The 72089-nt window shown below is 46.3% G+C and overlaps 1 protein-coding gene across 2 annotated transcripts; it reads left to right on the top strand.

Annotated features, from left to right (window-relative positions):
* The first annotated feature begins 21277 nt into the window (after window positions 1–21277).
* LOC142559890 (excitatory amino acid transporter 3-like) lies at window positions 21278–71866 on the top strand. 2 transcript variants are annotated; one of them, XM_075671578.1, is made up of 10 exons: window positions 21278–21535; window positions 54184–54484; window positions 58564–58879; window positions 60030–60072; window positions 60298–60340; window positions 61839–62022; window positions 63278–63511; window positions 64249–64443; window positions 66155–66289; window positions 69368–71866. In XM_075671578.1, exons 2-10 carry the CDS (start codon window positions 54229–54231, stop codon window positions 69507–69509), a joined length of 1548 nt encoding a protein of 515 aa, XP_075527693.1. In that variant the 5' UTR covers window positions 21278–21535; window positions 54184–54228; the 3' UTR covers window positions 69510–71866. The 2 variants fall into 2 exon arrangements, with proteins under 2 accessions (XP_075527693.1, XP_075527692.1); XM_075671577.1 differs by lacking the exon at window positions 21278–21535 and adding an exon at window positions 36299–36587.
* Window positions 71867–72089: the final 223 nt, after the last annotated feature.

Here is a 72089-nt window from a genome sequence, read left to right as displayed (position 1 = left end):
AGTTGTGAACGAAACTGGCCTTTGTTTGGAAATGTTCACAACAACCTTCGCGACAGGCTCACTAGCAAACGGTTCAATTAATTAATTTATGGGGTACTCCGTGCAAGAATCACGACATGATTTTGAGACACGCCGCAGTGGCGGACATCGTATTAATTTTGGCCACCCAGGGTTCCTTAACGTGCTCCCAATGCACGGGACATGGGCGTTGTTGCATTTCACCCCCTATCTAAATGCGGCCGCGAATTGATCCCGTGCCCTCATGATTAACAGTACAACGCAATAGCAGCTAAGCCCCCGCGGAAGGGGTAAGTGTGTTTGAAAAAACTTGTCTACGTACAATCAAACTGTAACGCGGAAGCAGGCGCAATCGGTTCTATTACGAATGTATCCAGCAGGAGTGACTGGGACGCTGAGAGGCCGTTTTATCAGTTATCAGATTAGAAATATTTCATAGGAGAGGACAAGGTGTTCATTCCATTGTCTTTGCGTTCACTGCATAATTATGGCACGTATTTAAGCATAATTCATGTTATTGCTATGATAATGAATAAAAGCTATTTTTACTCGAAGATTCAAAATTTCTCTATTTCCAGAAGACAGGGATAACATCAATTTTGCATGCCTACGCACGACCGCATCGGCTGGCCGAGTATGCGCTTCCTCTGCGTTACGCCCATAGTCACTGCAACTCGAAATGAAATACGAAGGAACACTGTTGTTATTTCCGCCGGGTTTATGCACGGTTGAAACGACGCCAAAACGTTTTCAATTTGGTGTCCCAGAAAGCGCTAATGTGACAAGATTCTGTCCGGTTGTGCAAGCCGTGGTGGCGGTGTTCTGGCTGCAATGTAATGTCTACTGATCCCTGTAATGGCACTATTTCAGCAATGGGCACAAAAGAGGTCGTGACGCAACTGTCGGCAGTATAGTTGCCCACTCACTGACAAATCGCAGTGTAAAGTGCGTGCTCGCCATCGACGAGAAAAAAAAAAGGCGCAGAAGCGCACGACCAAGCATACCGTGCTGCCTGGCGTCGCATCTTCGGTCGGCACTGCTCGGGGTGTTTTGCATGCCCATCGCAACTGCGAGACGAAGTACGAACAAACACGACTGCTCTTTCCCTGGCTTGCATGCACAGTTGAAAAGTCACCAAAATATCAGTTCCGTTCCCTATAGGATGCGCTAATATGTTGTGGGGTTCTCACCCGTGCTCTTGGGACAAAGGAACGACAACACAGTAGTGCAAACAATCAAAAGGGCATTTATTGCACTTTTCATAGACTAATGCCTGGTAGCCGAGTTGCTATCCACAAAATATGCCGATGGGCGCGCGACAAATCGCGGAAGTCCGACTCACCGCGACCGGATAACGAGCGAATATGTTCGCCCCACGCTGGACAACAACGCCTGGTCGTTCGCGCGTGCGGTCACGAGAACGGTGGCGAGTTTTAACGATCGTATTTGTCCATTCCGGGGAAGGCCTCGCGAGACGGTCTCGCAGAAGCATGGATCGGCGCACGCGCAGAACGTCCGCGCCGCTTGCAGATTCCCGAGCCAAAGAGGAAGAGCCTTCTCCTTTTTGCGCCCAAGCAACCCCACCGTTAGGTGGCGTTAGCAGAGCAACACTCGCGCCATCTCTCGCAATACCCTGCAAGCATACCGACCACCGCAGTAAAGCCATGCGGCGAAGCCGGATTACAGGAGAAGGGAGCTATGCGAGAAAACAACACACCATGGGACGCGTGAGAGTCGCGCATCCCCACAATGTCAAGACTCCGTGTGTCTAGCTGTGCAGGGCGCCAAGGTATTGCGGCGGTGTATGCAGCCGCTCGGTCCAGAAAATCGCTCCATTTGAGCAATGGGCACAAAAAAGGTAGTGGCACAACTGTCGGCAGTAGTTGCCGCACTCACAGGCAAACTGCAGTGAAAAGGGCGAGTTCGCCGTAACGGGCGCTTTTGACGACCAAGCGCATAATGCTGCAGCCTCCTCGTCGTGTCGCCTGCAGCCTTCGCTCCTATATGTATGGTTTCACCGGTAACCCCCAGATTTGAGCATGATCTGCGTCGCATCGCCTCATATCGACTGCTCGCCGGTGAATTTTCCCATCCGCTTTAAATTATAGCTTTTCTAGAAGGTGGAAATTCCCTACAGGCATGGCTGGGTGAACATCCTGGCATTCTTTTACGATGTGCCGAGTCATTTCCCGCCTTTTTTTTCTTTTCTCTCTCTCTCTCTCTTTCAGCACACACATAACTCATACCGTGGCGCATGTTTTCGATCTCAGGACGCCAGCTCAGGCCTCAAATAGCAAGGCACTGCCTTTGGTGTTATTGTACACCTTGAGTTGTATGTGTTGTAATGAAGTGCTAGAAAGCGATGAACTGCGCATTAGGTGTAATAGGTACAAATATCTGCATCATATCTGTCATAAAAGGTTGCATGAAATATCTGCCAACAGAGATGCATGTCTGCCAAAAGACATGCCGATGTCGGAGGCGCCGTGTAGGTAGATACCATAGTGGATCAAAAGAGTAGCAAAAATAACATTCATAAAAGAACTCATAGAAACCATTCAGTCAGATAAGATCAATACATAGCTCCTAGTAACATAGGTAACTTTGTCAGGGACTAAATTCCAACCTAAGCTATTCCATACCAATACGCAATCTGCCTGAAACAAACACACCTCACTTAAGTCAAATTAATCTGGAATTAAATGCTATCATGATACCTGAAACCTAGTATTCAAAAAAAGACGTACCGTTTAACATTCCTGGATAGAAAACACATCACCTTAATAATTTTTTTTTATATTTGGGGTTTTACGTGCCAAAACCACTTTCTGATTATGAGGCACGCCGTAGTGGAGGACTCCGGAAATTTCGACCACCTGGGGTTCTTTAACGTGTACCTAAATCTAAGCACACGGGTGTTTTCGCATTTCGCCCCCATCGAAATGCGGCCGCCGTGGCCGGGATTCGATCCCGCGACCTCGTGCTCAGCAGCCCAACACCATAGCCACTGAGCAACCACGGCGGGTACATCACCTTAGCCGAAATTAGGGAAGAGGCCGGTGAGTGGTTGCCCTATTCACACGGAGCGATTAATACTATGAGATGCTGACTTCCGTTACATGTTGCACTAAATACATTGAGCTATGGACGATAAGAGCGACAAATAAATACTTGTTACAGTATATCGACGGGAATCTACATTCAAGTTTCAGCTGTTTAGAAACTTCTCTTTCATCTATAAATGAAAATAATTATCTGTGGAGAAGGCCTTAATATTAATACGTTGGGTAGTTCAGAATGCACTAATAAATCTGACCCAATGCTTCGTACACACTACATTTATAACGTTATATAGCAACCGACCAGGGTAACGACTCACTCCTAATTTCTCACTGAACTATTTTTGACAAACCACAAGCCTCAACAAATTAAAGCGCGTGTTCTTACTTATGACATAAGCGATCACCTTCCGATATTTATATACGTTAACATAGTCAAAAAGTATGCACGGGTGAGCACGGCTATCAAGAAAAAGGAAAAACTCTGCCATCGAACCTGGCTTCTTTCCGGCATGATATAACATGCACTGACTGGTCAAACATCAATGCTCACGATGTAAATACTGCCTTTCACATTATTTTTTATTAGATAAGTTCATGTCATCATCATCATCAGCCTGTTCTATGTGCACTGCAGTACGAAGGCCTCTCCCTGCGATATCAACGTATCTGTCTAAAAAGTACTTCTCTTTAAAAACCTTTCGAGCCTGTAGGAAAATAAGAAAAAACATAGATAAACAAGACAGTGTTAGCGAATATTAACCTAAAGAACGAATTATATAATGAATTTATTCAAGTTAAAGTTATCTTAGATCTGTGAAAATTTAAGAAGCACCGCAACGACCTGCTTAAGTAAGTAAAGAAAGTCGACTCAATACTTCAACAAAGGTTTTATGTAAGCCAGCCACGATACACAAGGCACATGGAGGAAATCAAACGAGGTTCTAACCCGCTCAAGTTGTTCAAGTTGCATATGTCATTTGACGATTAACGGCGAAGTCATTAGCGGATATGATTTAACCGACGCTTCAACACATATTTTACAAGTTTACTTGCACCACCAATAAGTGACGAGATACACATTACACCTTATACCAATTTCTTTAGTGGCACGTTTATTTCGCCCATTACAGGTACTGATGTACAGTCCGCCATATTAGCATTGAATAATACCACCTACTGTGACACTCAAGCTATACAAGTTAAACCTGTTAAATTCGTCATCGATATAATAGCACCAGTCTTGCACAGATACTTAATTTATGTTTCAACTCGGGAATATTTCCGGAATAGATGCAGATTGCTAAGGTGACCGCTACATATATATATATATAAAGTAGTCGAAATGATCTTGGAAACTATCCTCGAGTTTCTGTACTGCCAGTCCTTTTAAATGGTTTGGAGCAACTGATTTTGGTGCGACTTTCTAACTTTTTCAATAAATCTAACACTATCCGACATGCAGTATGGTTTCCTACCCCATCGGTCAACACAAATTGCCTTACTGGACCAGAAAGAATATACTGTAAAGAATATAGAAAGGAATGTTGTATTAGAGATACTTGTTAATTTCACAAAAGCAGTTAAACTGAAAACGACTAAAACAAACTGAAATTTTCGGGAATACGAGGAAAACCATTGAAACTAATCGAATCTTACCTTTCACATCGTTATCAGCATGTAGAAATGAACTGCTACTCGTCAAGCTAGCTCCATATTCTCACAGGAGTACCCCAGCGGACCAGTTATCTAATGTATACTTAAATTGTATCGTTAATTTGGATGAACCGGTCGAAATCATAATCTACGCAGACGACACCAGTACATTCCCAGTTTCTGAAAGTACCAAACAACCTTTTAATCGTGCTAATGCAGCATCAATACAAATTAGTATTTGGTCAGCTAAAAAGGGTTCGTGATTAACACTAGCGAAAGGAAAGCAATACTGTTCCATGCAAGGGGAAAACTAATTCCACTTGTTCTAAAGTTGATGCTGTGCGACTCCGATGCAGAAATAGTAAATGAATTTTTAAGACTTTTGGGCAAGATAGTTACACCAAACATGTCTTGGGGCCCCACATATATATTACATATACAAAATAAACTTGCACAAGTTACGACTTTACAAACACAAAGATTACCTCCCCAAAACTGCCTTATTTCTCCTTTATAACCTAATGTTTCTGTCACACATAACTTATTGGATTCTGCTTTGCGGTACAACTATAGGTGATGTGGAGAAGCTAAATAGACTTCGAAGAAAAGTTATTCGAATTATTAGCCACTCTCCACATCATTTTTCGGTACAACCACTACTCGACAAACTATGTTTATTGCGGATTGAGGATATGTACAACAACTTGCGCAACACAATAATAAAAGAACCTAAAAAAAACAGAAATTACCTTGTTTAGCTCAGTGAACTATAGTCCAGAAACCTACACACTACTGCAGACGGAATCCAGAATATTGGAAAACAGACTCTTACCGCACTAGCTACGCGACACACCCTCAGCACCGCATTCCCACCTTGTTGAACAGTTGCGTAAAAGATAATATTGATAATATGAGAATGACGATAACAGAACTGAAGCAATTATTTCGGCAATGGCATGTTATGCCCACTACAGTCTTCTTGCACAGCGCTTCTCACTTATTTGACTACGACTATTTCTTATTTTTTTCTCGATAGTTTACTCTGCTTATAATTCGTACATATACTGTATGTGTATACACACTTGCTGTTCTCTCTTACCTCTTCTTGTATGCTACAATACCCTTTGCAACGTAAATATAAAGTGTGCATTTAGCGTTAATTTGAATATATACTTAGCTTACTGAAAAAGCTTGCGCGGAGACATGAGCACAATGCCGAGACAATACTTAGCATTTTGTCGTTCTTGTAAAACTTTTTGTTGTAATTTTTGTTGCAGAATTTGTTCTTTTTTATAAAATTCTTGCTGTTTGTGCGTCATCTGCTGTATTCAGGGGGGGAAGTGGGCCAGTCAAGCTCATTATACAGAGAGAGACATATGATGGAAATAAAGCTCGGTTCAGTTCAGTTTTTCCTTTCTAATTTCTTCCCATTCCCGTTCTTGTAAATCTCCATGGTATTTCACTTCCTTACAGGCGACTCCTGGTTGACAGTTTCAGTTACCTGTAGCCAACCGGACTCTTGAATAGTTAACATACCCGTCTTCCTTACTTTGTGTCCGTGTGTCCGTGTGTGTGTATATATATACATAGGGGTGTTCTGCAAAGTTCAGCACGCAGGACCCGACGTAACATACGCAGGAAAGAGACGACGAACTTTTTGGAAGACTTCTTTTACTTAACGTTTTCGGCTGGTCCACCAGCCGAAAACGTTAAGTAAAAGAAGTCTTCCAAAAAGTTCGTCGTCTCTTTCCTGCGTATATATATATATATATATATATATATATATATATATATATATATATATATATATATATATATATATATATATATATATATATATATATATATACACACACTTGGTTGCCAACTTTTTGACCTCTTCCTCCAATCTGGGTCCACGTGTTTCAAGCACAGATGCTTGCGCACTTTAACGGCCCATTTATTTTCATCCATGTTCTTGAGTCTTTCTTCAAAAGTAATTTTGCTCTGTGCTTCGCTGACTTCAAAAGAGGCCCAATCCATGTCACGCTGCACTGCCTCATTTGTGGTTTTATCGTGGCCTTGAAGCCAAACAACCTACCGATCTTTCGTTAACTTCCGACCCCGACAAGCTATATGATTTTAAGCAAAAAATGGCATTTGCGAACGCTGTCGCTGGCGCCATTGCTCCTTTCCAGATTCCACACGCCCCCTCATATGTATTATAACCCCAAATTGTTCCGTATTTCATTATTGCAGCGTTCCAATTCTGCTTTATTTTTTAGATTATCTTGGTGGGTGTTTGAGTAAATATTTCTTTCGTTTAAGCATACGACAAGGTATTTATATTGCTCGACTACGGATATGCTTGCTGTTCAATTGACACAACGTAATTACTCGTCTCTTCATTAAAGATTTAATACTGATTCCTCTGTAATAAATGTAAGACCTAGATTTGCCATTGCGCTCGCACACATATTCGCAAGTGTTTGTAAATATCTTCCATTGTCTGCTAGTACCAGTGCGTCATTCGCATACAACAGCTCAGAGGCCTTCTGTTGCACCATTTTCCCATTATGCATGTAGGATAAATCAAACAATGATTCACTGTTTTCAAGTCCTCTTTCTATGCCTTCAACATAATGCTTGAACAACAATGGAGAAAGACTATGTTTGCCTCAGTCCTTGGTGAATTTCCACCCCTTCGTTGCATTTTCGGTCTTCCCATACGACTTGTACTCGATTGCCTCTATATGTCTACCTCAGCACTGTCACGAAATCTCCATCTATGAGTTCGTGCTAGAGAATATCCCACAACAATTCCCTGTCTACGTTGACGTAGGCTCCCTTAATATTTATGAAAGCTATCGACAGAGGTCTGTTATGACCTACTGAAATCTCTATGCGCTGGTTAGTACAAACGTATTATCCTCTAAGCATCTGGCTGGTCTGAATCCATTCTGTAGTTCCCCAAGTACATCACTTGTCTCAACCCACTTCGGCAGTTCTAATTTTATGGACTGCATTGCCATTCTAATTATCATCGACGTTACTCTAACTGGCCTGTACGAGCTCGTCTTATCCTTATCCCCTTTGCCTTGGTAAATGAGGCTAATTTTGCTTTCACACCGTCCTACCGGAAATTTCCTAGTCTTAAGCGCTTACTGTTTGGAATTAGTCAGCAGTGCATTGCTCTTTGGACCAACGTTTTTGATTAGCTGTATTAGAATTTCACTGGGTCCTGTGGTGGTGTTATTAGGGGCATATGGTGGGCGATGTAAGGAAAAACCAATGCCCGGGGCAAATATTGTAAAACGCAGGCTTGGCAATATAAGGCTAAAGGTACTGAGTAGACCCTGTGAACACCAAAGTCATGCAATTTTAAACGCGTACATGCGTAACAGCCTTGAAGCTACAAAACACAAGTGCAGGGCCAATTTTATTAGGTAACATAATATGAATACATCAGTAAGTTAACTGCGAAGTGTCTGTCGAGATGTTTCTATTTTTCTACGGGCCATCTGGCGTTCGCAGTGTAGAGCAGCGTATGGATATGACAATTATTTTATGATCACCAAAATTTTTATGTGCACGCTGAAACAAGTTTTGCAGACATGATTGGCTTGTTAAAACGTCTATGCAATTTATACGAAACATTCTGTTAGTGGGTAAAAAAAAAGAAGAAAGAGAAAGACGAGGGACTAATGGAGTGTTGTCGGAACGAAGACAACGGAGGGGGAATCTTTCGCAATAGTACTATGGGCTATCTGGTACACTGTTTAGTAGTTATACCAAATTCAATGTCGCGAAATTAACGAGGATAAAAAATACACAAGGACATGGAGTTTGTGGGACACATTCAAATTAGGTCTTTATGTTCTCCTTTATTTCGCGCCATTGCCAGTATTGTAAAAGCGGAAAAGACTTTTACGGGCGAACTACACAAATTTAATACTACTGCGACAAGTGGCGCGGGAAATACAGGAATCTGGACGACGGTGTGACGCTATATTTGAATTTTGGTGGCGCTTGGTGGCCACGGAACGACTGCGGACACCCCTGTGACTGCTGAACAATGCACTCGATAGGCACTGTGCGAGACAGTGATATGGTGCAGGTGACTGTTCTGCTCCTTACGTCGAGACTTGGGCTGTCTAGTGCTGCCGTTAGTGCCATAGACGACAATGGATCCCATGTAGAGGAGCAGAAGAGGTCCGCGATGCACGCAGAAGCGTACGTAGTTAGATGTACAGAGACATGCACGCGTGAGAAAATACAGCACAAAAAGTGTGAGTATGTGGGCAGGTTAGGAGCATATGAGGAAAGGTTCAAAGAGAGCTGTAGAAATTCACCGGAACTCGCTCACGATCCAAACATCAAAACCGGTAAAAAGAAAAGGAGAAGAAGAAGCAAGCGAAAAAACAAAGACAAAAGAAAGGAGAGAGATAGAGAGCAAAAGGAGAAGGTACCTTTGGGCCATCCTATCTCGGTGACCTGTCTTTCCCTGACCTATTTTGACCTGCACAAGTAGAAGCCACAGATAAGACTTAGTATGAGGCTATCGCCGTCAGACTACACACTGTGCAACAAGTAGTATATGGTGTATCCACTGCAATTTTTTTCGAAGAGAGTTGTCCAAGGAGCTCTTCTGACAACGCTCCACTCTCGAAATGTAGGAAACCGGCAGGCGCTCTTTCTAACATGAAGCGATAGAAAAAAGAAGAAATTTTACATTGAGAGCAATAAAAATTGATGGCCGCAAGTGGAACTCATTAAAACAAAAATTCTGAAGTACTAGCGAGACAAAAGCTACACTTGACTCAAATTTTGCCGGCATTCCCTCTTACAGTTCAATTTCCCGATGACGTTTTACCGTGTAGCAAATCGCAAGCTCGCGTCGTAGATACGTAGAGGAAGTTGGCGAGCCATGGTGGCCAGATCCTCAACGCGTAAGCTCAAATCGAGCATCGTCGTGCAAGTCTCACCGTGAACAACCAAGAGGCACAAGCATCGAACCGAACGAGGCCACATGACCTAATGACCTATAGGATTCGCTCCTGGGGCTTTTCGAAGTAGAAACCCATTTGCCAGCTCGTAGTAGCAGCAAAAACAGTAGTCAGCGCACTTTGTGTGACTGCTTGTAAAACTCAATCTATTTTATTGATCTAACAAATAAATGCCTTATTTGCGAAAGTATGAGATTTTGGCCTCTAATACGAAGAATGGAAAAGTGAAGAAGGCGGGCTCCGAGTAACCGGTGTAAGAGTCTGGATTCCCCGGCATAATTTAGGGGATACCATGAAGGGCCATGCAGTTTCCTACGGATATTACGGGAGAGAACTCCGGCGCTATTGCGTACGGGAACTCCAAGAACGGCGGTTCCGTCAGAATGTGAATGATGACGCAATACATGCATTTGACTAAACTTCCCCTTTATGTCTTCAAACAGTTTTGTGATTGCAGATTGATCATTGTCAATAAAATGTTGCCTTACAAATGCAACAATTCTCCATGATCGCGCATGTGCGCAGATACTTATTGCCTTCACGCGTTTATGAAGTCATGATGTGTTGAAACATTAAAAAGATAGTGTAATAAATAGCGCCGCAAGAAGGTCTCAAGCCGCAGACGCGAACATTAGACAAATTTGTGTAGTACCAGAACCAGAGTCCTGGTAGTACTCTGGCAGTACTAAACAAGGCCAAATCACACCCGCCTGAGTTCTCTAAAGTAGTAGATATAGGAAACATGTCCTGCGCCGCACAGTGGTCCACTGCTTTTAGCTAAACGGCAAGACGTGTGTATATATATATATATATATGCATTTTGGGGAAGGCTTGCCATTAACCTCCTAAAACACCCTGTACATTATGTTTCACATTCACTTTAATGCTTCTTTAAATAACTAGGGAGAGATTAAGTAGAATATTAATATAGGATAGGAAGCCAGATGCCTGTGGATATATAGAAGTGACTTTATCATGATTTTTCAGTAAAATATTTCGAGAAAATTGACACAGCCTGCCATCGTGTTGTTACAGACGACAAAAATGGTTCGTCTAGTGCGTTTCGTATATCGCGATATGACATGAAAATCCACGACGAGGCATCAACACGGCACTCCACCACACGATGCTATATTTTTATCTCAATGCTTACGCACACATGATAATAGCACACATGAATGACGAGACCACTGCTTTGTCCAAGTGCAAGCAAGTATTGCTTTCGACATCTAAACGTGGTATTTAAACAATGTGTCAGTTTCGCCCGAAGGGCGCGAAGCATTAACAGCGCTAGCAAGCTTTACCATTACGCTTGAACTCCTCCGATAGTGTCCTAAATATACGCGGGTGGGACATGTCGGCCCTACGCAGCGTGCAAGGTAACTTCTGCTAGCAACAAGGAACAACGCCCTGGCCGCTACCAGGCGTCTCACAATGCTGGCGCGATGAGGGTCACCAGTGGCGTAGGCATCGCACTTCGATGGAACGGGGTCAGGCCGACGGGAAACGGTCGGCGTTAGTCATTTCCTAGTGAAATAATGGACGACGCTAGCCTGACGTTCACTGCTCAGACCAGAGCACGCACAGCAGCTCAGCAGGAACGATGGCGTGCATAGTGTGCGTGAGCAAAGCACTCGTGCCAGCAGCGTAAGGCAGAACGCGCGGTCCTGGCTCAGCCACCGAAGCGATTGAGCCTACCGTTCAGTGGTACGTCCACTTCTCTTCATTCCTGCAGCCATACGCACTCCGCCTCTCTGAAGACGCTCTAAGATTTCGCGCGCGAGATGCGCGTGCCACTTCATTGGGACAGCCCAACAACGGCAGCGGCGCCAACGGCGTTAATGCGCGACGACCACGTAATTGCCATCGCAGCTTCATTTCACATAGATTGTGCGTTGGTTCTGCATAACTTTTGGAGATTGCAGCAAAACTGAGAGCGCGATGACCTTCAGCCCAAGAATGAATTTTAAATGCGTAAGCATTTCTATGTCGACTCACTGAGGAAAACCGCGGCTGACGCGAGACGCTTTCACTGGATAACGAAAATTTTGTGATACTAAAACTAAATCAAGGAAATAGAAAGAAATTAGATGGTTATAAATGTAAATTAGCGACAAAGAGTTTCGAACCTGCGGTTTCTTGATTCAAGGTCACGTGTCTTAGTAACTACGCTTCCCATCTTTTTTTTTATATGATATTTATTGCATCAATTACATGCGAGGAATGTACTATACTAGAGAAACAGGAAAGCACTACCCAACACACATCGTATTCATGACCTAGAAAGAAGATCATGTTGAGTACACCATGCACCACACAAAAACCAGAAGTATATATAGTTTTGAACATTAAAAAAGTGGCAACGACAGATAACTTATGAAGAGGTGGTACCAGTCCAGTTGGAACTCTGCTAAATCATATATGTCCTTCAAGCGACCAATCATATGATCATACTGAAATTTCGACGAAACAGTGGGTTCAGCGTTTCAGTCCAACATGCGAGTCTTCTTTAAGCTATGTATACTTCAGAAATTGTAAAGATGCAATATTATTTTGGGTGGTGCTTCAAAGAACTCTTAAGAGAAACTTATTTTGAATCAGCACAACATCCAATACCCGACTGCACCCCGCGGAGAGGAGATGCCTTTTGATTTGCTTTTCCTAATTGCGCTACCCACGCGTTCGCGCAAAGCGGCGCAATACTATCGTGTTTCGCAAGCGGAGCAACGCGGCGGCGTAGGTGGCGTGATTTTGCAGCCGCATCAAACATGCACAGTGTCAGCGGCAGCATAGGTTACGGCAGGAACAACTCAAGGAGGCACCTGGGACGTGCGTGGAACAACAGCAACAAGAGGTAATGGATGATGATGGCGACCAAGAGCTACAGCAACAACAGAAGAAGCTCATGATGCCCAACACTGCGGGCCGCGTGACGCCGTCGTCCTATATGCTGGTCTTACCGCGTTTCTCGCCATTGTACCAAACACATTAGCATACGACGACGAAAAGCAGGCGATTAGTAGCAAATGTTTACGCATGTTTTAGATAACTCCCAAGGGATTGTCTGCGTAAATTTTCTCATACGGCCGCCGCACCTCCAATGGAATCAAATGTAAGCTGACTTTCCGAACATACGCAATCTTGAAAAGCCTCCGTAGTTGTCCTGATTAATCTTTAGAATTATTGGCAAACATAACATTAATATGTAAAAAAATTATTTAACCCTCCTTCATATCCTTTAAGCTGACATCTCAATGCAAGGATGCCTGAACCTGCTGTTGAAATGTTTGCGACTAATGAATACAGGAACTCTAATAAAGTTCTGCGAATTAATTAATTAATTAATTAATGCACGAAGGAAACAATGTGATGAGGCTGGGACTCATTTTATTGCTATGGCTATTACACGGACATTCGATACCTGTTCAAGCCTCGTCCGTGCTGTCCGAGTGACGCATTGCGTGGCCCGTGCGCCGTGTGTCGAGGACACGTTATCTACCGTGATTGCGAGGGTTGGCCATACGAAGGTGAACAATCAAATAGGGTGTGCTAGTGCCTTGTTCTTTTTAATACGTAATCCTAGAAAGGCAAGGGAATCATTACGTTAGGTATCGCTATATATAGGCGGGCCATAAAGGTTTTGTTTCGGCAAGAGTATACCTATAATAGTAGCAGCGATAGTAAGCGCGTTATTATGTGCCTTCAGTATTCAGCGTTACGTGCTGTATGAATTGCAGAAAACATTCGCAGCACCGCGAAGCCGCAAAGATTAGAAGTACAACTTTTGTTTCGTTCACATTGCTGGCCGACATTGTGGAGACCACCAAAGCACCTTCCACCTACTCTAGAGCTGCTATACTACAAACTCCCCTCCCATCCCTCACTACTAAACTCGCCCTGAACCCGACCACCGAGGTGCTGACTCAAGCAGCTAGCTTACAAGTGCAACAGCGCCTGGCGGATTTTGTCGGCGCAGCGCAGAAGTGCGCCGTCAGCGAGACCCTCGAATGCGAGTTCTGACTGACTTACCGCAATGAATAAAATGTCGCAGTTTCGTCTTAAAGGCGATAGCAAAGAATTATCCAACTAGATTAAGTAAGGTTTGTAGTTTTATTGGTCGTAGAAATTGCAGTAAACATTCAAGGAGCAATTAAATTAACAAGCATATAGTGTCACGCACGCAACGACAAACAGAAGCGAACGCTTCTGCTTCTTGCTCCTACGCGTGTCCTAAAATTGAAAGATAGTGTAAGAAGAGAGTGTAAGAGGGAGATATAGAGAAAGAGAGTGTAAAAGGGAGATAGAGAGAAAGAGAGACGAGCACGAACAAAGCGCGTACACTATAGAGCGGTAGGGGGCGACATTCTGAAAGTCTATCGTGACGCCCCGTAGACCGCAGGAACCTTAATAACGCGAGTAAGGCCTTCAACGCGCATGTTCTTTCGAAGCACTGACCTAAGGCTTTGAGTTCTGGTAGTGGAAAATTGCCCAACTGGTGCAGTACTCAGCACATCACTTGTCTCTGGGCACTATATAGCGGGCACACACAGATAATATGTGCGAGCGTCTCATCGATGTTGCAAGTGTCGCACATGGGGCTGTTGGCCATTCCAATAAGGAAAGCATATGAGTTCGTAAAGGCAACGCCTAGCCACAGACGGTACAGCATGGGCTGTTCACGTCGCAGTAACCCAGGCGGGAAGTGCATCCGTATGTCCAGAGACAACGAACGCAAACTACTCATGATGAAAACGTTCCAGTCCCACATGTGCAAAGTACAATCACGGGACATCAATCGCAGCCCAGCCGCATGCAGCTTCTGTTCCCGAAAGCGGAATGAATACTCGTTGACCACTTTCATGCGCAGATCGGGCGGCTTCGTCGGCGTGGTCGTTCCCGCTGATGTTACAATGTCCTGGAAGCCACTGAAAGATTGTGTCCCTTGTCATGGCAGTGGTCATATGTGTGTCGAATTTCTGAGGCCAGTTGTTCATTGGATCCGTGGCGCATTGGGCTTTGTATGCATTGAAGGGCTGCCTTGGAGTCGCTAAACACTGTCTATTGATGCGGTGGTTCCTGCTTAATGAAATAAAGTGCAACACGGAGTTCCGCGAGTTCTACACCCGTCGATGTGGTCACACATGAAGTTTTTCATTTGATTTCTTCAGATTTTGCCGGGTTGATGACTGCAGCAGCAGAGCTGTTGAGTTTTATCGAACCCTCTGTGTAGAAATGTTGCCGGAATCTGTGCACGTTGTGAATGTGTTCCAAAGTTGCTTTCAAAGATTGCAACGGCGTTCCAGCTTTGTTTCTGATGCGTGGTATTGTCAACTGCACTTGCGGCCGGTGCAGACACCACAATGGGTCTGATAATCGTGTAGCGGGCGTAAATTCTGATGACAAGTAGGACTGATCTCTTACAATAGTTCTGGCAAAAGTTGAAAGTGGCCTTTTTGCTGGCAAGCAAGCAAGATGTTGGGAGGGAATCCGAGTCGGGTGTCAGATGCGTGCTCTCAGGACATCTGTATCAATGTAGACTGTCAAAGGAGCGTCTCTTGCTATGGCCACTGTTCACGTAGTTTGATGACGTAGTTTTCGAGAGACTGAGGCAAGTACAGAGTGCTTAGGCTTGCACACTCTGGAACTTGTGGAAATTCGTAGTGGAAGTATTTCCTTGTACAAGTAAGCTGTACCGCAGGAAGCCCAAAAGCAGTGCTTTATATAATTGCAACATTGACGTTACTGTTCCGCCCCAGGACTTCCCGCCAAGAAACGCGAGAAGGTACACAATGGCGACCAAACGCTTTGTCATGTACGAGATTTGAGGGCTCCAAGACAAGTCTCTATCAATGACGACACCAAGAAATCGGTGCTTTTGTCTATATCGCATAGTATGGTCATTAATCCGCAAAGCATACGGGGCCATAGTTTTGCGACTAAAATCAAAGAGTGCACATTTCTCAGCTGAAAGCTCCAGGCCTTGCCTTCTCAGGTATGTTGACGCAGCCGTTGAAGCTTTCTGAAGTCGTGCGCGGACTTGTACACGTGTCACGCATTAGGCCCATATGCAAATGTCGTCTGCATATACGGAGAGCTGAATGGTCTGCGGTAACGAATCAGCGAGACCAACGAGCACCAAGTTGAAAAGGGTAGGGCTGAGTATTCCGCCTCGCGGTACACCACGACTGGTATTGCTCGATGGCGCTGGTCCGTCTTCAGTCAAAATAAAGATCTTCTATTCAAATAGTTGCGTATCCAGCGAAAGGTGTGTCCACCGATCCCTACAGTTTCTAAGGGCCTACATTGTCGTACGCACCTTTAATATCAAGGAACAGGGTCGCAGTGTTTAGCTTCAGATGTTTCTCATGTTGTACGTATGTTACAAGGTCGATAACGCTATCTACTGACGAGCGTCCGCGTCGAAAACCAGCCATTACCTCTAGATAGACGTTATAAAATTCCAAGTACCATTCTAACCGTGTAAGTATCATTCTCTCCATTACCTTTCCAACACAGCTGGCCATGGAGTGCTATTGGATGGTAAGATGACAATTCCAATGGGAATTTGCCAGCCTTGAGGAGTGGAATAAGGTGACTGGATTTCCACGAGGTAGGGACCAGGCCGTCACGACATGATGCGTTGTATAGGCCAAGAAAGGCATCTCTGGCCTCTTGACCACGGTGTGCAAGCGCAGAGTATGATGCCATTGGGTCCTGGGGATGAAGATGGCCTGCACCTAGGAAGTGCGGCCTGTATATAACGTTCTTCGCTAGGGAAAGGGGCGTCCATATGACGATCTCGGGGGCAAGGGGGGGGACAATAGGAATAGGTGCGCAAAGTGAATACGTGAACGCCGGACCCGTGATCATTGCGCATTAACCTTCAGCTACGTCGACTTCTCGGCGTCCTTGATGGAGAGATTTAAATGGACGGCGCGGTTGAGGAGCTGTTCGAAGTCCGCGCATTGCTCTCCAGACAACCGACAGAGGTTTACGCGGATCAAGAGACTCACAAAAGGATTTCCAGCGTTGATATTGCAGTACAGCAAGGCGACGCTGAATTTTCTTTTGAATGCGTCTAGCCTCTCTAAGGTCGTAGGCCGATTTAGTCCGTCTGTAACGCCGCTCCGCTCGCCGGCGAATTGCACAGAGGCTCTGTATTTCCGCATCAAAATTTGTGTATTTCTCCAATGGCCTAAATGTACGCATAGCATCCTGCATAGCCTTGGCCATCTCAAATTCTACTGTGGACGAAAAACCTTCGTGGCATGCGTCTTGCATAACTGATTTAAACACGCGCCAATCTACTGTTTGTTTAAGATTTGATGGAACGGATTTCGTTAGGCCTTTTATCTTCAGGTAGGTAGGAATGTGGTCGCTTCCGTGGGTTTATATATCAGCGAACCAATGGACGCAGCGAGTGAGGCATCGCGAAGCAAAAGCTAAGTCTAAATAACTACTCTAGGTCAGGCCACGCAGAAACGTGGGACTGCCATCATTTAGACAGCAAAGTTCATGGTCGCAAGCAAAGGACACGAGGTTTCTTCCTATGGAATTTACCTTGTTTCTTCCCCAAAGCGAATGATGTGCGTTGAAGTCCCCAACCACAATCCATGGACCAAGAGTCGCATCTATAATGTCACTCAGTCTATGTCTATCAAAACGAACTGATGGAGAAAGGTAAGCGCCCACAAAAGTAAACGAAAGTTTCTGTTTTTTCATGGTCAAACAGACATACTGATTACTATCATGTGGCTGCACTGGATGAACAACGTAAGTCAGTTCACATCATATGTAGTTGATCACTTTGCTAAAGTCATCACAAGTCGATGACACATAAGGTTCATAGCCTGAGATCCGGACAGGTTTCTGTAGGTTCCGTTCACAGACGACAATAATGGGGAATCGATTGCTGAAAACGTTATGGCGAAAATCACCAATACGGGATTTCAGTGCACGGGTATTCCATTGCATAATAGACGCTTCCTTGACTTGTCTGAGGAACGGCTGACGCAGTAGAGCCATTTTGCTTGCTAATCGAGGCTCGCAAGAACCGGATCCAGGCCTTCCAGCACTTATAGTTCACCTCGAGCAGATGACGTCTGCATGTCATTCACCAACACGCGAACGACTTTCATTAGAGATTTGATTATGGCGATTACTTGCTTGTCTTGACCTCGCACGCGATCTGTGCCGTCACTGGTGCGTCGGTAAACCACCATCGATCTTTGTTGTGTTGGAGGACTTAATGTCGGAAGTGCAGGCCAGTCGTTTGCAGTAGACGTATTCACTGCGTCGCCAGACAACGCGTTGTTAATGTAGGTGAGCGCCTCGGGAGCACCAGTTGCAGGAAGTAGTGTCTGTCTTACGACGGTATCAGTATTTCTAGTAGACGAAGATCGTCTGCGGTGACGGCGGGCAAGACGCCGTCGCACTTTGGCGGCGGCTTCTCTGTGAGTTGAGTTGTCTCTCACCATTTGTTTTAGGACTTTCATCTGTCTTGTCTCGGGCACTCTTTCGACGATGCTTCATGGGGACCAGAGCAATTGGCACACTTGAAGTGAGTCGCACGGCAGGCATCAGCGCTGTGTTGCTCAGAGCACCTTGGGTACACGGTCGAATTTTTGCATATGCCGCTGACATGCCCGATCTTCAAACAATTACGGCACTGAAGTGGTCTTGGAACGAAAGGTCGCACTGGTGACGGAAAACTCCTACTTTCATGTGTGACGGCAAGCTACCTCCCGGGAAGGTTATCTTTACACAGCGTGATTCTCCTAGGCGACGGATTTCAGTAATGGTTGCATCTGCTGCGTCGGGTTTAACAAAAACAGGCAGATCGTTGTTGCTGATTGACTCATCGACATCATAAATGACACCTGGTGTAGTATCGCTCTCATGTGGCATTATGGTGCGAACATTTATCATGCCGAGCATTTTGACTGTACTCAAGATATCCAATGCTGCTCTGTTCTTGACATCAATCACCAGAATGTTCTTACGGGCGTTAATTCTCACATCCGTAATGTCATTCGGAACAAGAGCCTCCAGCGTGACAGATATGACTTCCCTGTTTGGCCGATTCAGGTCGTCGGTCGGCGTCTCGGGCAAGAAGAGGATGGTATGAGCCGTGTCATTGGCCTTTGCCGCTACCGTCGTCCTTGTTGAAGACGAGGAGGCAGTGACGATTCTCCTCTTTCCTTTTTGCCTCACAACTTTCAAGTAGTCGCCGTCATCCGGCAGATCTTCTTCTGAAGCAGAGTAGTGCAGCAGGGTGTCCTCGCTGCCTGTGTCGCTCATGAGGTGATTGCGCATCCTCGGAGCGCTTGACGCTGTGACGTCGGTCTCCTCTGGACGTCTGGCTGACTCAGTTTCCATCGTCGAAGGTCTTGGGAGCGGCGCCTCCCGAAAACACGCAAAAATACTCGTAAAATGAGAGCAGGGGAAAACGGGGTTCCGCACAAGAGCCACTTCTTCCCTTCGACCCAGATTTTCGCAGGTAGCCTATGGCCTATTCAATGTGTGCACGGGTCAACAATGACCGTAAAAGTAACCAATGCACATAAAAAAACTCAAGAAGTACACTACCTGCAAGTAAGGTGTGATCTGCGCTGTACCTCTAACGTGTGGCCGACGATACATAGAACACTGGGTCGGAGATTGAGAAATGGTGTCTGAATGACAGGACAAGAGCCTGCAGCATACTTAAAAGCAACCCTCACCCTACTCCCGGGAATCTTGCTTTTCATCGAAGCCATTGTCATTGCACCGTATAACTTCACAACATCAAGATTGTAGAAAAATTTAGACGCAAGGGCCATTTACGGAAGCGGGCAAATATGCATAAGTGCACCATCAATACTACGCACAAAGAAAACAAAAATGCTGCCTGCAAAATACCGGTCTATCAGACTGGGATATTAATTATCGACGTGACAGAAAGAAAAAAACAAAAAAAAAACACTGCATTGGTTGTCTCGTGGTACATAAAAAAATCCCAAGACAAATATTAAACGTTCAATCGCTAGTCCAGCGGTGTGTCGTCTTCCCCTCTGTCCATGACAGTGCTTTCTGATGGAAAGCCTTCTAGCAATGCGCAACCAACGAGCTCAAACACTGTATTCGTGTCGTCAACGAACACAATAAAGATACATTTCTCTCAGTATTTACGACGTCCCCCTTGCCCACTTTAGAGCCGCCCCTGCTTTTGATATACGACGAAAAAGACCAATTAATAAAGAACAAAAAAGATTCACGGCGCGGATAACACGAAGAGGCAAGGAAAAGACAGGAACCGAATTCTTAGCAACTTTCTCGGTTTCTTAATCCCAAGGAGGAAGTTTTATAATTAAGCGCTGTATCTCTGAAACAACATAAGCTCTCACTTTCAGTGCGTTGCACTTAAGGGGATGCCGGGAATGTTCAAAAGAGGGACGCCAAAGGCTTGAACGTGTACATTATGAATTATTATTTACAGATGGAGATGAAAACGGGAAGGCCAAGGTTTTCCGCACTGTTGCGGCGTCATGGATGGCGATCTGAGTCGCATAATACAGGTATATATTGAATTTCCGCCGAGTAGAGCGTCTGGCGTAAACATCGGCGCCGGTGCTTTGTTTGCGCGGCATTTTTCACGCCCGTGCTTCCTCGGCGCTGAACCCTTTATTTCTGGATGAAGCATCGTGTGTCAACTCACGACAAACAATATATCCACAGCCGTTCCTGCGGTAAAGAAACCTTCGTCCTATTCGCGAACGTACTGGGACAGCTGGTGTCCTTTGCAGTATGCGGACTTTCTTGCGCGAGTTGCGATCGCAGTGAGCTTGCGACACCGGACGAGCTTCCGCTCGTGCGTCGGTGCTGCGAGATTGTGCCGCCGCATGGCCAGAACAAGTTTCCCGCGACGCGCTGGAACTTGTGAACCGCGCCATACTGCCGGTTAACACACACGTGCCGCTTTTTTGCGCGATTTGCGATAAAAGTGGTGTTACGAAAACTGACAGTTGCACCGGCCCGTAACGGACAGCCGTTTCGTTCGTCATTCACTAATCATGCCGTATGTCCTTTCAATTCTGCAGGCTTTTACGTGCAGAAACCACGATTTAATTATGAGACACGCCGTAGTGGGGGTACTCCGAATTAATTTTGACCACCAGTTGACATTTAACATGCCCCCAATGCACGGGATCCGGGCGTCTCTGCATTTCGCCGCCGCCGAAATGCGGCCGCGCATGCCGGGATTTTATCTCGCGACCTCGTGTTTAACATCACGGCACCACAACCTTGCTAAGCTACCGCGGCGGGCGCTTATCCTTTATGCTTCAATATAAAGGCTTCATCGTCAGTTGAATACGTGGACCGGAAGTCACCGCTGGTAAAGCCCCAGAGTCCTCGGTAGTGAACGATAAAAGGGGCTTCAATTTAGAAAATAAGAAAGGCGTCTCGCCAAGGCTATGCCCGACGCCGGCGAACCGCGTGCACACCGCGCGTAGCACGTCACCTGCGCTAGCGTAAACAGCGCGGCCGGTCGCCGTTCGCCGGAGGGGGGGCCTCCCCCGCCGCAGCATTCGCGAAGGAAGGCACGAACTCAACGGCAGCGGAGAATCTCCGAAGCGGTGAACGACGCCTCGCGCTCTCTCGCCGCTCGTCGACCGGTTTCCCGCACGCTGTCGTGTTTCTGGGCCGCCACGGCAGAGGCGACGCGGCCAAAGCGGAAGCGTCGTCGCATTCCGACAACGGGAGCCGTGCGTGCTGCTCGCTGCGCCGTCATCGTCGTTGCTACCATGGACGCTTAGACGCCGGTCGCCCCCCAAAGGAGTACGTACGAACATCCCTCTGCGCTGCTGAGAGGTTGCCACGGGCAGGCCTACCTCTGTCGAGGCGGTCTTGTCATCCTTGGCGCGGAGCTATAGGTACAAGCAAATCAAGAACTTCTAGGACGAAGATAGTGTCCCTACAGTGTTAGGTTACGTTTTGTAAAAATGGTACCACTTTTATACTATTACTGTCACGCCAAAGGCGACAAGACCAGCATGAAAAAGGTGCATGTTTACTGAACAAACGACAACATGCCTTACTAGACCAATTCATTTTTGTTTCATGCCACTGTAACTGTGTGACTTCCATCGCTTGTGGTTACACTTTCGGCAACTTGAAGCGCTAAGCGTGGTTGCATGGATTCACTGTCTGTGACGAATAGAGGCGCGTGTTTTCTTTCCGGACAACGGGAACACGCGAGTAACAGTACCAGGAGCAGGAGTTGCTTTTACTATGAACATTCGAATGTGAAGAGGCTCGCAAAGTTCCAAGCCGAGGTTGTTAAACTATGTTTGGCGTGAATATTGCAAAGGCTCCCACGTCAATGCTTGCTTAGTCAGAGCTGGCCGTGAGGCGTTGTGACCATTGATAGAATAGTTAAACTATGGTTGACACAGATATTGCAAAGGGTTTCATGACAGTGCTTCCTTAGTCAAAGCTGGCCATGGGGCATTGCTACAATTGCACCACATATTACGTCCCTCCGCGCAGAATACCTACAGAGTGATCACCTTACTTCCAGGAGTACTGCAGAATCTCCGCCACGGAGATTGTTGACGGCTCGTGAAGTAGAGGGGCCCGTAGACATTTGACAAAGTCCGCACATTGGTTAAAATGTGCATACTTTTAGTGTGAGCCAAAATGCTCTCTTTAGCTAGTTGGCTTGGTGCAAGCTGCAAATGGCACCGAAGAACGCGTAGGTTTTCACCATACGGCCCTCCTATAACTCCTCTCCCGTATATTTTCTGGCGCCCCTCTCAAGCGTATGTGAGCGTTGGCGGGACGGTGCAGGCACGTGCGAAGTTGTTGCACCCGCTAAGCCACATATCAAGCAACACAGAGCCTTCCCGCGCGGCTCTTGATTGACTGCTGACGTAACGTCGCAAGCCGATAGAGGGGTTATTAGACGCACCACAGTGGTGGCCCCGGATTAGTTTTGTTCTTGTAAAGTTGTTTAACGTGTGCTCAAAATGGCGGTATAGAAAAGCAATTTCGTATTCCGCTTACGCCAGATTGCGGCCGCCACGGCCGGAAATTGAAGCTGAGGACACGTGGTCAGAAGCACGATGCCAGCCACTGAGTCACCCTGGTAAGAGGCGTACAAGCATAATTCTTAGAAATGCAGGTGTACAGTGGAGATCATATCGCGGGCTGTGCGCATATACAGGAATCAACAGCCGCCGTTCTAAACATGCATTTTCCCTTCATTTTGGCGAAGCTCTGCAAAGCGCTTCGGCGTCAAGCTTTCGTTGCGGTCCGTTGGAAGTGCGGCCTCCCCGACCACGAAACCAAAACGCGTGTCCTCGAGATCACAGCAGCGTGTCGTCCCTGCAGTTTTTGCTTAGCCGTGAAGGAAAATCGTCACTCTCGCCCGGCACGCTGCTTGCATCTTTGACGGGTTTCTCGTTGTCACTAACCGTGAGCCGTGTTGAGAGTTAGCGAGGATGACCTCCTAACGGACTCTGTGATGCTCCGCTGCGACAAACGGAGAACGAAGGGGCGGCTGGTTCACCATTTTGAAAAAGAAACGGTGCCTGGACGATGAGACACGAGGGAAAAAACAACACGAACAAGCCTTGCGTTTGTCTGTCCTTTCTCTTCTCAGCCTACACAGCTGTTCTCGTCTCAATGAAAGAAAAATACTTACTGGCCAGCTGTAACGATGTATCGCTACCCTGTAGCTCTATCTCTGTATCTTAAGGAAAGACGAAAAGAAAATATTAAGTCAAGGTAGATTGATATTCTATGTTTATAATATAGCGAATAGGCCCGCATTACCCTTCGCATGACAAGGCATGTTGTACCCGTAAACCACCACAATTTTCGGTTGTACGAATGAAGCACGTGAAAACCAATTTATACAGCCTCGTTTAGTTTTATTTCCCGCATTAAATTTAATTTTTTGACCAAGCAGATGACCTTAAATAGTTGCGAAGTGGGTCAGAACTCGAAAAGGGGTCACCTTTCGCTCCCGTCAGTAATAACGATTGGCTAGTGGGTGAAAAATCCAGTGTCCGGTATGTATCCCGCCGGTCGCAGCGTAAAATATCATACAGTTAATCAATCAGTCGACTAATAAATAAGTTTTATAATTATAGGCTTAGTGAAAGAATCATTACGAGAACTGTACTTAGGTTATAAATATATGGTATTGCCTACTATATGTCCAAAGACGCTTATGATGAGCATTCGATCGACTGGCCTAAATTTGTCAACTCCATTTCGCGGGGTACGTTTGTATTGGAAAACTGCAGGCGATCACGAATAACTGCGTAATTATCTGCACCATGTAGCTTTCTTAAAGAGAGGAACCATCTACAGCACTTGGAGTTATTCAGCATGATATTGTAGGCTACGCTCGGTAGGGTTAATTTCACAAGCAGAGTCACGGCGCAACGAAGGCTTGGCGCAGTTGCGTCTCGTTTGACCAGACAGAAGAAGCGCTTAGTACTGCCTTTACCATCGCTTAATCATTAAGGGAATTGTAAGTAATGTTCGACACAATAACGTACTAACTTATGCAAAGGCATTGGAAATGCGTAAATATCAATGTCTTAATTGGTAGATTCTAATACACATAATTCGTTTTTTTTATTATTATTATTCCACACGCTGGGACCCAACGTGCCCTTACGCCGTTACATATTATTGAAATCATCGCATTATTTTACACGCGCCATTCTTTTAGCTTTTAAAACGAAAAGATAAGGACGATACTTGACATAGAATAGGCCTGCACTGTAAAGGACAACACAACTTGACAATTATAGCACCTTCACAGGGCCAATAACCGAAACGGGGTGTGCTGCTCATGTTCACTCAAGCAATTGTGACCTTACAACGTTCGTAGTCATGGAACGTACGAAAACAAGATGAAAGAAATACGGCACGAACTCTGGTAAAACATCGGTAGTCGTAGGCAAACCCGGAGCCTTGCGCAGCGAGCCTGTAACTTTAGCGTCGCACTAACCGCAAACAATGAAATTGGTGCAACCTTCCCTGAGAGTTGTGCAAGGATCAACCAACGGCAGCAAGCTAGGGGGGGGGGGGGGGGTATCTCTGGCCTAACAACTGAGAGACTGGAAAGTGAAGTAGACAAACTTCCTTGGTTGGTGTGTGCGTGTGCGTTTTTGCGCGAAATGTATCAGTCATCTTAAGCAAGTCTGGTGTCCACCATGAACAACTATGGGTTAGAGGTAACACCTGCGAGTCAAAAGGTAAGGTCGATTCGTAGTACATTGCGCTGCTCTCTGTTTGGCCAATACGATTTAGTAAGAGATACTGCTGGTGCTGGGTAAAGTTATCCCAGCGTTGCAGATAGACTGAATGTTGCTACGCTGGCGATCTTTCGGCAGGTATAACTGTAGGCTTAATAAACGAGCACACCTTAATACGGGACTGCAAAACAGACACAAGACAAGCGCAGACTTGCAACTGAAGTTCATTAGAAGCATAGCGCGTACATATATGCAGGCGAGCTAATTGACGGAAGAGTTTCATAGCAGAAAGAACGAGGTGTATGAGTAACACTTAGGAATTGCTGTGCAGTAAATGTTTTTCGAAAGAATGCCGTGATTTGTTTTTTGTTTCCTTTCAAGCCTTTGCAAGATGACAATTATATTCGTGGCCCATTATGCGAAGAGAGGTATGCGCACTTTTCTTGTTTCTATACGTGTATACCGTACGCATCGAATAAACTTTAGTTGAGAGTTTGCGCGTGTCTTGTGTCTATTTCACTGTTCGGCCGCCCCCAAGACGTGCGCTTTTCCTAAACCTGCAAGTATGAACCAACTGGCCCAGCAACCCGTTCTAGGTTTAACTGTACCAACGTCTCTGAAGAGGAAAAGGTTCTGCTTGGAGACTGCGGCGTAAACGGACTGCACATGCTGATGTAGACAATACACTGTTCCCTCAAGGGCACTGATCCTATATATAGGAGAGGGAAGCGTCTCGGCTTCTGCACTGAAGCTTCTGGGTCGCATTCAGTTTCTGACTGAGTGGCAACGCTTAACATTATTTGAGGCAGCGGGATGAAGTACACTAGAAGGCACGTGGGGACGTCATGGAGCTGACGGCTCGCGGACCTTCAGCGCGTTGTCCATTGGAGTTTGTCTACTCCTTTTAGGCTCTCATCTGCAGGTGACGCACAACCACGGGTCGACTTAGCAGCGACAACCTAACGACGGTGCTCGGGCGGAGCAAGTGCCACCAACTCGCGTAAGGCTAAGCTCACTAGAATATAACAACTCGGACCTTATGAAGGAAAAAAAAAGCAACAATATAAATAAAACTAGAAGCTCCGCGGAATGTGATACAAAAGCTTGACACGGTCTGCGGCGTCTGCTCATATATGGCACTGCAAGTAAAAGACCATTGATCAACCTCAGTTGCGATGAGAAGCGATGTACAGGAAGGATATTTTTTAACATCCTCTAGCGGAAAAAAAAAGAAAGAAATTTCATCTGCTGTCTGCAAGTGCACTTGCATTAAAATTTTTTAATGAGTTTTTTTTTTATTTATAGCAGGTTTGCACGGCTAGTTCCGTTTGTACGAAAATTTGCACGCTACTCGGTTTCAGTCTGCTCGATTTACCTATTTAGTCAAGGAAAGTAATATTGCACCTCGCTGCGTAAAAATCGAACAGTGTACGCTCGATCCTGATCCATCTTGAATTGCACGAGTACCACAAGTAAGCTTTCTCACTAAAGCCATTCATTCATTCATATTCTCCCTCTCTCTCTCTCTCTCTCGCTCGCTCTTCCTTTATAAGCATTTGTCCTCCACACAATGACACCCTATATTTTATATTTTATCACGGCGTGGTACGTGGATAAAAAGGGGTGCTCCTCATTTGCATGTCTCTTCTTTAAGATCAACGTTTTGAAATGTTATCATCGATAGGATCAAGAAGCTGTAAAACACAAGAGCGTCGACGGGCGCTAGTGACTTGTTGGCAACTTGATGGCGATAAACAGTGGTCGAACAAGGGATGTTGCTGTGGCCAAAATTTCGACAGATGCACTTGTCTTTGTCAAGGCAGCAAATGCTTTCCTTGGTAGCGTGCATGAAAGCGTATACTCTCCCCCACTTCAAGTGAAAGAGGAGGAAGAGCAGGAAAATAAGCTGGTGCGTAGAGTGAGCTACGCGTGGAGTTAGCTACGCGTACACTATTTCTACGCGTGAGCTTAGCAAGTTAAGGACTACGAACTTTTGAACGGTGGAGAGAAAGCTGGTTGGACGCCAGGTTAGGGACGCATCGACTAATCGTTGCAAACAGAAATTTCATCCAGCTATGTCGACCAGCTAGCTCGCTTTTTTTCCCCTCTGATTTGCTTCGGAAGCAAAAACTGCATGCAGAGCTCGCGAGAAATGGCAAACAATGGCGTGACGAATAAAAAGAGAAACGTTCCTGGTCTCTCTCACCCTGCTTTCGATCGAAAGTGCTGATCTGTGCACCGACTACCGGCGAGAAAAAGCTGACGAAGGTATAGTTTCATGGAAACTTGAAATAGTAGTGGAGTAGGGCCGGGATAACGTAAAACAATTCCACACATGGGCTGGGCCTGAGCTATTGTGGTCTACCACAAATGGCTACTGGCGAATTCGGAAGAAAAACAAGTTCAAATAGTTTTACGTTATCCCAGCCTAGGCTGAATACTATGCGACGGTAATTTATTCGGCTCCCGAAGTCTGGCAAACAATTTCGTCACTTGTGGGTGTGTTTTACTCTGCAACGTCATCGTTACGTAGAGTGTTGTTGAAGCTTCTCTGTAAAACATATCTGATGTACAGACATGTTTCACACAGAGCACGATGTTTGAGGGCTATGTGTGTAATCGCTGCATATTCTGCTGCGTTCCAAAGTTCGGGTTCTTACGGGAGGGTTGTAACTATGATGCGGAAGTCTTCGACACTGTCGCTAAAGGTATATGTGTCTACACCTGGGCCCCATTGCCTTATTCCTATCTAGTCTCTATACCCCCCCGAGGACATGGTTTCCAAGAGACTAGCCATAAGCCTTATCATATCTCGCACTAAGCTATAACGTTAGTTTGCACTTGTTTTGGTAGAGGTCGCAAACACCGATAAGGACTTACGTTTGTTTATGTAGCGAGAGTCTCTTCGTTTACAGCTTTATGTCATGCACGAAAGAGCCAGTGGTCCACCAGAGGTCCCGACCTTTATTTTAACTCATGGTCCTTGAAATATTTATAGCGGCAAAATATAAACCTCTGAAGAAAAGAGCGCACGCGTTTAACACATTGGACATCCTACAACCGAAAGATCCCCCCCAAAATTTCGCCATCAGACTTTACGACTTTCAACAGAAAATCAGCAGATTTATTTATCGATCAGCGATGAGTATTTTTACTACTGGCTTAGGCAGCGGAATGCAAGACCAAATACATAATTAGAAGCAAACACGACGAGCTGCCGCTCACCGAGTTTTATAACGAGAACCTGTATGTGAACAGTTGAAAGCTGTTCTTGCTTGGTGCTTTAACTCGAACTCAAAGCACTGTATACGTGCCTTTCTGCATTCCTCCTCCAGGAGTATACGCCCGCGACATCGTGCTTTGCCGCAGAGCGCAATAGTTACTCAACCGCTGTGGTAGGTAACGATAGAAAACGAAGCAACAGGTCTCGAACACGCATCGCATCTTTCTCGTAAAAAAAGAAAGTACGTTCTAACCAGAGGCGCTATCACGATTATTTTCATTTCATTGCTGTACACGTTAAAGGAATTGTGAAGAAGACGATTATAGGTTAGAATAATGGATTGCGCCTTCAATGTACCAAAAGAAGTTTGTCCTACCGTGGGTGGAAGCACGGCAAACCAGAAAATAAAGCAACAAGTAGCAACGCCACCTAAATTTTCCCGCACCAGCTCCTTCTCACATCCTTGATTTTGGCAGCTACTTAACCCTTTATCGATGAAGAAGGGTCCCCATTACATTGTAAGGTAACAAAACGTGAAACCTAGCAAGTTCGACGAAGCCTTTGTTTCTTATCAGGAACGGCCAAAATGTGCGAAAGCCTTGCGAGATACCAGGTGTCACATCGACTTCAACGATGCCATAGCATTGGCGCAATATTCAACAAAAAGGAAGTTCTTTAAGGCAGTGGTCGGCATTAGTTGTCTCCGCTATAAACGATTCCTTCCTGGACAAGAAGTTCAAAATGAACTTCCACGAACAATTAGTATAACAATATAAACTGATTTAGTGTTGCCCTTAAGCGGTCCTTTTAACCCCTCTTAAGCAATTAGGGTTCAATTAGGCTCTGCGAAATTGCACAACCTTCGTGAAAGCTGCAGTGTCCACGTAAAAATAACTTTAAATTCATCAGTTGATCAATCAGAGCAACGAATGCGGGGGCTCAGTTCATACTCTAAGCATTTTTGTGAGGTCAATTCTGACCTGGGGGGAAGGGGGGGGGGGGGCGTGCCTTCCACTCGCCTATGCGACATCAATGAAGTTTCGAGCTCACAAGACGCCCGTCTCTGAGGCAAGCTGCAGTGCAGGAAACACAAAACCACATTTTGCTGCAGCAAAAATCCGGAGACCACTGAGGACGTCCTAATGGAATGCGAAGGTATTCACCCATGAGACCCGTAGGTGACGTAGGAAGCGCTTGGATTTAAAGTGGACAGACGCATCAACCGGTCAGCAGTCGAGATAAGCTAGAGACGTTTAGAGTATACGGGCAAAGAAAGCGGAAAAGACATTGGCACGATCAGATCCTTTATAGGCATAGGTAGCGGTACGTGACAGATAGATCATTTTTGATTAAGAAAAAAGAAAAGAAGTGTGCACAAATGCTAGTATGAAAAACATGTATAGCATACGTGCTCAAGTAGGCAAGGTGACTAATTGTCACCGCTATATATACGTTTCAAAGTGGACGCCAATAAATCAGCTGCAGCAGCGGCGGCGGCAGTAGTCATTAACGACCGCGCATGAGAAAACAGTAAACAAAGCAGAGTACAGGTGTCAAAAAAAGAAAAGAAACTGTACGTAAAGAACTGCAGTACAGGTTACTAAAGGAGAAAGGAGTACGCGGTCACCCCCTCCAAGCTGCGGATTGAAAGCCACTGAAGATTTATCAAAACTCTTTGCAGGTCTATATAGTTGTTCACGTGTAGAAAAGGCATAATAACACAAACTATGACCACCATACAGGGCAATAGGGTTATTGTGATCTTTATACTATGTGGTGGTCAAGAATATCGTAGCAAAGTGGGCAGACCCTGGAAACAGTTTATTTCGCATTTAGCCGAAGCAATGGAAGTCTCAAAATGACAACTACAGATTATAAACAAAGGTGCCTTCGGCAATGCGGTGTGTCGCTACATTGCTTGAATGCTAATCGCACTGACGTTGACATTCATCGGGAGATGGATGCTGCCAGAATTTTTCTTTTCTACACTGTGTTGGCGACCTCGCGAAACATAAAGGAAAGCAGTGCATTGGTGGCAGGCGGCTTAAACGCGCATTCCCGTGCCGTCGAACACAACGTGAACGGCAATCACCGCTAGCGGTGCTAAAAGAACGGCCGAAGTCACCGGCGATCACTAGCGCCAACACACTCCCTTCAACCCGGATACGGCTACGGCTGAATTGTTTTCCGTGTTCCAGGGCGAAAAAAGTCTTCCTGCGTCCTGCCTTGCACCCTGGGAACGCAACGAGGCACGGCCGCTCCCACATTCGCGTCGCAAGATAGCAAGGAGCCACACCGGCGCTGTCGCGTGGCAATACCGAGGGGAAATTCCGGTGACCGAACGATTTCGCTGCTGCCGCCAAGAAGAGACTTGCTACCCTGCAAATTAGTGCACGTAAAGTCGAATAGTACGGCAGCTGGGACAGAAAAGACCAGTCTCGGGCACGCTCACCTGCCTCTAAAGATTAAATGAGATCGGGCGATGGGAGGCTGTTGAGAGTCGGAATGACCAAACAGACCACTCACTCACTCACTCACTCACTCACTCACTCACTCACTCACTCACTCACTCACTCACTCACTCACTCACTCACTCACTTCCTTATTTATTTTCAGATTTTATGTTTGTTCATTCAAGAAGTCAAAGGTCCTCCCACCGGCCGGCCACGAACATCCATATGCTTAGCAGCAGGCACATGAGTGCGGCTGTGTCGTCGCGGTGCCTAAGTGGCTATGGTGCTCTGCTGCTGAACATGATGCCGCGGGTTCGGCTGCCGAGCATGGTGACTCATTCAGATGGTAGCGGAAAGCAAAAGCACTCGTGCACCGTGCTTTCACCGCACACACTCAGCTCCATATCAGGAACACTTTCTCCCACCGGCGATATCTTATAGCTCGTGCTTTAAGATATATTTATACATTCTGGTATTTAACGTGTCAAATCAGAGATCTGGTAATGAAGCGTTCCGCAGTGGGAGACTCTGGATTGATTTTGACCACCTGGGGTTTTTTAACGTACACCCAATGCATGGTACACTAGCCTTTTTGCATTCCAACCCTTACCTACATGTGGCCGCTGCGGCCGGGGTCGAACCCGCGACCTCGCCAGGTGCACTCGTGCACTGAGACCTCAAACCCATTATGTGTTAGTTTTTTAACCATATCAATTGCATACATTTTCGACGTCGATACACACGCAAAAGCACTTTCGCGCGCTTGCCTGCCACCGGCAGGAGCCAGCGCACGGGTCATGAGGCCACTGTACTTTCCGTTCCTTATCTCTAGACCGGACAATAACGCGCGAGCACTCGTGTCTGCCTGGCCTCCCCCATGTCCGCGGTCGGAGTCTCGTTATCTTCTTCATTGCTCGTGCGGTTATTTTTCCCGACAGTTACGTCGGAAGAGAGCAGTGGGCGAGGCGGAGGTTGCCCTATTTCTCGTTTTTTTTTTCTTTTTTTTCCAAATCACTAAACGTAGGTTTCACTTAGGCTACAGGACGGAACACGTTAGAAGGAGCGCGCTTCCGCTTAACAAATCACTTTTCATGGTGGGAAGGGAGAGGGCACACTAATGTGTTAGGGCTCACGAGCCCTAACACATTGGTGAGCTTCTCAAACAAACAAACAAATAAGACGCTCAATATGCACTAGTACACTGAATCGACGTCCGAGCTTATTAAAATGTGCATTGCTGCAATATGCGCTCCCTCTTCGCAGCCTCAAAAAGGCGATGGTTCAAGTATAATGTCAATCTTACTGTAGTTGCGCAATACACCCACCAAGAGAGAGAGAGAGAGTGGAGAGGAAGAACTCGCGGCAAGGAGCATTTCCTTTGCTGGGCTTTTGTACCCCTTTCCGCAACGCTAAGCGCATTGAGCTAAAACACAGTAGCTGAGGGCGACCTATCATATTTTCTATTATTCCTCAGAATTAAGCATGCTTTCAAACAGCACATGTCCTATGACTTTCTGTGTCTGTGTATGAAACTGCGCCGCTGCTGCCCGCTCGATAGCCACGCGCTGTTAGTGAGTCAATAGCTCCGCGTCCTCATGCGAACTCCGTTGATCGTTTGCTCACTGCGGTAGTAGCTACGATAAGACAGCGTAAATAGCTTTGTATAATGAAGGAGACCACTTCGTCACCTGCTCGTTAGATATACAGTAACGCCCGCTCATATATACGATCAGATCGCGATGCCGTGCGCTAGAGACGCTCTTGTACCACACAATCGGCTACGGCTTTCGGCTTGCAACCGAATAAAAAGAAAAGTTATCACTTGACTTGCTAAAGAGAGCAATGCTGTTTCATTATTTCCACAGGAATTTTTTCGTCGCATAAGAATTTTCGCTAATATCTCGATCAACAGGTAGCTAAGGAAACGTTACTGTGCATGGCGTAAACGACATGAACACTCAAGCCGTTCTGCACATACGCGACGCCCCGTCCTCACCGTTTGTACCGTGTGATCTTGGGGTCATTATGCTATAGCATTTTAGTCGTAAAATAGCACTTCATGGAGATAATTCTGCAGAGATATAGAGTCAGTCGAAATACAACCAACCTCTCTATACAGCTTCCATACATATTACGAGGAAAGCATTTGATTCAGTAGACACACAAGCAGTCACGTAGGAGTCGCGAAATCAAGAAGTACAGGAAGCGTACGTGAATATCTCAACAAATATCTACAAAACCCACTTTCATCCTCTAAAAGAAAAGCGGAAAAATATCAATCGAGAGTAAGCCAAGGAAACACAATCTCTCCAGTGTTATTCACTGCATGCTTAGTTAGAAGTATTCACGTATTAGATTGAGAAGGATTCGGAGTGAGGATCAAAAGCGAATACCTCAGCAACTTACGGTTCACACATGACCTTTTCCTGTTCCAACTCATTCTTATTCTTCTGTAAATTTCCTCCTCAGGATCAGGATCCCCTGTGAGTTGTGTGTCTACTGAATCAAATGCTTTCTTCGTAATATGTATGAAAGCTGTATAGAGAGGTTGGTTGTATTTCGACTGACTCTATATCTCTGCAGAATTATCTCCATGAAGTGCTATTGTACGAGTAAAATGCTATAGCATAATGACCCCAAGATAACACGGTACAAACGGTGAGGACGGGGCGTCGCGTATGTGCAGAACGGCTTGAGTGTTCATGTCGTTTACGCAATGCACAGTAACGTTTCCTTAGCTACCTGTTGATCGAGCAATGCTGCGAATGAATTGCAATGAATAATTAAGGTCCTTAGCCAAGAAAGTGTAAGAGTAGGGTTGAAGATTAATGGCGCAGAAGAAAACGTAATGTTCAATAACCTGGCAAGAGAACGAGAATTCATGACTGGCAGTCGACATCCAGTATCTGTGCTAGGCTGCGTCTATCTGGGTTGATTACTCACAGGGGATCCTGATCTTGAGGAGGAAATTTACAGAAGAATAAGAATGAGTTGGAACGCATATGACAGATATCACCAGATTATGGCCGAAATTTTACTATCCTTAAAAACGGAAGCATACAATCAGTGCATTCTTCCGGTGCTAACATCGGGCAGAAACTTGGAGGTTAACAAAGACGCCGGAAAAATAAGGACGGCATAAAAAGTGATGGAACTAAAAATGTTAGGCCTGAAAGACCGCTGTTTGGAGAAAAACAGCAAACAGGAGTAGCCGATATTTTAGCTGACATCAAGAGGGGAAAATGGAGCTGGACCGGCAATGTGATGCGTAGGGAAGATAACCGCGGTTACAGAATGGCTTAAGGGAACGGAGACGCAGTCGAGAATGACAGAAAATTCGGTGATGTGATGAAAACACAAATTTGCAGACATAACTTGGAATCAGCTAGCGGAAAAGGCTTTAGAATGTCCTGAGGTCTAGAGAAAGAAAGAAAAACATGAAGTAGTACAGGCGTTCACACAGGTCGGTGGATCTCGAAAAACAGTAATGGAGCTCGGCATTCTGCAGTGGCATTGTGCCGCGTCGACGTTGCATAAATGCAGAAATCTCCCTCTGGAAAGCTGCTTGTGGCTCAGCAGAGGGCAGGGCGAACGCTTCTTTGCACTGTACTGTGGGCACTGGCACAGGATATGACGGTTAGTTTACTCGTCACGGCAGTGGCTACAGGCTGCGCAGTCGGCCATGATCATGCGGAACGCGCAGACATGATGTATAAGGTTTACCACCGCAAAACAACACAATGACGCCGTGGTGAAGGACTCTGTAATAATCTCGACTACTCGGCCTTTGTGAAAGCTCACCCAAACCACGATGCGTGAGCGTTTCGCCCCATCGGAATGTGGCGTTGTCGCTGAACATCGAACACGCGACCTCGTGCTCAGCAAAACCATATACTTCGTTCCACATCACGGATGACGGGGGCTTCCTATGTGGCACGTGCAAGCACTTAAAGACGAGCTTGCGAGTCGGCACGATGAGTCGTAAGAGTTGCCACCTGTTTTCCGGTTTCGACCGGCGTAGCAATTCTGTTCTTGTTCGTTTGTTATTTTATTACATGATGTGTAGATGATGGCACCTTTAACTGGCGCCGGCTGCATCTTTTCATACAGAAATACATCCAAGGAAACCATAGAAATGAAAAAAAAAAGAGGATCACATAGGACACACTAAAACATTCCTTCATTTATTTATTTTCACGCTACAGATTCAATCCTTTAACCGGTAGGTATTTGCGAGATTTCCTATCCTTCTTGCACTATTGAATAATTACGTCACATGAACACTTCTCAAATGAACAAAGCGAATAAAGGGTTTAGAAACGTATAAACAGATTGAAGTAAGCTTCTGATCTTTCAAACACAGATATTTTTTCAAATACTGCAGTAGTTTTGTGCATTCTGGCGTCCTCATCTGTAGTGCGTGTTCTGTCAAGGTACGATATTTATAGCGGCTATCTTCATAGTTAGCTAAGATGGCTGATGAAGATTATTAATATTATCCTCTATTATGGCATGTACCCACGAAAAGGGATAGGCCAACACACGCAATGTCCCGGTGATCGTCGTATTCTTCGCTAGTCCAGGAAGGCGGCTCGTAACGATGTGCTATAATGTCGTTCTCTAGTACTAAGCTAGCTGTTACCTAAGATTCCCGAAATGTATCCCGGTTTTCAGGTGTATAAAATGTGAGTATCTTCGACGACAGCTATACGGCATTTTCAGTGAATGCTGCCTCTCTCTAAGATGAACAGAACAGCACTGTGTATGCTCTATCTTCCTTCTATGCCTCTTGCCTCCATGCTTATCTTGCGTGGATTTCAATGCCGTTAAATGGAACACCCCTGCTCGCCTTTTGCAATACCCCACTTCACCGCAGCTTTTGACGCATACAGTCCAATGTCTTCAACAGATACGCAAGCTACGCCACCCCACTTCCCTGCAGCTTCTGACGCACACAGTCCCATGTCTTCAACAGATACGCAAGCACGTTCTCCGGAGCTGTTCGCCAACATGTTTATGGCCGAGCGGGCGAAGAACGAAAAAGTGGGCGTTGCATGGCTTCCCTTAACTGACCGAGTATGGCTGGCGCGTCCTAGTGCTGCACCCTGCCTCGTGAGAATTTTGGACGGGCGGTCGCGCAAGGCCACCTATACGCGTACGGAGTCGGTGTTCAGTACACCACGACTTACGCGTTCGAATCGGCGTGCCGTCGCATCCTCCTAGGCTGAGCACACTTGCGGTTCGCTCGCCCGCTGATGAATACTTCACACGAGAAACGAACTGCGTGCGCGGAACAGCTGTGCGCGAGACAGCAGCCTTCTTGCCAGACGATTACAGACGCCAATGCATGCCCCATCCGTCTTTCCATCTGCTATTCTTTTTTTCTTTTCAAGTACACACGTGTCTACAAGATAGTGAGAGAAGCCGGTGGCAGCAAACAACGCTGTATTAACACGGAACGCACCCACCGCTGCCTTTGTGAGCGGCCCTCGCTGACGCAGATAAGCAGAGGCTTGCGCACAGTCGCGCGTTGACAGAGAAAATGGGGGGGCGCCGAGAGAGGAGCGTCATTTATTTCCTTCCGCTCAAATGCCACACGGCGTGCTTCAGGCGCCGCCATGTTTACCGGCAGATCTCCTCCGGGTCGCAACGCCGATCGCGACGCACGCTCGTAGCGCCACGATACATCGCGCGCTTATGGACTACTACAGGTGACGCCGCCGGAGCCGCATACGGGGGGCATTCCCGACAGAGGGACCAGGGTTCGCTGCCCTTTCCTGACCACGCTCGCCTCTTCGCGCTTTGCCCTCTCCCGCCGCTCTGTGTTCTTGAATGAGAGAGAAGAGTCGTCACCTTTGCAACTTTTGAGCCTGCTGCGCCGGCTGACAATGAGCGTACCTCGTGGTGGGCTGAACGAGGATCCAGGAAGCATGAGGCTCGTGAGTGTCTTTGGAGGATTTTTATTAGTTTTAATTCGCATCATTTTCCTTACCTTTGAAAGGGCTCATATGAGTAATAAATGGAAGAGTCGGAAAGGTCAGGGGACAGACTCCAAACCGTCGACAATTATGGGTGATGTCACGTGGCGTTCTAGTGGATGGTAATAAATATACTTTGCAAATAATAATTGCGACAGGCGACATGACTAAATAGCAGCGCTCTATATTAAGCGAATCGAACAACTAAATGCAGAAAAACGAGCAGCATTGGAGTATTCTCATTATATATTTTTTTTCAACAATATCGATGCTTTCAGGTCACTTTCGATTGGCTGCTGTCTTCGATGGCAATAGACACAAAGGAACGGACAATGTTCGAGCGCGCACGATTGAATGTTTGCGTGAAACCACGTACGTAGGCACACACCGAGCGCTCATCATTTCTCAGAGGCCTTTGCCGCGCATCAATCTTCCAGGTTTGACACGGCTCCGCTACGAGTTTGTTTGTTTGTTTGTTTGTTTCTTTTCTTTTAAGCGTTGGGGCATACGTGAAACATGTGTCGCAAATCAAATACGCCTTTTATGTTTTTTCTTTGTTTCTTTTTTCTTTGTCCGCGTGAATACCAGCTGGAGCGATGGCAGTGCGTGAAAGCTTATGCCAAGCTCTGGAGTTATGCTGCGTCTTACTATCGGCACTTTTGTCTCCCCGTATACCAGATTTGGGCATAGACTATGTCTTATACTGAGGCTATTAAGCTTCATTGTGCTATAAACTTGGCTTTTTAACTTTCCGATACCGTTGTTCACTACTTTGGTGAAGCGCTCGTTTGTGAGTGGTTTATTCGCTTACTTTATTATTTAATCCAACGTTGACATGAGCTCCGTAGCGTCCTTGTCGCCTTTTTTTTTTTTTGTCCTTGTTGAAAATTTTGAGTTTTATTTTCCCTCTCTTGTTCCAAGTTCTACCTTTTTTGTCGTTATTCTGATGATTACTTCGACCGAGCCAACGCACGTTGTGAAATGCAAAATGTGCTCATCATCAATTATATTTATTTCTGACTTGAAAATGTGTTTAAATAACGGTTTTCTTAATTATACAGCCCTGGGTTCAAATGTTTTCCAAAACTGAGCATCTGTTGTGTACTCAATTTCTTGCTTTATTTGACATGGAGTAATATCAGTCAGTTTGTAGCGGCGCTACTACCGCCTCCAAAGTAGGCAAAGAAGAAGATGGGCTCACGTGCAGGTAGTGAGAGCATAGAACACAGTTTATTTCTAATCTTGGATTATTCATTCATTTTCCTTTTCGTATTTATTTATTAACTAATTCATTAAATTTTTCACTCATACTACCACCCGATTCATGGCCTATCTCTCATAGTAGGTTTGAGCCATTAATTGAGGATTCATCGTCATCATCACGTTAGCGCGCTCGACCTGAACGGCCGCAGTGTCGGCCGCTCCCGAGATACCACTGCGCCATGGCTGGACAGGCTAAATAAACCGTGGCTACGGCGGCTACCTGTCGCGCGGCCCTCCCGCAAATTGGTGACCCGGACGACTGCGCCCACCCATGCCAGCGTCAACTCACCGACTCTACCAAGGCGAGTGACGTGGCCTCACGTAGCCCGGATGACGTCCCGCGGTTGTAGGGTGTCCGGGAATTCTACATAAACATGCCGGACATCTGGTTCATCCAGCTGGACAGCCACTTCCTTCTCAACAAGGTTCCAGGCTCCGGCTGCGTTCCAGGCTCCGGTTGCTACCCCTCGCCCCGACTTCTACAGCGACTTGCGGGTAACCGACCTTGCTCACTATGTCACCTCGAGCACTCAGTCACAACCGCGCTGTCCATTTGAACTGCCCCATCATTCCGCGTCCTGTCCATCATCGCCTGCGTCCACCCGTGCCGATCTTCAGCACGCGCTGGCCCCAGCATCAGACCTCTGCTCGGTTCGTGAGCCTCCTTCCTAGCTCAAAGTCAGCTGCGCGACGACTCTTTTCGAGGAATTCACGGGGCCGAACGTAAGCGCTTTCGGCTGTTCTACGGCCCGCCACTCTCCTTCCTTGGACGTTCCCTCAAACTGTCCGCTTTCCGTTCGGGGGCACCTCACTCATCACCGATACAGAGGCTCCCCCACCGGCTCCACCAGGCGCAAATGCCACTCTCGCAGGCACGGTGACGCCACAAGCACAACTTTGGCGATGCATTGAGCGACCACCACAACTTTCATACTATCCGCACTCGAGATTTCGCCGCAAGCGGCAGCAGGCGAGCCTTCCGATGCTGCGGATGCATGGCCTACCGAAGTTTTGCAAGAGCAGCTCTGCCATCTGGTTTCTTCAGCTCGACAATCACTTCTACGTCAACAACAAGAGTACCCGCCGTGGTCAGTGTTGGGCTGCTGAGCACGAGGTCGCGGGATCGAATCCTGGCCACGGCGGCCGCATTTCGATGGGGCCGAAATGCTAAAACACCCGTGTACTTAGATTTAGGTGCACGTTAAAGAACCCCAGGTGGTCAAAATTTCCGGAGTCCTCCACAACGGCGTGCCTCATAATCAGAAAGTGGTTTTGGCGCGTTAAACCCTATAATTATTTAACAACAAGAGTGAACAACACTTGCGCTATCCTAGCTCACGCAAGTCCCGAGCTGCCGGACAGTCTACTTTTGGAGCTCCGAATTCCACAGGGCCGGTCATCGACGAGAACCTGCAGCAGGTCGCGATTTCGCACTCCGGTATCACTATGGCTGCGCCTCCCTCAAAACCTACGCTGCCGGTGCTGCCTAGTACATCTCTGTCGGATTGCGTCCACCCGATACTATCAACGGCGACACCATCAATCGCGCTTCGCACTAGGCCCTGTAGCGGCGTGGATTATCGCCTCCAAAGCAGTCGAAGACGGGCTCAGAGAGCACAGAACACGCTAGCGCGCTCAACGTGAGCGGCCATGCTGTCGGCCGCTCCCGAGACCCCACTGCACCAAGGCTGGCCGGCCTAAGTAAACCGTAGCTACGGCGGCTACCTCTTCGCGCAGCCTTCCCACAAGTTTCTTCGGTACTCTGTAAAATACTCGGTCGCGAACCGAATTCCTGTGCGGGAAACTTGGCGAAACAGCAGAGACACCTCAGCCATTCGAAAGCTTTCTCTTAAGCGTCCGTTATAGAAGTCATTCGATGCAGTAGCGGAGATGCTTGCGGTAGTGTATCTTGCCGTTGTCGTTTTGTTTTTTAAGCCTTTCTCTCATTCAGCACGACAAGAAACGAAGCGCACAAACAGACGAGGACGGTGCAAGAAATAGGAGACACGAGCGATAACTTGCTACAATTTTTATTGAAGCCCGCGAAGCGGTTTGTAGATGCTCTTTTTGGCCGGACATCGCGCAAGCGCAGCTAGCCAAACTATCAGTGACGACGAAAGTATTGTAATTCCTTCGAACATAAAGGTATTACGGCTTGGATACGCAGTTGCCTCCTAAACTATCAATGATCTCTTCCTCGATATATCGTTTCACGCGTCAGTTGGCAGCTGCTTCTCGTGACGATGGTACATTCTTGATAGATTGGCACGCAGCTGAATTTTTCACCGAACTCTGCGCTTTGGCCGGAACTGAAAACCGCACTATATAGGATCATCACTGGATCCACACTTCCTACAATGCACATCAAGAAACCCTCCGCACTTGTCCGTCACATTTCTATACGGTGTTCCCGGAGGCGGCCATTTACACACCTCCCACTCTTGACCTATATGTCTTACCACAAGAAATCGGCATACTATAAACGGTTGATTTGGCACATTTCATGAACTTTTTCTTGTGCTTCTTATTGCAACCTAGCTAGTTAGAGGAGCCAGGAATGGTCATTCTGCACATTATTTCAAGGTTGTCAGGAACAGAAAAAACAACCTGAACGTTCGCCTTTTGCCCAATCCTTTTTAGTTGATGCGACAAGCGGTGAATGTACGAAATCGCCGCAAACTTCTGCTTCCCAGGGGAGGAAGCCCGCGAGGCATCAGGCAGTTTTGACGACTTCCGACGAGTGCCCGGGCGTGCTGTTCGGCCAAAAATGACTTTATATACCGCTTCGTGAGTCTTAATAAATTGTTGCAAGTTATCGCTTGTGTGTCTCCTGTCTTCTTGCACCATCTGGTTGTGGTTCTTGCAAATCTGGTTGTGTGCTTAAAGTTTTTTGTCATGTCTTACCAACACACCCAAATAGCCACGCTATTGGTCATTCAACACATTCACCGACCAGTGTCACACTGCATCACACGCGAAATCTGAGGAATCCGACAATGAGTTCTTGTAGTAAGGTCAAAATACAAAAATCTGCACCGCAACAAACACCAGATGAGACAATGCGAGAGGGAGGCGTATCTGTGACGCTGTAGTGCCTCGTCTTATCAGAAACCAACTCTTGCTTTGCACGCTTTCGGACGTCCATATATATATGCAATCAGGCTTGCGTAAACATGTCTAACAAAGATGTAGAACGGCATCTCGAACCATGTGACAGCCGATTTCGACGACTACTGTGCGGTGAATAAGCATAAGGACGAGAACCTTTCAGTTAACAACATAGCTTTCTTTTTTTCTGTTAAGCCAAACATGCTATACCACTAGTATAAGCATTTTCCATTGCACACGCTATCGCGACTTGAGTGCTTGGTTTATGCATTTTGCGATAATGGAAATACTGACAATTTTCTGGGCCGGCTTTTCAACAGCCGAGTGTGAAACCAACAGATAAAAATGACATGACGATACAAACACGCACACACAAGCGAGTCTGTAGCGTCGACGCGTTGGAACCGATAACATGCGTGAGTTTTGTGCTAACAGCTGTTTCCGTGTTTCCCTTCCACTGTAGAACGTACACGCGCACAAGTAAGTCCTGTTGCGCAGGTTCGACCCATCGCTGATCGCTCAAGCTAACAGTAAAAGAACAAATGGGTCGGGTAAATTTCACCTGGGAATGTAGAGCGGAGGTTGGCAGCAAACAGCCCCCGACTTCAACAATCAGTGTTCCATGAGAAGAGCTGCATTAGAAAACCGCGCAAGATGGAATAAAATACGAGGTGCATGGGGAGGTCGAAGTACATCATCGGCATCATTATCTTTTAAATCAACTGAAAGACAACCCTTATCCGAGAGATGCGCTATCTCTATTACCTATAAGGCCGTAAACAACAATATTCCTGCAAATTTCTTGCTCTCGTGGTCCCGTAAAATCCTTTGCTGGCTTTACTTCGAATTATCCGCGCCTTTCAACCTATCCTGTCAGCCCAAATACTGCCATTTACCCGCGGCAGGGACTTCCATTTCTCCAATTCGCAGCTGCGCTCGCGTCCTCCTTATCTCCAAGTGACATGATGTGATTAATTTCACGTCTTCTTATTAATCTCAGCTAGGATACCTCTCAGCCGTGTTCCGATCCTTAATACACAATGTTGTCCTGAAGATTGCTCTTCGCTTCCGCTTCGTGTCCAGCACCGCACAAGTAAAACGCGGCTTCAGAAACAGCGCAATTGTGCGTGTTATTAAGCCATATAAGAATCGTTCCCCCCCTTATCCTTCTCTCTGTGCAGGGTAACAAACCAGCTCTTACAATTGACCTCTCTGCCTTTTTCATCATATTTATTTATCTCTTCTCTCCCTGCGTAGCGTTCAAAAGCACGGTCGTGTTCTGAAATAATCAAATATCGAATAATAAAAGCACGTGTGTGCTTTTGGTACGTGTGTATGCGATTTCACCAAGGCAATACGGCATCCATAAGAGACATTGTCGTTTTCATACATCACACACCAAAAGTTCGCGCACCAAAGTTTGCGAAACAATCGCACACCAAAGTTCAGCATGTAGGCCAGCACAATGAGTAGCGTTCGCGCGAGACGTTTGTCTGATTCGATTTGACCTGAACTTGACGGATCGCACAACAATTCCAAAGTGCGAGGCGTGACACAATGACGGAAGGGCAAATAAGCACTTAACCAGCGTAAAGAAATAATAAGTAAATAAAGATTTCTTTTATATTCTCGGCAGGCGGGACAAGACTTGAAAGCTGTGGCATCAGCGCGGCGAGATTCGCATCTGATGAAACATCGCATACGATGATGTCCATGCAGCACAGTCGAAACAGAGGGGTGCACTTCGGCGGCCGTGGAGTGCGCGCAAAAATGTAGTCCCGTGTTTTGACTGCCCTTAGCTGAACACGCGTTGCTGCGGTGCGCTTAGGTTGCATGCACGTCTACTCTTTTTCCGGTAACCTTTGCAGCGGCGCATATTTGCACCTACACGAGTTTCAATAAATGACGACGCTACCAATGCTGGTCGCACTTTTGGCTTACTTTCATCGTTTATATTTACATCATATATCGGGGCAAAATCTACGAGGACAGTTTATTTGTATGTGCAGCGCTGGGCGTCCTGCTACGCCCGTATGACGCCGGGGGGAGGGGATCTGTGGTTCCTGTGAATTTCCCAAGCGATGTTAACTTTGTACATGATCACCTTTATAAACTCAACCGTGATAAGAGCGTGTCTTAACATATTATTCTAAAATAAATGAAATGAAATAAAATTAATCACACAGCATGACAAATTCTAACGATATTCACAAAAACATACAATAATGACTGAAAATAGGAGTCAACAAGTGATGAACACTCGAGAACATCCCAACTCGGTCATGCGTCTGTGAATAAATTGCGCACCTTCAGCACGGCAGTACAATTTCTCTAACGATAAAATTTGCTGCAAACTGGGCTAAATCGCAATTTTCCATGATTCGTGCGCTAACGTAAAAACGTAGGCAGAACGCATCAGTTGGGTATGATTAGCTACGTTAATGCGATTAGTATTCTACATGTAATGCGTATGTAATTTGGCGATGATGAATTTATTATGGGTAGAGATGTTAATGATTATAGAGTGCCTGTTTGGGCACGGCCCATGCTCGGCAAAGCAGCAGCCAGCACATTAAGAAGAGCGGCGCGAAGAGGCTAGAGACAAAAGTGGCTGAAGTATGCTAAGAATCCCAATCGCATTAAAACGTGAGAACAGTGACGCGAACACGAATAAACCTTGTCTGAACGAGTAAATCGAGGCCACAGTCGCGTGTGACTTCGTGCCATGCGTTTTAAATAAACGCTAGTTGTGAGTCTGCCCTTCATTGGTTCAGCGTTTCCTGTCCCCATTCACGTATTATGCTAGCGCAATAATTATGATCAACTTGTTTCAACCTGTCGCTTCCTCAACTGCGTTACGATGCATGTCCATGCTTAGGTGCGATGACACGCCTTGGCTGTACGATCGAGATAATGTCGAATCGAATCGAACGGTAACATATCCCCGTAGAGCCAACCTTGGGTTGATACCTTTGGCGCCGCTGTGTGTTGCGCTTGTTGGCAGGCGAACTTGGATAACAATCTTGTGCATGCAGACAGAATTTAACTCCATGCCTAATGACCGCGTCATAGGACTTAGTTTAAACGTAAGGTATTGCCGTGACGCTCATTTGTCTGTTCGTTGTCGAGCGTGCGGATACGCACCCTCGATTTATGATTGCACTGTTCTTGAAAGACACATAGATAAGGACGTGCGTGAAATTATAGAAGCAGAGGCTATCAGGTGGAATGGTGAAACGTGCATCAGCGCTGCGCCTGCTGACCTGCTTTATAACGATACGGCCTTTTCGAAAAGAGCGGTTTGGCAATTTGACCAGGAGTGGCGAGGTTGCGCATGAACTATATACGCATGGATTCTCTCAGAATAAATTGAAGTTAGCGCATCGTGGTGTCTAAGCCTCCCTTTTGTCCTTATCTGCACGCGCAAACATGGTATTCATGTTTGATATCTTTGTAGGCGATAACTTTGTAAGCATCACGCAGCATGTATACCGTGTTATGTGGTAGCACACACATATATTTACGTATTAGCAGATTTACACATGTACATGTGTATTGTTTTTCTCAATAGACTTCATTAATTGCCCATACATTCTTTTTTCTTTCCTTTCCGACTGATTTTCTTCTGGTACCTCTCCAAACCAGCGTGACGCGTTGGGCGGCGTCCGGTAACTTCTTTTTCCTTCATCTTCAGCTATAATATGCGCGCACTCAATTGCTGCTATGCGACACGCTTGACGCGCAGAGTAAGCGGTACTTTTATGCAGCATCAAAACGTGTTCAATGACAAGACGCGATGTGATTGTCCATGTGGCAATGCACCACAACGGCACAGTACCATGAGAGACGCGCAGCGAATTTCGGTGACGAACGCGTCCAGTAACCTCTTCCTTCATCGTCGGCGAGGGGGTGCGCGCGCTCACTTCCTATAAGTAAACTGTTGCCATGTGTTAAGGCAGCAGTAGCAGCAGCAACAACAACAACTGTTGCTTTGCGAAGCGCCTATAACGCGCCAAACATCTCAAGCGCTGACTTGCACGAATTTATTCCGCCTTTTCAGGCATCGAGCTTGTATGCTGGAGGACTATATGGTTCGAAACGTACCATCGGACATTTATGTTTGCTTATTTTATTTATTTATTTCTTGTGACAACTAGTGACATCTAGTGACCCAAGCTGGCCATAAACGGCCAGAAGTTGACATACCGCAAAGTGAAGAAAAAAGCCAATGAAAGCTATCGCTTTAAAAATAATTCAAAACAATCACAATGAAGGTTTAACATAGTGTGGTCCGGGTAAAACTAAAGGGAACATTAATATCCGATTTTTGACAGCCATGCATGAATAAAACTCTTCGATTTTCTGTGCCCCGTGTTTGAATCGCCCTGTTCTCATTTCATATGCCCCCGCTGGCTGCACGTCGGTAAGTAGCACTTCAACGTATATGCAATAGCCCACTCGCATAGTATACCAGATATTTCGCTTTGTATACGCAAGTGCTTTGCTTGAACTGTGCTAATACTAGCGTGTATATGCCCACCCAAATATACTCCGCAACTCTTAGGTATACTTTGTGGCGCAAAATACACTTCTTGAAAAGGGACAGAAGAAAGGAAGACAGTGAAGCGCCTAGTCCTTTTGGAATACTCCGCATCGCGTATGCAGCTAGCGGTCCGGCAAAGCCTTTAAAGTGAAATTATGCATGAAACTGCTTTGTTTTACGATACGGATGTGTCATAAGATCATGGTAGTCTCCTCTGAATATAACTTGCAGAGTGTGGCAAACAATGTAAGTCTTTCTTTTTTTAAGTATAACGAACGCAGGCTATCTGAACGATATATGAATGGCGATTTCTTCTGGTCCGTTTATAGTAACTTATTTCTGCGTCAAGAATGAGACTGCATGTTTCTGCGCTTGACCAAGTCTAATATGGCATGTTTAGTTCGCATTTCACAATGTAAGCGCAAGATTGTGTACCTCAAGATTAGCTGAAAAGCTGATGTATTTTCTCAGCAGCGGAACGGAGCAGGAAACTGCGCCAAATCGACTAGTGGAAGTTACTACTGCTGAATCGATTCATTTGTTTATTTGATGATGCTATAAATGGGGTCGACAAATTCTGTCACCGGCTTTTTCGGAGTATTTCATTCCCGTGCTCATGAAGAGCCAGAGACAGCATGAGTAAGTAATGAGACGACGAGTGGACACACACAAAGCCGAATACTTTAGCACCGGGACGCTTCACTCGCTAGCAAATGCAGCGTAGGACATCTGGTAGAATGCGCACATGAACGCGCTAGCTCAACAACAAGCGATGGAAGGAAACGCTGCAATACACAAAAAAATGCAGACTCATCACGACAATGAGTAGTGAATATGCTTCCGAGTGATGAGATATAATGGATATTATTCAGAAAATGTTTTAGATCTTTGAAGCGTCTGCAAATGCTGCCGAGGATAATTCCGGAAATGCATCTCGGGAAATGTTTTGGTCATATTTTAGCGAGTCCCTGAATGAGGGACAGCGTGCTGATTCCTTTCACGGAACTGCGGCGGTAAAGTCATGGGACAACCCGACCCGGAACCGAACGGTCACGCGTACGAACCGTGCCGGGGACAGGAATAATTTAATACGCCAATTTCTTTCTTTTTCTCCTCAACTACAAAGACACGTACGCTGAAGTTGAACGTTGGACTTGTGCGCATGTTACATTAAAGGCCTTGGGCGTAGGGCGCCCAACACAGGACAAAAAAAAAAAAAGAGCCACGGAATACACGCGGATATACACGGCGCTATGCGTGTATGTGCGTGTGTGCATTTTTGTGTCGCTCTTTCGTCCTGTGTCGCGTGGGCTAAGCCAAAGACCTTTAGCAGTACGCTAAAAGCCGTGACCAGCTTAATAGCTGTACATGTGGCTTCTGAAAGTAGAATAAGTGTGCAATCGTTGGAACGTCTCTTCTAGCACTGTGGCCGCGAACGGACAGTGGGCTATTGCGCTCGTCGCATTGGGTGACGCGACCCGTCTCGCAGCGCCGTGTCGATGACACAGAGCAGATATGCGACCCGGTCGACGAAACGCGCAGCATGGGCGAACAATCCGAGCCACTCGCCAGGAAGCGAGGTCTCACGTGCGGGTCGCATGATGGCATGCGAAGCCTTCTGCACCCGATCGCGAAGGGAGCCTTCGGGGCAAGTGCGGAGGCTGCGAATGACGACACGTGCTCGGCGGTGGTGTCGATTGTGTGCGCCGTTGAACATGCACGTGTCGCCTTTCGGCGCCACGCGGCGCACACGTCACACACCAGCCGGTGCTGCAGGAAACGACGATGACGCCTTTGCAGCTGCGTGAGAAGGGCATCGTCATCGGCCTCGATCGCTACGTGTTCAGCGTAGGCTGTCACGGATACACTAAACAGAAATTACTGGAACCGCAAAAGGGCACTGTACCAGCCGGGCATCCACTAGACGTAACGCGGCGGTCTGCCGCTCCTGGCAACCCTGGGGGCGTGCGACGCGCGCGCGCGATACGCGGTATAAACAGCTCCTCGCTTGCCTGTCCGGCGTGTGGTTGATCTACTCCCGCGCGCACGCCGTGACAGACGAAACAGGCACAACCTTCTGTTCACGTGTACATCCCAGGTGATGGAAAAGCAAGCCAAGGCATCGGCCATTGCGCCTCGCTCGTAACTCTTCCAATATAATTTCCCCTGTGCATTGCTTGCTCCTGCCACGTGCATTCATACATCGCTTACGTCCGGTTGCGAACAGCTGAACATGTCCGGAACAGGGACCTGCTTGGGTCTGTAGAAGGCAGCGTGCCTGGAGGTCACTCGAGTGCGTGCAGATCACTTCGTGATCTGCACGCACTACGAGAAGCTAATTTAGCGAGTCGTAATCGTAAGACTAGCATAATATGCGGCTAGTTTTTACGCTGCTACTACTATCTTTTTTAACCCGGCAATATAGTATGTCCTCCTGCAGCCGGAAACTCATCCACCTGCAGCTGAAAAGAGAGAAGGGAGACACGGCCCTGTTATCGCTGGTTCCAGTGTAGCTGGAGAAAGTTACGAAAAGAGCTCCGCGATAACGTCGCGTTTAAGCACGCCACTACAACTGATGACTAAGCATCACCTTTAGGCGCTTGGTTGCATTCACGTCACGCTTCGCTGACGGCGCAGGTAATGACACCGTTTAGCTTGCAAAGCTTGTCGCCTCTGCGCGTGATCTTCTTTAACAACCTCTGTGTATTACGTAAGTCCTGAGTTTCTACATCTGTCGCGACGCAAGCTGCCGACGTTCACGTAAAATTCGGTCGCTTCAGGCTACCCGAAGTGTGTTGCCCGTAAAATTTGTTCAAGCAAATATAAATTGCTGTGTAGAGGTGTTTCGTGCGTTCTTCTCTGCTTTATCAGTAATTCTTTCCTCACTTCCTGAGCTTGTATCTCCATATCTCCATTTCTTGAATATTGTACGAATAAGCGAACATCTTACGAAAGTGAAACTCGGCATCCAACCTAATGTAGCACGAAGCTACAAAGTAAACTCATAGAATCCTGCGAAAAAGAAAAAGCTATCAGTCAAAAAAAAAATTCATGTGGTTCCGGGACCGAACCACGCAATTTCTTCGGAACGGGATAGTCACTATACCAAGTGATAGCAAGCCACAATTCCGGGAAATCCTTTTTAGCCATTTTGTCTGCGCGTGACCTGTTAACAGTACGCTCACTTCTGTACGGTTGCCGAATATGCGACATTGACGAGGCGGGCTCTTGCACTGTAGACGTTGCAGACGAGACGGCAACTCGATCCTGAGGGAGACGCGGTACTTGTGGATTTATGTGACCGCGCTCGTGGAGAGCTGACGGCAGCGGTCGATTCCACTCCACAACGAGTACGTATGCCGAGACACGCTTTCTTCGCCGACTCGATTTGCTCACGCGCAGGAAGGATGGTGGACAGATTGTTCTAGAGAAACTGGCCACCCTGTATACGCAATGCCTCATGACCTCCAGCGTACCGGAATCTTGGAAGAACGCTAACATAATCCTAATCCATAAGAAAGGGGACGCCAAAGACTTGAAAAATTATAGACCGATCAGCTTACTGTCCGTTGCCTACAAACTATCTACTAAGGTAATCGCAAATAGAATCAGGAACACCTTAGACTTCTGTCAAGCAAAGCACCAGGCAGGATTCCGTAAAGGCTACTCAACAATAGACCATATTCACACTATCAATCAGGTGATAGAGAAATGTGCGGAGTATAACCAACCCTTATATATAGCTTTCATTGATTACGAGAAAGCGTTTGATTCTGTCGAAACCTCAGCAGTCATAGAGGCATTACGGAATCAGGGTGTAGACGAGCCGTATGTAAAATACTGAAAGCTATCTATAGCGGCTCCACAGCCACCGTAGTCCTCCATAAAGCAAGCAACAAAATCCCAATAAAGAAAGGCGTCAGGCAGGGAGATACGATATCTCCAATGCTATTCACAGCGTGTTTACAGGAGGTATTCAGAGACCTGGATTGGGAAGAATTGGGGATAAAAGTTAATGCAGAATACCTTAGTAGCTTGCGATTCGCTGATGATATTGCCTTGCTTAGTAACTCAGGGGACCAATTGCAATGCATGCTCACTGACCTGGAGAGGCAAAGCAGAAGAGTGGGTCTAAAAATTAATCTGCAGAAAACTAAAGTAATGCTTAACAGTCTCGGAAGAGAACAGCAATTTACAATAGGCAGCGAGGCACTGGAAGTCGTAAGGGAATACATCTACTTAGGGCAGGTAGTGATGGCGGATCCGGATCATGAGACGGAAATAATCAGAAGAATAAGAATGGGCTGGGGTGCGTTTGGCAGGCATTCTCAGATCATGAACAGCAGGTTGCCATTATCCCTCACGAGAAAAGTATATAATAGCTGTGTCTTACCAGTACTCACCTACGGGGCAGAAACCTGGAGGCTTACGAAAAGGGTTCTACTCAAATTCAGGACGACGCAACGAGCTATGGAAAGAAGAATGATAGGTGTAACGTTAAGGGATAAGAAAAGAGCAGATTGGGTGAGGGAACAAACGCGAGTTAATGACATCTTAGTTGAAATCAAGAAAAAGAAATGGGCATAGGCAGGACATGTAATGAGGAGGGAAAATAACCGATGGTCATTAAGGGTTACGGACTGGATACCAAGAGAAGGGAAGCGTAGCAGGGGGCGGCAGAAAGTTAGGTGGGAGGATGAGATTAAGAAGTTTGCAGGCATGGCATGGCCACAATTAGTACATGACCGGGGTTGTTGGAGAAGTATGGGAGAGGCCTTTGCCCTGCAGTGGGCGTAACCAGGCTGATGATGATGATGATGATGATGATGATGATGATGATGATGATGATGGCATCAAGCCATTTCGCATGAACGTGTCCCTAGTCTGTCGCGGCCGCTCAAACAATGAGACAAAGGGTGCCAAGAGGATATCAGATATCGCGTGTGTCTTTACACGCATCGAGGTCAGCTTACTTTGAGAGTCCTACTGACACAGGGCTCTTCGCTTGGTCTTATCGACCACGGGGCACACATATTTCTTTTCTTTTTTTCATTTAAGATGTGACCTTCAGGGCGTATCTCAGCCGACGATACGTGCAGCAGTGTTGAAAACTCGTGAAACAGCTTGTGAAAAGAAAGGACTCGTCAGACAGAATTCATTAGCGATGACCAGCTTCCACCAAAGTGAAGCTACGTCACCCACAAGTTGTCCTCAATGATAATGATTCACTTTGTACGAGAAGAAGGAAAACAAAGGGCCTCGATTTTTGTTAATTACGACCATATAAAGCCACAGGGCAATGGAACCAAGGAAAGCATAGGGGTAATTAGCTGTGTTTGAAACTGAAATGTACAAATTAATGAACAAAATGGCAATTAAAGTGGATCAAAAGGTAACTTGTCGCCGGCGGGGACTGAACCCACATCTTTTTGTCCCTCCCCAATGCAACTTCACATTGCAATTGGCGGGACTGCCAATTCGCGAGCTTAAGCCACGATATTTCTTTCATTTTTTCGAGGAATCAATTTGCTATAACTTTAATAACACGAAGCATCAACAAAACCGACTTTTCGATGTCACCTTGCTCACGTTTATCGTTTTCATTGCTTGATTTGATATGGTTACCTATTATCATAATACAAATATCGGAACTAGTTGCCTGCTTCCCTGTAACGTTACGTTGTTGCAGGTATGAAAATATGATGCTAGGTGAACTGAAACCTTTCAGCTAAGCGCGTCTTGTCACGTTCGCAACAGCTCTCTCTCTCTCTCTCTCTCTCTCTCTCTCTCTCTCTCTCTCTCTCTCTCTCTCTCTCTCTCGCGCGCGCGCGCGCGCTCACAAACTGACTGAAGTTCTACTTGCAGGCTTCTCCACGCAATCGAGGCAGTGTCCCTACTCCGCTAATTGAAAATTGAAAGGCAACCTTCATGCGCGGTATCAAACTGAACTGTTTCATATTGTTCCTTCTACCCGCTGTGGTAGCCCAGTGGATGTGGCCCTGCGCTGCTGAGGTCGCGGGTTCGATCCCGGTAGCGGCTTCCGCATTTCGATGAGGGCCAAATTAAAAAATAATAATAATAAACGCTAAAACGCTGCTATTCTTAGATTTAGGTGCATGCTAAATAACCCCAGGTGGTCAAAAGCAATCCGGTGTCCCCCACTTCAGCGTGTCTCATAATCATTGCGTGGTTTTGGCACGCAAAAGCTCCGAATTTAATATTCTTCCCCTCTCCCTCTCTCTCTATGGACGCGACGCTGTTATGCTACACGTGGCATTTGCCAAGAATCAGTGCAACCACAGAATTCGGAACAGATATGTTCACATTCATGACTGCTGTGAACTGACGTCCAAAATCAGTTCGTACCATCGGTCCGGCAGCTTTGTAGCCGAAAGCGAAAAAACCCGACAAATTCATAGACTTGGCTCGATTAAACTTCAAAATAAAATTTTAAAGGATGTGTACATTAATGTGACATATCCGAATTAAGTTGTGTCAGGTGAAGGTGGGGCGCTTTGGTTGTGCTCGCTTGTGGAATTATCTGGGTCCCTGCTCTGGCGATGTCTCTCAGCCTTTATGTTTCTTTGGAACATTAAGCTCGCTCGTTGATTCAATCAATCAATCAATCAATCAATCAATCAATCAATCAATCAATCAATCAATCAATCAATCAATGAGATGTGCTGATTAGCGGAAATTTGTTTAGGCAATACATATCCGTGCTTTTAAGGTTAAAAATTACAGGGTCTCAAGATCTCTCTTAAGAGGTGAACGGCGATAGCCTACTCTTCCTCCTCTTATCATTCGCCTCTTTCTCTTTGCCTCTTCTCTTTCTCTTCTTCCTTTTAGTCATTACTGCTCACTACGAAGTATTTAGCCATTTGTAATCAATTGTGGTCATTACAAGCCGTCGTTAGACATGTTGGTCTTATCATAGTCATTAGTAGTCATCACAAGTCTTTTCAGTCATTACTAGTCATTACTGGTCATTACGAAGCGTTTTTAGTCATTTCTAAAGAATTGTAGTCGCCCCAAGTTGTTGTTAGATATATTGATCATTTCGTAGTCGTTACTAGTCATTACAAGTCATTTCCGTCATTATTAGCCATTACTGCTCAGTATTAAGCACTTTAGTAATTTGTAATCAGTGGTGAACATTACAAGCCGTCGTTAGACATGCTGGTCATATCATAATCATCAGTGGTCATTACAAATCATTTCAGTCATTATTAGTCATTACTGGTCATACTAAGCATTTTTAGTCATTTGTAATCAATTGTAGTCGTTACAAGTTGTCGTTAGACATATTGGTCATTTCATAGTCATTAGAAGTCCTTTCAGTCATTATTACTCATTACTGCTCACTTTTTTAGTCATTTGTAATCAATCAACAGGTTACGTTGGGTGACTCTCCCACTGCACTGATGTTAACAAATATATAAGCGCGAAATCACCGACTACACTTATGCAGACGAAACCATCGAAGATCATATATAAAAGGTGGCGCATTGCATCAGGTTATATATATATTTTTCGATGATCGCCAGTCCACTATGGGATCCCAGAAAGCACTGCAGGTGATGCAGCTGCTGTGCATGCATAAAAACAGGCCCCCAGTGCTTCATGCAGCATATTCCTTATTCTCGGAAAGACGCATTCTCTATATTTAGTAGGAGCACCTGGATTGATCAGCGGCCCAGGTGGGTGGAATTATTCTTGTGCCGGCATGGAAAGGAAGGACTGAGGCGACAGCACAAAGGCCGGAAGAAGAGCGTTGGTTTATCGCAGTGCCTAGGATTTATACACTCGGAGATGGCGTGACCAGGCTCTCTACACGCCCCTGGTTTATCGCCAAGCTTACGCGCGATAAGTTTCTTGACGGGCACTGTTTCAGCACCAGTCCTTCAACAAGAGCTCGGCGAGAGAAGTTTTGTGACATCCCATCGATGTTCGTGGATTGGTATCGAGCACGCCCGACATACTTTTACGCATAATTGCGCTCCCTGTTAGGCCGCAGAGTCCTCGCGGCTATGCATTCCTCGACCACTTACAGAATGGTGCGGTAAGACAGACGTTGAGAGACGCTTTATTGTGGGCACAATGATACCAGATCTGTGCCCAACCGACACGTCGAAAACATGCGCGCTTGCGGCCTTGAAAATAGTTCGAAGGATGACGAAATCATTGGGGTGCTTGCTATTAGGATAACCGTTCACGCGGTCTACCATTGGAAACGCGCCTTAGACGCATCAATGTATTATCTGAAATCGCGTACATAAACATTATTCTGGCATTGAACAGCGACAGCTGTTGTGGTCTCTTCGCCGCGAACAATGGAAATTCTGAGCGTTGACAAGGAGCATCGCAAGGCAAAACCGGCTGCTTTTCGACGCAGCGCTTAGTGCTGCCAATATCGACCTCGCAGTAACCAACCGGATCGGAGGTGCCGCTCGTCGAAGGCGCACAAAGTGTGCACAAGCTCGCTTCTTCAGCGCTTGCTTTACAAGCTCGCGCGCGCTCTGCAGGGACTTGAGTTTTCGTTAGTGCGCGCCTTTTTGTTTGTGCGCGTTCATGTTTATGAGTACAGTGCATGTCAATGCAACTTGCCAAGAGCACGCTATTAAGTGGCACCCCTCTGCGCAGTCCTTCCGCGGGGGCATTTACCGGAGCACGGCGGACGGCTCGAGCATGTCGACGACCAACCTGGCCGAGGACGCGGCCCCGCCCGCCGTGCAGCGTCCGGCCGCGCTCCCTTCGCTGCCGGCGCAGGGCTCCAAGGAGCTGGAGGCGGCCGACACCGAGGACACCGAGTCGGCGGGCGGAGCGGCGCCCACGCCTCGAGGGGGCGCCTGCCGAACTTTCCTGCGACACAACCGGCTCACCGTGGCCACCATAGCGGCCGTGGTGGCCGGCATCGTGCTCGGAATCGTACTCAGGCCTCTAGGTGAGCGCCGGGTAGAAGCAGCGTTTTGCGGAGGCTTACACTGTAAGGCTGGTGGCGGTGGTTAAGGAGTAGTGGCAGTGTCACCAGTAAATAATCACTTATTATTACGCTTATAGAGTAATAAGTAAGACAAAATAAGGAATGTCTGGTAGATAAAGCAACGCGAGGTGGAGAAAAAAACAGGTAAACAGAGAACGATGAGGCAGGCGTAAAAGGGAGTTTATCATAGAACATGATTATCTATATCTATACAAAACACAGGAAATGAACTCTGAAATATATCAATACAGGCAGAATGCTTATTACACGTTCTTTGGACTCGAGCTATAGGAATGCAACAAGCCCGGGTAGCAAATGTGAAATGTTTCCCGGTACACGGTTGAGGCACGGAAAATTGCACATGATTAAGAGACTTTGGGCAATGTATAATGCCATGGATTCCTTTATAGAGGAACAAAAGGCCCTACTTAATGCGTCTTGATTTTAGAAGTACGAGTTGAGGTACATATGGGAGGGCTGGACTATATATGGTCGCCAGAACGGCAAAAGCGGTACTTGAAAAACAGGTATCAGTTTATGTTGGACTCGTTCAATGCGGTCAAAATTATATTTGCACTTCCCGCCCCAAACTGCAGACGCATACTCTAGTAGTGCAAAGCCCACAGCAGAATACAACTTCATGGCGACAGGGGAGTGGAAGTCATGTGACATGCGCCAAATACCAAGAGCGCGCAGGGTACGTTGTTTCGCATATTCAGTGCGTACAGAAAAGATTGTAGTTTTGTCGAAATACACACCAATATATTTTATTTCATCGACCCTAGGCAATGGAGCATCCAGAAGGGTGTATGAAAATAGCACATGGTGTGTTCTCCGCGTATAACTCAAACTCGTAGTTTGGGTAGCATTTTAGAGTAGCCTATTGTTTCTGCACCAGTTTGACACTGAAAAAAATGTCTTTTTGGAGGTCGATTCAGTCCTCAACACTGTTGGCAGCTTTAAATAGCGTTAAGTGTCGCATTGCTGACGAAATGTCATTTATTAAGAGTAGGGAGAGCAAAGGGCCAAGAACGTATCCTTGAGCAACTCCGCTTGTGACCTCAAGCTGATAGAACTCTGTCTATAAACGCCGATGAAGCACAATCTATTGCTTAGGTAATTTGATACCAGGGCAGTGATGAAAGAAGGTATGTCCATGTGAGAGAGCTTTGTAATAAGGAGCTTATGGCAAAATACATCAAATTATTAGCTCAAAGTCAGGAGCGTCTAATTGGCTCCCATTACGTACCGCACCGTAAGCATGGGTTATAAATGTGACAAAGTTCGTTGCTGTGGAACGCCCCGCTGCAAAGCCACGCTGTTAATCTATTAAAATGTTCTTAGCGCTAACAGAAAGCGGGGAATCCAGTACAGATTCATGCACTTTGGACGCACGCAGAGGATAGATAAAGGCCGGTCGTTAGAAACTGCAGTTATAGCACCCGATTTGTGTGCGGGCACTACCCGTGCTGCCTTCCAAACGCTAGGAAACGTAATTTAGAGAACTGTTGGAGATGCTTGTTAGAACAGAGACAAGAATGCTTTCGTACGTCTTAGGCAGTGCGGGAGGGATACCATCAGCGAGCGCACAAAAAAAAAAAAAGCAAAGTTTGAGACGCTTCATACACTTGGAAACAAAGTCTTCATTGAGTGATCGCGTAGACATCGTACCAGACTGAGAAGAAAAGTTAAATGAGGTGAAAGCATTGTTTACGCCAAATAGAGAACAGAAATGTTCTGCAAAGGTATCAGCAGTACGTGTTCGAGACAACATCGCCACATACATCTTCGGCGCTCTTTTTAAGAGTGAGAGCGCACGTAGCTCAAGAAATATCTTGAATTGCGTGTCATGCTAGCTTCAACACGTTCAAAGCGTTTGTAGTGATCAATGTTATAATAAAATTTGCGAAGAAAACGACAGCGTCTAAGTTCAATTTTCCACGTATCATCGGCTCAGAAGGCAATGAAGGCACTTTTGTGCGTTCTGTGAACGTCTGACTTTTGCGAGCGCCTTTCACTCTTCAGTGCTGTCCGTGCACGTCTCTCTACCTCCATCTGTCTCTCTCTGCCCCTTCTTTTTATTCCTCTTCTCCTCCCAGCGCAGGGTAGCCAACCGGACTCTTGACTGGTTAACATCCCCGCCTTCCTTTTATCTCTCGATCTATCTATCTAGGTTCTGTATGCCCGATTTTCTGTGTACATGGTCTTTCAGTTTTATTGTCATTTTTAGTTCTTTAGAAAACCAATTAAGGAACTTTGACTTTTTGACTGGTTTTATAAGTATGAATATGCGCATGCCATGTTCAATGACTTCCGTAAACAAATTAACTTGTTCATTAATATCAACTGCCCCATCTACGAAGGACCAGTCAGCATTCTGAAGATAATGGTATAAGCCAATGTAGTCTCCAAGGGAAATGCTGAAGCTGCGTTTGGTGTCCTTATCGGAACAGATGCTGCGTTCCTGAGCTGCCAGAATTAAAGGAACACTTAAGGGAGGGTGGAACTTATCTGGCGCAACCTGATGAACGTTGCTACGCATGACGGAAACAATATTAATATTCGTAGTCAGAGATACAGAGCGTTGCCACAGCAGGTCTCAGTGAAGTTTAGCTCCTGCATGGAAGTAAATGAGATAAAGTCAAGTAAGCAGTGGCATTTTTTAGAAATATAAAAGGAATTCTCGCAGACAGTATCACTAATCCCTGAAATTCCGGGTACATTAATGTCATCAATAATTAACACTTAGTAGTTATTACGCGAAATTATAACGGTTTCAATTAATGCCAGGATTAGACCAAACGCTACAAGAGTTACGTCAGGTGCTAAGTAGAATGCACCAAGCAACAGCCGTTCCCCACCTGAACAGCGCATGTCTATGCAAAGACCGCCATGACCGCACTCTAGATTCAAGCGACGGACACATTCTATCGTGCTATCAAGAGCGATAAGGACGTCCCCACCTTTAATAATAATAATAATAATAATAATAATAATAATAATAATAATAATAATAATAATAATAATAATAATAATAATAATAATAATAATAATAATAAATTTTTCAAGAACGCGGTGCTGAACTTTGATCAAAGCCATGTTTTCAATAATGCGCACTCACGTTGCGCGCGCCTAAATCTCAATAACTGAACGCTGTTGCATTTTGCACCACGGCTACTTTAGCCATCGTCTCCACGAGTCGAAACGACTGCCTAATTCTCTGCAGCAGGACACCGTAGCCAAAACATACCGTTGCAAGGGAGAAGCAATCCACTAAGTAGAGGGCAGAACTAAACTTCTCGAGAGTGGAAATGCCACCAGGAAAAGCAAGTGACGCCGCAGTGACTTCAAACAAATGGAACATCGGCAAAGCAAAACGAAAATAAAACGTAGAAACAAAAGCAAAAAAGTAAGACTGAAACATATAGGCGTTCCTGCATCGACCAATAAGACCATCCTTGCTAATGGAGCCACCGGAGCAGTCCGAGGTCAAACCGTGTTAGAATTGCTAGAGAGAATGTTGAGTATCCCTATATCCCTCGGCTTCGCGTGCACGAAGTAAATGTTGAGCGTCTATAAATGTTTCTTGGTGAATGCCTTTAATTATAACGCTCAAGATATAACCGTGGTAGTTCTGGGGCTGTGCTGCAGAGCTCGAAGGTGCGGGTTCGATCCCCGGCCGCGGCAACCACATCTAGATGGGGGCGAAATGCAAAAAAAACACTCGTGTACTTAGATTTAGGTGAACCGCAGTTGTATCCATCCACAAATCCATCCCCAGGCGGTCGAAATGAAGCCACCACGACGCGCGTCGTGATGATATCGTGGTTCTAGCGCAAAAAAAAAAAAAAAAAAAACCCGGAATTTCGTTTTTTTTTTAACATATCATTGCGCAATAATCAAGCGTTGGAGCGCATATGGCAGGTATTCTCGAGTGATGAAATCGCAGTCAGTCGATTTGCTCGAAATCGTGTATCGTGCGTAGTGCCAATAACGACGATGCAATGATGCGTGTATGTCGTGTGTCACGCGGCGCGCAGGGCCGTTCTCGAAGCGCCAGCTGATGTACATCAACTTCCCGGGCGAGATGTTCCTGCGCATGCTGCGCGGCCTCATCCTGCCCCTGATCACTTCGAGCATGGTGGCCGCCGTGGGGGCGCTGGACGCGCGCCTCTCGGGCCGGATCGGCCTGCGCGCCGTCGTGTACTACTTCTCCACCACCTTCCTGGCCATCGTGCTGGGCATCGTGCTCGTCACGGGCCTGCAGCCCGGCGCCGGCGACAGCGACACGTCCACCTCCAAGGAGTCCAAGGCGCGGCTCGTCACCACCGCCGACACGCTCATGGACCTCATCAGGTGCGCGTAGACGACAACTCTGGGAGGGGCCGAAGCACCTCCCGTCCAAATATCCGGTTACGTCGCGGAAACAAGAGAATTCGGCAGCATGTTACACTCCTGTAGCACGTTAAGGGGAAAGCCTGCTGCACACGTGGTAATGCATTAAGTATGCGATCGGAGGGGTCAGACTCCTTGCGACACATAACGAGCTGCAGTGTGAAGTAAACGTGCGGCGCTGTAGGTCAACCCCCTCAACGGCACATGCGAGCACCTAATTGCTCTACCTAAAGGCTCTTTCTTTCTTTCTGTCTTTTTTATTTATTTCTTTCCTTCGTTTTTTTCTTTGTTCTTTCGCCCGTTCTTCCATTCTTTGGTTCCTTCGTTCTTTCGTTTCTTCATTAATATTCAGCCATTGCATCTTTGCTCGCTCACGTGGGTATGAGCAATTCCTGGTGATGGTATTTTTTATATTTTTGCATCACTGGACTAGACGCTGCTTTTTTCGGGTATGAGCCGGCTTTCACCTTAACGTCACTTGTATGTGCCGTCGTGGTTCGCAAAACGCGCAGTGCACTAGGCTCCGAGTCGCCTTGTTTTTGGAACCTGGTGCTGTTAGTTGTACTGTGAAGTGTTTCAGATAGGTTGTTCAGGTGGTTGATAGGAGGCGTTCGTGAGGAGCAATTACCGGACTTTTGCAAGGTCAGGTCCGCCTGCAGCAGGCCACACCGCTCCTCCTCCTCACGACTCACGACCACTCGTTTCAAACTTGGTGCAGGTTGTGCGCTGGAGCCTTGTTCTAAAATGTAAGCCAACATGGCACACCAACATCTTATTTTCACAAAGGGTAACTTATCCTATCTGCAATTTGTTACAAAGCTTGAACTGCAATCTAACACTTCGAAAAGTGCGTAAGCCTTGACCAAGACTTCCAGTGAGGAAAATGCTGGCAGACCTCTTCTTAATTTCAAACTTATAAACTAAAGCAAGACCTGCACGTTATTTCTTACTTTCCATTCCAATACATGGTAAAAATAGACTGTAAAGAGATGTCGGCGCACTTTAGAGAAGCGACAGAAATGAAACTTGGCCGAGTGGGAGAGGCAGGCCGAAGGAGCGTCGTCCATATGGCTTGAATCGAGTTCCGTAATCGATATTTTCTTCTTTCCAGAAACGCTTTCCCACCTAACGTGATTGAAGCCTGTGTCACGCAAGTAAGTCTTCCTCTGCTCGTATAATGCCGCGCGCTCTCGCATTGTAATGTGCCTATTAAAATATTTCGGATTCGGCATGTTCGATTTCCGCCGTCACAAAAATGCCATAATCGCGGTCAACCTATCTTAAGTTGCTATTATAAAAAGGACTGAACTTGCAGACCACCTGAAACAGTTTTTATTTTTATTTCTAATAGTCATATTTATCTTTTCTCTTCGACCCAGTTTTCGACGATTGTTATCAAGCCACCAGGAAATGCGACCAATAGTAAGTTCGCGCTATATTTATCCCACGCTGGAGACGAAGAATTATTGCACTTCAACCATTGAGTTTTTTTTTTTTTCAGCAATAAAGAAAAAAATTCACAAATATCGGGAAATGTACGCGCCCTTTGCGAGTGCATGGCCTTTTCAATGCTTAACATGGCAAAAAAGAGCGTGGGTCATCCTGAAAGAGATTATGTAGGCATATTTATAAGGCATTGTGTACACGTAAAAAAACAAGTCCATCTATTTTGGGCTCTGTTTCGTTGCCCTTACTTAATATAGAGGTGCAAACGGCACATGCGGGACACAGTCATTTCGTATACCAGCGTACAGAGGCGTTCGTGTCACTTTCCAAAATAATGTTGTAGCGCACAGCTCGCACTGTAAATGTCAGAGCAATATATTAGGACCTATCGACGAGCAATTGTTGGGCTAATCGGCAGACTTTGGGTGAAAAACTGGCAGCAGCATTATTGCGTAAAGGTGAGGCCCCAGTGAACGTGACCACGCAGGGACAAATCTAGCTTCAGAGAATTCCAAGTGTCGCCTGGGCAACCTTAACGAGGAAGAAACGACTTGCACACTCACTTCGTCGGAATTCCCTAATGCTGCATTCCGGATAACCATCTGGTTGTCTGTACTGATTCGAACTGAGCGAGTGAGAAGTTTGGTGACAGAAAGGTCGAGAAGGGCAGACCGGTCAAAGATCCACAATGAACCGATACTAGACGCATCGTGAGCTATTGCGTAGCACGAAAGGAGATGGCCGAGTTGCAACACGATAAGCCGTAAGGGTGGAGGCGTAGCCAACGATGTGATGGCAACCGAGACGGCCGCAACATAGACTATACAGCAAGTGAACTGTGCTGAGTGAACCACCGACCTAAAACAGAGCTCCTTTAACGGGCCAAGACTGCGCATGAAGTAGAGAGCAGCTAACAAACGCCTGCGGCGCTGTGTGATGCAGGTACTGGAACAGTGAGATTGACAGTTTGTTGTGGGTTAAGCAACGGGTATAGTCCTCTAGAAATCTGTCTTGAGTATGGACTCCATGAACAACCTGTACTTGATACTCCCGTAGCTGGTCATGAATGCCCGCCACAGGCGGTGTAGCGTGCTAATTAAGGCGCTTCCGAAGATTTTCAGTTGTCAGTCCCCAGGCCCAAGCGATCGCAGGTCTCAGGGTCACCATGGCCCGATTCTTTAACACACATTTTTTTTTTAGTTCCTTAAGCTTATAAAATTTTCAAAACATTTTTACTACATATACATTGCGGTCATCCCGGCGAATTAAAGAGCAAAAAAAAGAAAAAAACTGCGTCGACAAAGATGCGTTAGTGAAACAATTTTTGGTTGGTGGTTCACACAGTAATTTGTCGCAGAATACTAGAGTAGATGAAGAAGGTTTTTGCAATCCACGTGTTTGCAATCCAAGTGTGTGAGTGAAATAAGCACAAGATGGGAGATGCGGCTTGACTCGATCACTCTACTTTGGCCAGCATCTATGTACGACTGGGACTACAAGACGGTGCAAGACCCCGGCACGAACATCCTGGGCCTCATCGTTTTCTGCATCGCGCTGGGAGCCACCGTGGGACAGATGGGCGAGAGCGGAAAGCCCCTGCTCGACATATTCACCTGCCTATCCGACGCCATGATGATCATCACCAAGCTAGTCGTTTGGTGAGCCACGCAAGTGTCTTCTTTTCAAGTGAACTTGTTTTCTATGACGCCTACATAGCAGCGTTGTACTCTGTTCAGGTAGCCATTAGAATAAGGCGAGTTAGAACAGCTGACCTGAAGACACGTGACTAAATGGAGACGCAACAAGCACATCGCTGAACTATATGCTTAGCGTGTGTCGTCTCCCTTTTCTTCCGCGCATTCCGCTTAGCATTTTAACTTGCCTTAGCCATGAACCAATTAGCTTAGTTGAATACCATTCAGCCGGGAGCGCGCGAAATTCCTGCGAAGTCTCACCGCCCCCTTTTTTGCCACTGTGATATAATTTTGCTGAATATCCATCATGCTGTTTGCGTACGGGACTGACTTATTAAAAAAGACAGAGATCAACACCTCGCAATAATCGATGCCTTACGACGTTGATATATGTAGCTTGCCAGAAGTACGCAAGCAGCGCAAACAGATAGATCAGTGCAGCTTCTCCGCCCTGGTTTGGAATGACAGAGGCTAGCCGTTCACAGAAAGTCAGATTTTATGATACCGAAACCTTCACCGGCAAAGTTGATGAGAGGGGCCTGTGAATGCGAAAACCGGGATGACAGAAATAATGTGGACGCCATCTTCATGCGCTATGGCTTTCTTCCATTTTTTTTTTTAATGAGAAGGAAGCACACAACACTGCCTGCGGAATAGGCAAGACATTTGTCGTTGGATGTACGGTGAGAACTATCGAATCCAAGCAGACTCCATAGAAACGACCAACGTGAGGATGTGAAGCCGCTATCAAACTTAGCCTGAACACGACGACACACTTCTAAGCGCTTCTCACTTGTCCTGCGTACGACGCTCCAATGACAGTGCCCTGCTAATATTTACTTTGTCTAGTTCGTTCTCAAACCACAAGCATTATTTCTTTAATGCAAATGTCATGCACTAAATAAGGCAGCCATAAGCACTTTGAGCCTGGCGTACTTTCCAAATATATATACTTAATTGGGCAGATAAGCGCTGCCGGCATTTCAAGTTACAGACGCGCTTGCGGGCGGGCGCGTATAGATTCGAAGGAGAACGATGAAAAACCGCTCACCGTGTGCGGTTCGAGTGACTCGAACCAAGGTGTTTACGCACTTGCCGTGTAACGCCGAAATCCCGGGCAGACTCCTTCGGCGGTTCGTTATGAAAGATAATTCTTCGCAGCGACAGCGCCAAAATCCCAGCGATTTTTGGCAGGCACGAAAATGTTCTGCGCGTGCAGGTTCTCGCCCGTGGGCGTCATGTTCCTGGTGATGGCCAAGATGCTGGAGATGCAGGACTTCTCGATAGTGGCCGGTCAGGTTGGCCTGTACACCCTGACCGTTCTGGTGGGCCTCCTTCTACACGGCTTCGTGGTGCTGCCGCTGATCTATTGGCTCGTCATGCGGCAGCCGCCCTTCCGCTTCCTGCTCGACATGCTGCAGGCCATCGCCACTGCATTCGGCACCGCTTCCAGGTACGGGAGCCTCCCGCGTGATCCTTCTCTCGCGACATCAATGCCTGTGCACCTGCCAGATCTCTACGGATTTGAGATGCGATGGCTTATAAGGCTCGAAATAGCACGGTACCCAGCTTGAACTTGCTACAACTGGATCCCTGCCCAGGACATCTCTCGATTTGACTCTGCGAAACCGCAGCTGACGTAGTTGGAAAAAAAAATTAGGTGTATCTTAGGTGGACCGCAGATTATCATAATTAGCGAGCACCTCTCCACCTCGGCGTCCATCATAGGCAACTGCGCAGATTCGGGACGTAAAACTAGACAATTTAGTATTACTTAAGATTGGTGAGTCAATTACTTCCGTCCTATCGGAGACGTTGCATCAATCTCAAGAAATTAAAATGTAAGTTACCATTCAGCACGTCCTTAAACATTTGTGACTTCTTTCGTCCTAATCTGAAGCTGTAAGTACAACGTACCGTTAGCCCCATGGGACGTGTCAAGTGCTTAACAAGTAGGACGGGTACCTGAAGCGACGAGTTGTAGCGCGACGCGTTTGCACTCTGTTCAGTGTTTGAAAGAACGATTACCCTCCCCCCCTCCCCCCCCCGTTTACAGCGGGGGATAGGTGGCTCTCTCTATACTCTTCCCTTCCCTTCGAGCAATACTGGATTTAACCGAATTTATCGCACGAGAAACCAACAAACTATACGGACCGTTTGCCTAGTATAGTCAAGTCGCTGCGTTCGCAGCTCTGCTACGCTACCGGTGACCATATCGACGCTGGAAGACAAGGTGAAGGTGGACCCGAAGGTGGTCCGCTTCTGCATCCCCATCGGAGCCACCATCAACATGGACGGAACGGCACTGTACGAAGCCGTGGCCGCCATCTTCATCGCCCAGGTGCGAAAAGTGCCCCTGGACGTCGGCAAGGTCATCGCCATCAGGTACATCGTCTATCCACAGAGCTTCACACGCGTCCGTCCACGCGCCACTGGCGCACTGCGGGAGACGCCACCGTCAGCGGTGATGAAAATAAAAATGCGTTCATATCGTTTTGTAAAACTAATCGCGCTTTATTGCAATCTGTAGAGGTTCGATTTCCTAAAAGGTAGAGCCCAGGCAAGTGAATGAGCTTTCGCTCTTAATGCACATAGATAATTCAAGTGTAAGCCATTTTTGCGTTCACAGTGAGCCTAATTGTATACAGGGTGATCATTTTTAAGTTTTACGGCATTTTTAGAAATCGCCTGTGACAGATAACATAACACTTCTCCTTGAGCTGGACTATTCGAAGAAGCGGACTTTACTAGCATGAGAAATCGAAACACACATTCATCTAATTACCAAAAATTCACTAATAACTTAAAAATAACTTTACGGGACATATTGCGATTTATGAATTGTAGCCGGCGAATTTGCAAGGTGTATCTACTTGGAATGAATTTCCAGAATGACGAAAGTTTGGATATATGCGCCATCAAACGTGCCATAAAATGCAGTGTTGTTCCACCTACTTCCTTAACAAAACGCTTTTTTATACATCGAAGCACAGAAGTAATTGTAACGCCCATGTAGCTCGTTGCACACTTCGGGGAATAATACCCCGAAACTGGTGTCGTCCTGAAAATCCATTTCAAGTGGACACCTCATGCAAGCTCACCGGCTACAATTTGTAAATTGCAATATGCACCGTAAAGTAATGGATTTAAAAGATAATTAGTGGAATTTTGTTGATTAGCCGAATCTGTGTTTCGATTTCTCGTGCAAGTAATGCCCGACTCTGAATGATCCAGCTCAAGGACAAGAATTATGCTATCTGCAACATACTATCTTTAAAAATTTCATTAAGCTTAAAGATGATCGCCGTGCATGTTCTCTTGAGTGGCATTCGTCGTATGAATAGTTGCGAGTGTAAGCGACATCTCACGTCCTTTCTTTCTACATCCATGACATAAAGTAGGGTGTTTGCGGTGATGAAAATATGCGTGATATCGCCCACACCTTATACTGGCACAAACCGACGAGAGACGACATATTGTACACCGACGACATATTTGTACCACGTTTTTCCCCAAGTACACGCCTACGTCATGACTGGCTCACACCCGTCGTCGTTCTGTCGATAGACGAGCCAAGCCAAGTCATCAAAACCAAAGGCGAAGGCAACGCCACTTTTCTGCTCACTACAAACCAAGGCTTATGTGCACATTTTCAGTCTGGAACAACTCTTTATAACAACAGAAAGTATACTGCATTTGAATACTAATAAAAAGACAGTAACCGCGTTCACTAGTAGAAGGTCACGGGGTGGACCTCTTATGCAGCTTCATGTTTTTGCTGCGTGGGCCGCCAAAGGTCATTTTTCGCGACTTTTAGAGACGAATCAAACATAAATCCAGGTTTAATGAGAAAAACATGGCTCGTTTTAGCCACTGCGATAGGTAATCATTCCATCAGCGGGGTTATCTCGATTCATGTTCCGAGCGGTTGTCTGTCGCTCTAAGTCTTGAACATGACCAGAGGGCCGGGCTTAGTTACTCTGACGGCTTGACACCACTTGCATTGTTTGCCTATCCGCAACGCGTGTGTAGCTTGATGTATTTCTGGGGTTACGTTGAAATGATTTCGCAATGGAGGATGTGCACGTCACTGCAGCGTCACGGCAACCGCTGCCAGCATCGGCGCCGCTGGAATCCCGCAAGCGGGCCTGGTTACCATGGTGATGGTACTGAATGCGGTCGGGCTCCCTGCTGACGACATCACACTCATCATCGTCGTCGACTGGTTCCTGTAAGCATCTACGAGAGTACGGTTAAACTTCGCTTGAACGAATTTCAGGGGATTTCTGTAAAGTATTCGCATAAATGAAAGTCCGTTCAAGCGAAGCATGCGTACAAGAACTTGCCTTGAATGAGAAATGCAAGAAAAAAAGGCTGTACAGCAGTAGAAATATATTTTGGCATTGCTCAGATATTCACACACATTCAACATGTTGCTAAAGATATATCTTCTTCAGCAGCGCTGAGTATATCGGAAGTCGGAAACTTACCAATTATTCCGGCACGAGCTTCCAGGGGAGAAAGTTTTCCTCCAGTGCATGCGATTGCTCTTTCTTTGAGTGCAACTGTATGGCATGGATTTAAACAGCGACTTGCATAAATCAGCTGCGTTCACACTGTGCGTAATGGTATGTTTTCTTGAGTGGCATTCTTCATATGAATACTTGCAAGTGTAATCGACATCTCATGTCCTTTCTTTCAACATTCACGACATGAAAACTATATAGGGTGTTTGCGGCGGTGAAAATGTGCGTGACATCTCCCACATGATGTGCTGCCAGAAACACATTAGATAACCATTGCTATGTAAATTGCATGACGTTAAAAATGTATACACGTGAACATATCGCACAAATAATGTTCCACCGAGTAATACCTCACCGTATCTCATAGCGGCAGTTCAAAACGCAGTACAGCAGCTTTTTTCAGTATTTTGTGTTCTGAGGTGCAATCTCAGAAGAAAAAAAAAAAACAGTTCGCTGCGCGTAGACAAACCTAATTTCGGTAGCGCGGCATACACGATATTACGGGATGCCTTTGGCAACCTGAATTGAATTATGGGGTTTTACGTGCCAAAACCCCAATCTGATTATGAGGCACGCCGTAGTGGGGGACTCCGGGAATTTGGACCACTTAGGGTTCTTTAACGTGCCCCTAAATCTAAGTACACGGGTGTTTTCGCATTTCGCCCCCATGGAAATGCGGCCCGCGTGGCCGGGATTCGATCCCGCGACCTCGTGCTTAGCAGCTCAACACCATAGCCACTAAGCAACCGCGGCTGCTTCTGGCAACCTGTTCTGTTGATATACAAACGACCTTTATGATATTCGCTTTCCTCTAGTTTCCCACCGGTAAAACTTGTTCGCGGCCTATAGTGCCTGAACACAATGTCTCCCTCAACGCTTGGAAACATCATGTGCGCATGAGGACAGAATGGTCGATTGTTATGTACACTGGGTCACTTCTTAGTGACTTCTATTTTCTATTCACATGGAATCCTTGATGCCACCGCTAAAGCTACCATTCTTGCGGTTAATAGTACTTTATGACATCAAATTGTCCTCCTGTACCACGTTTCTTGCTCGCAATTCCGGACGCTTAAAACACATCGCAACGACGTCTGTTCGGCTGCCCGTATCTCGCGATCATGAAACACAAGAGAGTACAGTGCTGTCCACTGCTGTGTAGAGATCGCGAACGGCCGGCTTTGCTCTGGCCGGATAGTGTGATCAGGAGCATGCGTGGCCTAATAAACACAGAAACTTGCCCGTGTTGCATCTAACTAGAGCCGATGTTCGTAAGCGGCTTTGTTATCTCGAACAGTCTGTGAGTACGCTTCATTTATTGCGAAAAGGCCTGCGCGCGTTATCTGCCCATACGCTTCATTCTATATATATGGCATTTGCCGTGTCGCAAGCACCCTCAGACCGAGTGTAGACTAGTAGAAACAAAGGCGCTTTTAAATGTCGCCACTCGTCAAAAGCATTTCTACATGTCTGTTAGGCTGCACATGCTCCTGGGAACGCTATCTCGGACCCAGCAACTGCTGCCAGGTGTCGCCCTGCAGAGGAAAGCCTGGAATATTGCAGTAAAATTCAGTATGAAGAACCGCTGAGGAATATGGAAGAAAGTAAATGGGCTGGGAGAGTTTTCAAGTTTCTGTACTGGAAAAACATTGATTCACAGTGGAGGAAAAGAACTAGGAAGCTTGCCAGCAAGTATGCGGCCAGTAGGTTGGGCAAAACAGCAACAAAGAAGGTCAAGCGGGAAGTCAGAGAGGCTGAAATAATCTCATGGGTGGCGGCAATGGAAAAGAAACCTGCCATGAGTAACTACTTAAGAGGAAAAAAACGAAATCAGGAAAGAAACAATTTATGATAACTCAAAGGGAAGCTCATTTCATTTCGAAGCGAGATCGGGATGCCTTAGAACACGCACCTATAAAGCTAGATATAAGAAGGAAGAAGAAGCATGTGCTTGCTGCGGTAAAGCTAGAGAAACTATGTAGCATGTCTTGTTAGAATGTGAAGACGTCTACCCGGCGGTCGATTTAGGCACCACTGGCCTCCTTGAAGCCCTTGGATTCTGCGGGAGCAGTGGTAAAGCAAACAGGTCCGCAATAGACATTAGTAAGAGGCGATTGGAGGATTGATGGAAGAAAAGCAGCGAAACGACAAAAAGGGAGACGTACAAAATCACAGTTCGCAATAGGGGATCAGAAAATTTGGGTGTGGTAGTTCATAGTGTTTTTTTTTTAATTGTTTAACCTAGGTAGAACATTAGGCAGTATAACAGCAAGAGCTTGGTGGCGCAACCCACCGCCCTGTTCCAAAGGGGACGCTTATAGCATCCGTCCGTCCGTCCGCTCGCGCGCTCTACAACAGTACTGAACGGCACTGTACATGCTCACATTCTCGTACAGTTTTACAAGGCTCTTACATTGCGATTAGGCGGGTGCACATGGTAAGAGTGCGCAGATTCAAGCATTTACGCTGCTCCAACCGCAAATTACGCAAGAAAGGAATTTTACTGATGGGTTTAAACCCGGCGTTTATAGCCTGTGCCGCAAATACACTATAAGTTCGTCTGCGAAATTTAGGTTAAGTTAGTAATAGTACGTATCCTGCAATCCCTGACGTGCAGCATCGCTATTTATGTGTTGCGTAAATGACTATAATATTTTCCTGTGTAGTGAAACGCGTTAAGTAATCTTTGTTATTTTCTTAGTGGCTGCGGCATAGAGTTTTCATTGATATGCCATCAAGTTCAGTTCGCATTTGACGCCGTTGTTGTGTGTGCTTTGTTACAGAGATCGCTTCCGCACAGCCATCAACGTCTTGGGCGACGCCGTTGGTGCCTGCGTCGTCGAACGCCTCAGTCTGAAGGACCTGGAGAAGCCTCAAAGCTCAGATGGTCGGGGCTCCAAGGACACCGTCATCACGTCAATGTAGACGACAGTTGTCCTTGCTGGCCTGGCTTTAAATGGTACAGAGGGTCGTCCACGGTCACTCTAGATGTGAGAGGTCAAATCGCACGCTGGGAAAAGGACTTCTGCGGCTCGTTTTCAACCGTGGCGTAACTCGCGTGGCTGCGGAAGCCATGAAACAATTCGTCAGGTTTTTATATTAATCCGCGAGTATACCTAGTTCGAACGCCAGCTGAAGACTCCACGTGGTTTCAAATGCCTGCTAGCGACGCGAGCACTACTATCGACGAATCGCAGCGCGCGCTGAGATCTGCCTGGTTCAGAGGGTGAAATCATGGCCTCCGAAATCGGGCAAGGCGCAGGAATCGCGCATGATATTGGAGACCACGGTGAAACTATGCAGGCTCGTATGAGGCCCAGCAGAGGACAGTCTGTTGCTACAGTACTTAAGCCACGTTGAAAATTTACTACATTAGTTTCGGCTTCGCCACGGGCCGGTTCCGTATGGCTGGCTTCCTTAGCGTTTCTCTTAGACCCTTTCTCGTTCACATAGCGCTTACGCTTGGTTATGCAAACTCTGGTTCTTGGCAAAATCTCAAGTTTTTTTTTTTCATAACGCAATCACAGCGTTTATTTATTATCAAAATTGTCAAAATGAGAAAAGCGCGATTTGTCCACGTTATCACAGCAACTTCTGGAAACAATGCATGGTCCTTGGCTCATGTCCATCGTTAAGTCTGTGTAATATATTAGCAGTAACAGCTGCACAGGGTGAACACTTTTACGATATACTAAACGTGTTATTCTACGCGGAGCTCCAACAATGTCGGATCACAACAATGAAAGGCTGCTATATTGAACTGATAACTTCCACAACCTTAAGTCACAGCGTGTTTATAAAAAAAGGTCGTCGAAAAGCTACGGTACATAGGCCACGTAATTCCTATCAGTTTCACACTGTTTCAACCTCCCTATTGGCGACTCCTGCCGGACACTAGCGCAAGGTTTCTCTCTGGTGATCTTCGTAAGAAACTATTTATACTGCCTGCAACAGTCGGCAAAGCTTCACCTTACCGCCTGCCACAGGAAGGCTGGAAAGTTGATTTTGCTCTCAAGTTTACTCGTTATGCTTTCTCACTCAACGCGTACTCGTAATCCAGAAATCATGTAAAATAGTTTTTCGAGAGCTCTTCCTGTCAGTCGGACAATCATTCTTTAAGACATCCCTTTTCGTTAACCGTCCCGTTTGTGCGACTAAATTGGGCAATTAAAGAAAGAACATTTGAGAAGTTAGAGAAGCGTACCCTTCATTGTATGTGCAGATCTAGGTTAATTTTCATCCTCGTTACCTGCAATGCCACAAGATGCCACGCAAACCATTCACATTTGTTTTTCTCGATTGTACCTGTTCCTGTAAACTGTCTTACTTTAAGATGGTAAAACGTTGGCCAATGACTCAAGGTGACGCATACGCTGACGAAAGCTTACGTGCGAAGGTCGAGCAGCCTAGTCGAACTCGGTGTCACTTATTTCATCCTCGTCCGTCATGCATTTCGCCATGGCCGCTATTGCGCTGTGCGCACATAGCGATACGAGTTTAAATGCACGACATTTATCATTTATTATAGGCCGCAATGAAGCGACGAACGCTGGTAATTATTGTTTCCTTCGGGTGCATATATGAGGTTATTTCGATATTTAAAGAAGAATATTGTATAAATTATATAAAGTAAAAGTTTTGTGATCAGTGGCAGTATTAGCGCGATTCTTAGCGAAATATTTAGAAAATTTTGCGTGTATATATTGACCTTTATTTATGGTTAACTCCAACACGGGCGTATCAAGATCAAGGACGGTGGGTTCGGAGATTACTTGCTCTGTACTCCGTTATAAAGCATGTTGTTTCGAATCGATACTGCGCCTAAGTCCACCTGCTCCCCCGCCCCTCCTCGGCCCAAAGTTATGACGCCACTCCTCACGTTGCTTACAGTAAATAGGCGAGTCTGGAAGGGCGGAAAGTATTTGCTGTCTTGTGCGCCACACAGTGACTTCCAAACACAGAGTTCCGTCTGCCCCGACACATTGTACGCTAACCTTCTTATTAGGCTGTGAATGTACTTAGCACAGAGCTGCGAGTCAGTCTCTTGTAAACGGTCAAGTGCAAGCCCAGTGCCTAGGTTCGTCCCATTTACCTTATCCCTCACAGTTACTCCGGTGTGAACGTCCAAAGAAAGAAAAAGAAAATGAAATGCGAGGGCGGGGATGGGAGCGTTTGCTGCTGTAAGACATCAGCTTTCGATGCACTTGTACATAAAGCAACAGCAGGCGACCTTCAGTCCTTGATCATCACGGCCATTGTTAAATAAAAGGTAATTTATTTCACGTGTTGTCACTGTGTGAATTTTCTCGCAAAAGCAGGATATTGCAGGAATGACATTACGGCCACCCACTATAACAAAGGAAGTTCATGTGTCCCGTGCGTGGCCCCGTGGGACGGCTATGACGACACATAAGTAGATGTACGAGTCCAGTTATCGATGAAACACGACGAATCGACTGAATACCTACGAATTACCTACTTTGAATAGCTTTTCTTAACAGCTCA

Source organism: Dermacentor variabilis, chromosome 10 (assembly GCF_050947875.1).
Source record: "Dermacentor variabilis isolate Ectoservices chromosome 10, ASM5094787v1, whole genome shotgun sequence".
NCBI lineage: Eukaryota > Metazoa > Arthropoda > Arachnida > Ixodida > Ixodidae > Dermacentor > Dermacentor variabilis.
The sequence above is the reverse complement of the archived record's forward strand: the minus strand, read 5'-3'. Positions and strand labels throughout refer to the sequence as shown.

Coding starts and splice junctions, on each gene's coding strand:
- LOC142559890 (XM_075671577.1), top strand. CDS start 36,537: ATGAGCGTACCTCGTGGTGGGCTGAACGAGGATCCAGGAAGCATGAGG. Junction 60,341..61,838: donor ACCAGGAAATGCGACCAATA/GTAAGTTCGCGC, acceptor TACTTTGGCCAG/CATCTATGTACGACTGGGAC. Junction 64,444..66,154: donor GGCAAGGTCATCGCCATCAG/GTACATCGTCTA, acceptor ACGTCACTGCAG/CGTCACGGCAACCGCTGCCA.